The following is a 59,542-nucleotide window of genomic DNA, read 5'->3' as shown; positions in this document are numbered from 1 at the left end:
ATGCCTTTGGGTTTTCCTGCTGAATTAACTGAAGGGGGATGAGCTCAAAATGACCCATGTTAAATTGGTGGCTCCCAGAACATTATTGGGGACATTATGTTAACGGTCTCGTAAGGATCCTACTGCTGATTTTGTCAATGACCTGAAGAAAGTTTGCAGCTGAAAGCTGATGAAGCACACAAGCAACTCGGAGCGCTGAGCAGAAAGTAAGAGATGAGGATCCGATACAGTGGTCTGATTAGTTTGGCACTGTACTTCTGGTGAGGCCACGTATCTATTACCAGAGAAAGTAAACTGCTCGGGAATAGACAGTCTGTTACACCAACAGAGAAGCAAGGGAGGAAGGAGTGAGGCCTGTCTTAGGGTGCAGTAGTTTTTGCCTGGGTTCATGACTATGTTGAACACAGAGCAGGGCTGGAGGCAAGCAGGTGGAGGTGGTCTTCGATACCTCACTGCGGCTGTGGAGAAGGAGGAGAGGGTGCGTTAGCTCAGCTCTCGCTGGTGCAAATGCTTCTGCGCTGCTGCACCCGAGTTTGGTGCCTGTGTGTGGTGCGATGGCTGGTGGAAAGCTGGGCAGAGTTCAGAGACGATGTATGAAGGTGAGATTAAAGGTGAAAAAAGGTGCCATGCGGTGATGAGAACTCCATCTGCTTCATCCAGCAAGAAGTTGCGAGAAGATTTGGTCAGTCCGCATGTACTTGTGGAGGACAGAAGTTGGCCTCTGGGAATTCAATATGGCTGGTGGTGGTATACGAGTGTGTGCGTGGAAACCAAAGCGTGTATTTTTAAGTGATAGAGATTGAAGCATGAGAACAAACTTCCCAAAGTCAGTGATGATGTTGTATTTGCTGGCAACTTTTACATCAAGTCTCGGTACTTTTCTTAATAAAAGCAATGGCAAGTATTGCAGCTTGGCTAACAGCCTGGGAAGGTCTGTGGTCTGCTCTGCTTGGGAGTTTGTAAGGTGGCCATAATGTCTTTCAGGGTGTTCGCTGGAAGATGAATATCTAAGTAAACTGAGATGAAGACTGGGAAATAAATTTAAAAGTTTTACTTATAGTTATTAATTTCTAGGAACATCTGGTTTCCCCTTTCCTTTGCTGCGTTCGCAGGAATCTATTTACACTGGCAGTGACAGTTATTTGATTTTTCTAAGAGAGCCTGAACAGGGAAACTTCCTGAGATGTATCGTTGCTGTTAGCTTTGTGGCAATGTCCTTCCAGCCCTTCTGTATTGCCGACAGTGTCACTTAGCTGTCAGATTCGTCTGTAGCAAGCTAAAAGAAAAAAAAAAAAATCAAGGGAAGCTTTAGGGCTAGATCTTACCATGATACAGAGGCTTTGGAGAATGCCACTGTGCCAGCTTTTATTGTTATCCCAATCTGCCAAAATATGCGCTGGCTTGCTTTTGTTTTTTGTTCACGTGGGGCTTTTCAAAGTCGCCCTTGTCCTGGCTCTGGTGGGAGCGAAGGGGATGATGTGTGCAGCAATTCCCCCTCCTGGTGGCCTGTGTCTCGCTGAGCTTTGCTCACCTGAAGGCAGGCACCAGACCTGGATGGCTCTTTGTCCGCCCTGTTTGTGAGGACTGCTCTGGGAGCTGGGCCTTCTCCTCCAAGAGGCTTTTGCTTTAATCTGTGCTGTTTGAGATAGAGCTATTTCCTCTCCTATTTTGTATCCTCAGCTTGTCCTCAGAGGCTGCTGTCATCTAAGGGAGAGAGTTGTTCTCAATTGGTAAGTGAAAAAAATAAAGCGGCTAGAGAGAAAATGAGGTTGTTTCTCAGGTGTGTGTGCGGTTGCATTGAAAGTGTGTGCGGTTGCGTTGGAAATGACTGAGCATTGTTTTACAAGAAAATCAAGCAGTATAATCTAACCCAGATTATTTTTATCAGGCAGAGAGGTGAATAGGAGAAAAAAAATCAGTGCTGCATACTTGCACATCATGCTCAACTTCCCAGGACAGGAATGTTCCCCCAGGAATTAATAACTAGCAAGCAATTACGAAAGTTCATACCTTTCTTTTCCATCCTTGCTTGCCCACCCTCCAAGGTAGCTGCAGCCAGCAACAGTTTTCTGCTTGTTGGCGTTTCTGGATTTTGATGCGGGCTCTTATCGTCAGACTCTCCTCTATCGCTGCTTGCAGGAAAACGTCAACATTTGCAGAACTAGATCAGAGCCCTTTTTAGATAACGACGAGTGGAGAAGATTGCTATTTAAAAAATTACTTTGCTTTTAGCAAATTAGTGTAACCAATTAATCCCTGTTTGTAATCCCTGGCTCGCTCTCCAGGAGGATGCCTGCGCTGTTATGGAGCAGGGAGGAATTTTGTCCGAGCACTTTGAGTGCGCTCCTCGCCGATATAATTGCTTCCCTTCTGTTCCTCCCTAGCAGTCCTGCGGAGACTGTGCAGTTACGTGTGCTCTCAACAGCCCGAAAGGATAGGATTTCCCTTAGGAGGGATCAGATGATTAGCTTATAAATAGTAAATGCCTGTTCAGGCCTACTTTTGAGTGTGTGTTGTTTGGTTGCTGTCTTGCTCTCTGTCTTTGCAACAAGTACAACCGCATCTGCACCTCCTGGCCCAGAACCAAATCCAAGGAAATGGGGCATACTTTCCATCGGAGATAATGAATTTCTGCGAGGAAGGAAGCTGCCCTGGTGCGAGGTGCTTCAGCTTTGCAGCCGGAGCTTTAGACATGGTGATTGATTTGAAAGGCTCCAGCAGCAGTAATGTACTGTGCTGCTGCGTACACCGGGGTGGTGCGTGGTTCCTTGTCTGCGCAGGAAAATCAGCTCTTTTAACTGGGAATGTGAGCTGAAATGAAACTGAAACACATTCAGTGGTTGAATCCTGTTTGAAATGAGCCCATTTTCCTGCCAGAGAGCATGTGCTGGTACCGGGGAGCCCTTCTCTCTAAGCCTGACCTCTTGAAGTTGTTTTTGGGCCGCACGCACACATCCCCCTTGCCTGCCGTCTGTTTCCCTCCAGCTTCGCTTCATTTCTCTCTGGTTTGGTAAGTCTTATGGTTGCTGAGAGGGTTCAATGCACGTGGAGGTTTATGGTCTGTCAAGACTCCTTCCCACACAGCCCTCCGACAGCTCTCCCGCTGTGTTTATGCACAGCCTTCCTCGCGCTGAGGTTTTGGCGTGGAGCCTCCATTCACTCTGATGTACCTGGGTTTGCCTCTGAGCTGGAGGAACCCCTTCCCCTTCTCCAGGGCGCTGTGCTTTGCTGGGGATGGGAATCGAATCATGGGAATAGTTTTGCATGGGATTTGTTCTGCAGTACCTTTTGCAGACCTGAGTGATCTGGGTACGGTAGATTTGAAAGCAGTGTGTTGCCTTTTCTAGGGGAGATAACATTAATAGGACATAGCAACAACAAAACTAAACAGATGGCTCCTGCTCTTAGCAGTGGTAATGACTTTGCTGCTACTTATTATTTTGACTTTGCTCCTTCTCAGTTGAGAGATGCCCTCAAATTTCTTCTTCAAGAGGGAGAAGCCTGCCCAGGGCCTATCCCAAGAGAGGAGAGTTACGTGTCTGTATATTCTGTTTCAACACGTATCAAGTGACAGGCCTCAGAGGCTTCCTTTTTTGTTGTGTGTATTTGTAGGTGCCTTATTCCTTTTCGTCTCTGATTTAGAGCAATACCAATCTTCCTTCCCTTGTGGATCATATCACTTAACTTCTAGGTGGAGTGTTTGCTCAACAGCGTGTTTGATACAGCTGATGCATGCACTATAAACCCCGTGAAGGTCAGCTGTCCTGGGCATGCACAATAGAGTTTTGCTTTTGCCAGTATTTATTTTCCTGGGGGAAAGAAATATCGCACTGTCTCTTGCAAGGGTGTGGATCTGATCGCACCGCGGAGGACGGGCACGGCATTCACGGGAGGGATGGCGATGAGGACTGAGATTTACCTAAGCCTTGGGAATGGGGTTTGTTAGGAATAAGGTGGATGGGACTGTTCTGATAGCAAAGTACGGGCTATATATTGGGCACCTCTGTCTGAGACCTAGCAAGAAGCCGAATCTGGTGACTTTTGCTGAGGCTGCTCACCGCCGTCAGCTCCACCCCTCTTTGGAGGAGTCTGTCCTGGCAGCAGAGACATAGGTAGACACAGCTCACGACTTATCTGCTCGGGGGCAAAGTCTTGTATCTGAACTTAAGCCCACATTCACGGCAGGGTATTCTCTAGAGCTCAGCTTTCTTCCATTTCGTGGCTCAGGCAGCACTGACTGGAAAGCGGAGTCGTCGTTCCTTTTCCAACCTGACCAGTTCTTCATTGCAAAATGAAATTGTGGAATTGTTCTGTCTGGCAGAACGTGCTTGGACATGGTACTGCTTGTGAGTGACAGCTTTATGGTAAGGACCCTCAAAGCATTTCTACTTTACAGTCAGTTCAATTGCTTAGACTCTGCCAGTCTTTCTCTGATGGTCTCTGTTGAAACTGAGAACTGCTCCGAGCGAGGGGTGCAGTTTGCATTGTTCCTTCTGGAAGCTTCAGAGGGTTTTGTTGTTTTGTTTTATTCTAGAAACTTGTTGAAGTAGCCAGCTTTCTCTGAGTGGATGAGTGCCTTGTGGCAATCCAGCATAAATCTATTCAGTTGCCGCTGTTATTTCAACTGTACTGCCTGGATTCACAATGAATTTTTTTTTTAAATCTCTCAAAGTAATCGTCGGAAGCGCACTTTATCGCTGGAGCATGACTGGCACATAGCACTCGGTACCACCAGCGCACAGCGTGACAGCCAGGTGGAACTCTGTGTCACTATCTTAATGTGAACGAGAGAAGCCGTTGTCCTGTTTAGTATCTCATTTACGAAGCACCTACACCCAGTTTTGACAGCATCTCACTGAGGGTACTCGGGGAGAGCACGGCTGGCTGCCAGCACAGAGCTCAGGTCGGTGCCTGTGCTTCCTGCAGCACGGCTTGCCTGCCAGTACCACCTGGCAGCATCGTCACCCCATGGGCTCCTCCTGACCCGGGGTGTTCAGGTTTAGGAGGGCAGAAGGAGCCCTGGAGTCATGGCTTCTCAGCCCAGTCAGCGTTGTTTGGGCTTGTACTTGCTTCTGCTTTCTGGCCCGACTGCACAGCCCCCTTCCTGCCTCCCACCAGGTCAGGGCTGCAGCTGCCCCAGTGCCAAAGGCACTTCTGCCTTCCTTCCCTAATGGTAGACTGAATTTCCCAAAGGCTAAAATGTTCTGTTCTTGCTGAAAACTTTGGAGCAAGCTGACAGCGTCTGGGTGCAAACCAAAAAGCCTGTGTTGCCCTGAAGGTCAGACTTGGGTAAGTGGAAGTGAGTCTCTTCAGGCACGAGGCTCGGGGAAGCTGAAGTCAGATGTGAAACGGAGCAGCCTGTGTGTGGTGGGGCAGAAAGCTGTGTTTGGATGGGGGAGGTACAGCTGTAAAGTGTTTGGGGGGTTTGGTGGGAAGATAAACAGCAAAGTGGGATTTGGTGAGCTCTTCTGGAAGCATCAGAGATTTTTTTTTTAAGGTGCTTTATGTACCACTGAGGATGCTGTGTCTGCTGTACATTACCAGCGACCTGGGGTGTTAAATTTTCTCTCTGGCTGTGCTGAAGTACAGTCCATGTTTTGGAGTCCTGTTGTCAACTTTCCTGCGCCCTTGGGTAGGTCTGGGCCCTTGTCAGCCCCTCATTCCCTCTCCAGTGCTCCTCCAATGTGACAAGTGGTGTGACTCCAGGGTTTGTCACAGCCTGATACTTTTATGTCCTCTGTATGTGGGAGTTATTTCCTTTGATGCTATAGTTCAGTGCTGCTTTTTTTTTTTTAAAGCTGAGGCCCTCGTGACTTGGGGAAGTGCTGCTGAGTTCTGGTGTGATGAATATCTGCCTGCCTCTGTGACTGCGGTGCTCCTGGGCAGCCATTTCCCTACAGTCCCAATGGGTTAGACAGCATAATGGCTGGGATCCCTGCAGGGCGATTAACTCTTGTCTCCTCTTTCTGGGGTATCAGCTTTTCTTTCTGTGTATTTGAATTCTTTGTGCTTCTAGACAATGTGCCTGGTTCTTTTCAGTCCTCTGCAAACATATCTATCACCTGCCTGGCATGGAGGGGAGATCTTCTGCTTCTAGAAAGTGCCAGCGCTTAATATTTCTCTTGTCAGGGGAGCTACTGGCTTGCATTTTTCATATCCACGCCCTTTACAAGCAGCTGACAAGAGGCGACTACTCTAGGAAAGGAAAGCGCCCAGTGCCCCCAGTTTCTGCACACCTTCTCTGGTAACCTGGTGATATCTGAAGGCCGTGGGTATGCGTGCAAACCCAGCAAATAGCTGTGGATATGGAGAGAGGGAGTCTGGGCAAAGAGAAATGTCATCTTGCTTGCAGCAAGGAAACTTCTCCGTCTGGACCGGGTTTCCACAAGGTGCCAGGCTCTCTGCGTGCTGCCTCTTTCCCTTTTGCAGGAAGAGGGAATAACACCATGTCCAGAGAGAGGGACAGAGCTGAGGGCAGCCATGGCTGTTTGCAAAGAAGTTGTAGCCTCGCTGAGCTCATCATCTGTTAACGAAGTGATTGTGAATTTTGGTACTGATGTCAGCTCTGACACTCCTAGGCTCGGGTTGGTACCAGAGCTCGTGCGGTACAGTGCCTTTATAAAGTAATTTTATTGCTAGATTTAGGGAGTTTTATCATCCCTGGGATAACCCACTGCTGTGTATCCTTTCTGTTCCTGCTCCAGCTCCCACACTGCCGCCCTACTCAGGGCCTTGTTGCCTCTGATTCAGGCAGGTGAAAAGTATATTGGGCTCTGAACGTCTGTTGTTGATGTATGCTGGCCTTTCATGTTTGCATTTAGCTGCCTATGGGAAGAGAAAGTACCTTGATTTCAAAGGAGAAGTGCTTGTTTAAGCTGTGAAGTCCCTATTTTCTGGGGGGGGGTTTTGAACCTGTAGTGCATCATCCTAGTGGCAGTTGTAACTAAAGGGCACATAACAACAAGAATACACAATCTTTTCGTTAGAAGTCCTGCGGTAAGGGAAGGGCTGTGGTGGGAGACTTCCAAGTATTGGAGGTATGTTCAGAAATCCCCGAGGGGACATAAGAGCAAGTCCCAGACTTTCCCTGTAGCTTTGCCAGATTGTACCATCTTATAGGGCAGTGTCAAGTGCTCCTCTGCCTGGAGTGGAAACGGTACCTTAAGCAAAGTTGTTGCTGGAGCAGCTTTGCTCTGATCTTTCTGCTGATGTTGGCCTGACAGCTGTGACAGCTTCATTTTTGTTCCTCAGCCTGGCAGTTGTGATCCTTCAAGTGGGCGTTTGCAGGGCCTGGTAAGAATACAGAGTGGGAGCTTTGGGAAGGCAGTGTCTTTCAGAGAGGTGACCTGGGCAAAATTAATCTTTGCCTTGAACAGTAAGCGATGATGTTGACTCTGTGCTCCTGTATAATGTTGTAATACTGTGAGTTCTCGGGGTGCCAACCCTAGAAGAGCAGATGCTTTCTTTTTGTAGCACAGCAGGTTGGTAGCATGAAGAACCGTCTTGGAGAGGAGCTTTTCTGCTTGCTGAAGGTGAGGGATGAGACTTGGTGAAGGAAGTGATAATTAATGGAGTTGCCTCAGGCTGAGATTTGATGGACTTAGAGATGATCAGGGCCTGCAGGGGAGCCCCGGCAGTACTTTAAGGCGAATAAATGATCAGAAGAAATGAATGAGCCGGCATGCTTTTGTCTGAAGAATTGGTAATGTCCTTTCTTGTGCCTGTCGCTGACTCACACCACTGACCGTTCCCGTTAGGAGAGCCGATAGCTTCTAGCATCCAAGGTACTGTGCTCATTATAGGGCGGCCTGGAGACATATTGCAGGCAGCTGCTGGAGGGAATGCCACGTTACCGGCAGGCAGCCAGCACGAACTGGATGCAGAATCACAGGGGGAGTGGATGCCAGGGCTGGTATGTGCCAGCAAGCGACTCATACCCCTCCCTCCTGTCCTTTGCACTTCTTTGGACTGGCACGAGATCATTTCTTACCTACTCTGTTCTTTGCTCTTTCCCCTTTCTGTAATTTTAAAAGTTAATATATTCAGTCTGCTAGCTCTGCTCTCTGGGGATTGTCACCCCTCCCGGCATGCCAGTGGGCAGACGGGTACCTTTCTACTGCCTGTTCTCAGCGTTTCCATCGGAAAGAGGGTAGCCAGGCACCTTTGGATGCTGGATAAGATGATCCTAGACACAGCCTGTTTTGTTCAGCAAGGAGCATAAACAGATTATTTTTAATATAAAACTGTTGAATGCAGAGGTTCTGTGAGATCTTCTAACTGCCTCATTAGGAAACAGTGTGCAGAGCTTTCATTGCCATTGCTAAATGAGGCAGAAGAGGAAGCAAAAGTGTTTTCGTCCTGTAAAGTAGACTAACAGTTTTGTTAGTCCCTCCCTCTCTTTCTCTCTTCTACTGCATCTTTGCTGCTTCAATAGGTGTTTCTATGAGAGGAATTTCCAGAAGTATGAGAGAAACTGTTCTGCCTGTGGGCTTGCCTTCTTTTATTGAAATACAAGAGGAAGTTACTTCGACTTCTCAGAAAAGGTTCAATAGGTCCTGTAGCAGAGGAAGTGACATTTTCAGCATGTTTTACTAATGACGAATCAGTCAAAATCGAAGCCTGAACGAGCAGCCAGTTCATCTGTTGGAGTTCCCTGGGGAGCAGGGAGCCCAGCGGGCAGGATCCCACCGCGCTTGTGCTGCAGATAGCTGTGCTGTCACTCCTGCTTCCTCCCACCCCCCCAAAAATCGCAGAGCAAAGGGTTGTTACTGGAGCAACAGAAGATGGGAAGCGGGACACCTCGTCGAGTGCTGCAACTCTGACTTCTTTCAAAGACGCAGCTTTCCGCTCTGCCTGTTCTCCGTTACTGCCGGCACCCAGAGCTGTTGTGCTGCAGCCCTGGGTGCTGGCTTGCATTGCAGAGCATGTGCTGAAATGAATACGCAGTGCTGGGGAAAATCTGGCTTCAGCTGAAATTGCTGATAGATCTGCTGCTGATTTCAGCGGCCATGGGATTTCATCTGTGCATGTCAGTGATGCACTGATGGGAGGAAGGTGACTATCTCATATCTGAGCAAAGACGATAAAAATCCCCTTGAGATTTGTCTTTGTGGTTAGATATAGTAAGTCTGATGCATTTCATTTTTGTCCTAAACCCTTTAGAGGCAGGAGTTTGATCCTTAATGAGTTTTAATACAGTCAGGTATTAAAGGTAAGAAACCCCAGGCTCTGTTCCTAGCACTAAAAAAATTCATGTGAATTGCAGCAGATGAGTATAAATCCTCAGGCTCCTTTCAGTACTGAGCTCGTCACATGGCCGTCTTCATACCCTGTCCTGGTGGAAGCTGGCAGCGGGGAAGGGACAGTGCGTGTGAATTTGTGCAGCTCTTACTGCTAGATAAGCAGGGGACTTGCTATATATATCGAATTGCCTTCTCTTTCCTTTTATTGATTGGCTGGGGATTTCCCTTTCTAAGAGTGCCTTTTGAGAGGACGTCATGGACAGCACTGTTTTTAGAAACAGTTAAGCTCATGGTAGAGCAGAGATGGTAGCAAGTAAGCTCACCTGAACTTGCTGTCCTGCCCATGTCGTTTGAGGTGAGTTTATTAATGGAAGCAGGTCAGTGTGCAAGGCAGTCCCTTCACATGATTTTCCACTGCTAAAGTGCAAAACATTTTTGAAGGCTCCAGATACCTAGAAATTAAAGACCAAACGCTCCAGTTTAACCTTCTTAAATGAGAGATTTCGGGGGCTTGAGGTGGGAAGGGGGAATTGTTAAAGGCTAGGTTAGGTATTGCTTGGTATTGGGAGGGAGCAGTGTGATACCACCCCCAGAAAAAGCCTCGTGAGGTGCAGGTTTCAGAGTTCATTGCTGTACGTGCCTGGTTGGGAAGAGCAGCAGTGACAACACGAAGTCCTGAGAGGGCTCCCCTCTGCAGTGGCATGAGGAAGGAGGACATCCAGGCTGTCGTCATAACGTACTGTCCGGAAAAGCTGCCTGCAAACCTAGCGCTTCCGCAGGAGCTGGCAAGTTTGACCGTTGGATGACCGTGCTCAGCAAAAAGCGAAAGATTTCAAGCTGAACGCGTAATCGAAAGTGAGCTTTTAACTTACTAATAACAATTCTCAAGGATTTTTCTCTCATCTTGTGGTCATCTGTCTTCCTGTAGCTTGATGGTAGAAACCCTGAGCAGATGTTCGTTGCTCTGTCTTAGAGTGTTCTTCCTGTGGAAGGTGGAGTTGTGTACTTAATTTGATAATGGTGCAATTATTGCAAGTTTTAGAGAGGAACAGGGTTTCCACCAGCAGTAGGGAGGAGCGTTCAGCAGAGGCATGTGTTCCCAGCCACGTTTCAAGTGGTTGGACGTCGCTGTCAGCTGCAGACCCTGGCACAGGATCTTCCTCTTCTCGTTGGTGCAGCTGGTCGTGGGGAGGCTGCTGGGGAAACTGGGCTTGGTTTGAGGGAGTCAAGAGAAGAAATCTTGATGCTTTGTTGTCCTCTCAGACCTGCTCTGGTTTCAGTCGTAGCTTTTTCATGTACATGTTTATGTGGGTAGCTTAAAAAATGGTTCATTTTATTCCCATGGAAGGAAACCACCCTTGGAGAAAACAGGCTCTCCTAGAAATTTTGTATGCGAATGATAGCGCATGGCCTCTGGTTTGGGGTCTGCCTCTGGTCAGCAGCACTTGCAGAACAAGCTCGGGGGTTTCAGCACTGAGGAGGCACAGCCGGAGCTGGAAGCGTGGCCATCTCAGGGCTGTCAAACCCAGTAGCGTTGCAGGACCATTGTAGGGCATAACTGGGCATAACCTGGAATAACAGCAATATTTTTTTCTTTCAGACACTGTTTCTGTTGACTGTCCCAGGGGGGATTCAGATACTTGCAAGCAGGTACCAGTTTAGTCTAGTACCAGTTTGGATGCCAAAGGTATCCTGCCTGGCCTCCAGCTGCCTTTACTGAGGGGTATGGTTCCCTTGTCAGTCCTGTCCTCTGGCTGCAGGCAGATGCCTTAGAAACCTTAGAACTTCTAAAATAATACCGGATGAGTACGTTTACGCACCTGTATAAAAGAATAATAGAAGTTATATTTGTAATAGCAACTGGGCTGAAGTTGTATTGCTGCTGTTTAGTTGAAATTATTTTAAAGTACCTAGATGGTGAGTACGAGCATATTGCAGCTGGATGCTCCGAAGAGCTGTGAGCTTGGCTGGGGAAAGTTGGTGCAGGGTGGAGAGGGGGAGCAGCACACTTCAGGATTTTCTCTGTTGATTTCTGAGCCTTCTGGTGCATTTGGGGCACATATTTCAGGCTTTTTTTCTGCAGTCACAAAGACTGCCTTTCAAAGAAAACCACAGCTGTCAAAGACTCTACAAGTTGATGGGAATTAAAAGGTGAATGCTCTCGATGCATAAGAAGAAATGAGTGTTTGCACAGAGACCAGTTTAGACAGCGCTTCTCCAGCCTGGAGACTTGGGATGTGACCTCAGTAGTGCAGGCACCGTTTCCTTGAAGCCATTGGTGCTTCCTTCCTGAGATTGAGTTAAAATCTGCGTACGGTGCAGCGTGGAGAGAGGTAACGGGGCTGCCAGCAGAGTGAGAGGGAGCCCAGTGCCCACGCGTCTCTCTGGGGCTACAGGCAGAGGACCGGGAGCAGGCAGGAGCCTGGATTGCAGCTGGGATGGGTCCATCTGCACTGCTTTGGGTAGGGACCAGGCAATTGTTTGTACTTGAATAAAGGCTTAATTGTGACTCTAAATATCCTAACTGCTGTTTTAAAGAAAAGCAAACAAAACTGGAGAACAACGGACTGGAGTTACAGGGGGCTTTGGAAATGCTTGCCAAAGCTGTGCTTCCTGTCTCCCTTAGGCCGGTGGTTATGAAGTTCAGCTTGGAGCCTTGGCTTCGAATCCCTTCTCTACCAGCTTGGGATGAAAGGCCTGGAGGGTGGGGATGGCATGGGGACGGTGGGGGCTCTTTAGGTCCATGGTTCCTCCATGTGCCATTGAAATGAATGAGGGGTCTGTCTCGCTCTCTGCTGGTGTCTCAGCTTCTCGCTGGCTGTGATGGGAAATGAATCAGCGCAGCGATGGCAGCGCGTGTGGCATCGCACAGAGCCTTTGCCAGTCCCTGTTCACTGCCAGTTCGTTAGGAAGATGAAGGAGGAGGCAGGGGCTGACCTGGCAGGGGAGCATCCCTGGTGTGCTGCTGCTGCCACCTTGTGCCACCGGCTGCCCCCAGCCCCTTGGCTGCTTCGCCTGCAGAGCGGGGGTATTTCGCTGCCACAGCCTTGGTAAGAGAAAGGAGATGATCCTGAGGAATGCATGCTAATGGTCCTTGCTCTGCAGTATGTGGGGCTTTCTTCGCAGTTGCTGGTTTCCCCTTGAAACTCTGATTCCACTGTTGTTAATGTAGAGTGGAGTCAGCTGGCAGGCAGGCATGCTGCTGGAATTAATTATGCTTATAATCATTGCAGGGATGGATAGCAGTGCTCGTTAGGGGTCTGGCAAAGCGCTGGGCTCTGTTCTCTTCCCTTGTAATCCTGCACACCTTGATGACATCTGGGTGGCACTGCTGGACCCTCCTTGCTGTAGGTGTCCTCTGAGCTGGAGTCTGTCAGTCTGTCTGCCCGTGCATGTGGTGTGAACTGTTTACTGGCTCCTCTGTGTGTCCAGCTCTCCTGACTCCTGGCTGAGTGAGACGTGGCAGGGCGACCTTGGCAGAAGAAAGGATGGGATGGACAGAATGGTGCTGGAGAAGTGGTCCTGCAGCTTGGATGTGCCGTAAGGATCCCCCCCTCCCCTTTTTCTTTACTCTTCCACAAAACAAGTTGTCATTAGACTGCTTTGGTATTGTCCCCAGGCTAAGCTATTCCCTGGCCCTGAAGCGCAGAGATGCGTGGCAGGTCTTCACTGCATGCGTATCTCTGGCCCGGCCTATCGAGTTAGGCATTTTTCAAATTCTGGTGGTATTTTCCTCCCCTGAGCTCTAGTCTCATTTGCCCTTTTCCCCCTCCAGCTCTCACCACACCCTCTTCTACATTCCCGCATGCTTCCTTCCATGGCTGCCACTTTTGCTGTTTCTTCCACCCTCGGCAGTCCTCACTTCTACACCATTCACCAGCACGAACCCCAAAACTGCCTGTGCCCCAGCGCAGTTCCCGCCCTGGGGTCGCTCACCCCAGCCCAGCTGGAGCAGAGGCCCCTGTTGCCACCAGCGTCTCTGCCCTCGGGGTCTGCATTGCTCTTCCCAAGCCCTGCAATGTCCAGCCCATCTCTCCTCGCATGTATTTACTTTTCCAAAACTTCTCATGTTCATTCTCACTTTTGGCAGCGGTGCATCCATTGCAGCACGCCAGGGCCAGGCCTGCCTGCAGCGTTGTGGGCTCAAGGCTCGTGTTGGATCTGCTCTGGTCTTCGCTAAACAAGAGCTTTGCTTTTGTCAGGCATTAAGCCCGTGGCTGCTCCGGGCACAATTCTGACTTCTCCAGTCTTCTTTCCCCTTCCTTTTTAGTGCAGAGGACCTTCTTTCTTTGCAGGGAAAAAGACAAAATAGCATGTCAACGTCCCCTCCCGCCTCTCTGCATTTCTCATGGCACTCTTCTCCTTTCCCTGCACCAGGCACAAGTTCTCCTCTGGTTTGTCCTCTTGCCTCTGAACCTGTGCTGTCTCTTCCTCCCTGTTACACCATTCTCCTTCCCCCTTGTTCTCAGTTTCTCACCTGCCTCTGAATCCTTCCCCATGCTGTGTAGTTTCTCCCTTGTTACAGGCAAAGCTCACCTCTGCTCCTGCTCGCCTCCTGTGGCTGACTTCCCTCCCCCCTTTCATGGTAGGTCCCCTGTAGGTAACCTGTTCAGACTGAAGTCCCTCACCTCCTCAACCTGCCTTACCTGCTGTACTGGAACTGCTGCTGCAAAAACCTTGAGCTTGGCAAAATCTCTAAATTATTCTCACCCCTTCATCATTCAGGAGGTTTGACTCCACGGCAGTTGTGTTCCTGAAATCCCTGGCCTGAACTTGCTCTGCCCATTCTCTCCCTCGCTCTGCCGCTCCTTCAGCACTTCCTTAGGGATTTGCTCTCCCAATGTGGCTCTGATTTCTGTCCTCCTGTTGCTCTGTGCTCTCTGTAATCTTATCCACCTGCACACGTTCAACTACCCTCCTTTGCAGCTGGCACATGCATAGACTGTTTCTCTCCTCCTCAATGCCTAGCTATCAGTCAAGCAGGTCTGGATAATCTGTCCCCATGTTACCCACGTGACTCCATGACCGATAACGGCGCTGGCTTGGAGGATGGCCTCTGATATCTTCACTGTACAGCTGTATAAACTTGATCCGAGAATGTGCATGAGGACTAGCAAAGCACTAGCCAAATCTGGGTATGTTTTTGAGGGCCAAAAGGTGCATTTCTCCTGTAGGATGGTGCTGTGTAGTCAGGAGCGTTTCTGGCTACAGCGGCTTTCCCTGGTCTCTCTGCAGTCTTGCAAAGAGCTGCTTTATGCGTCCTGGTCTGATCTCTCGGGTGCAATACCGTGTTTGAAACCTAGATGTTCCTGCTTCAAATGCAAGAGGAGTCTAATCAGTCTTCAAGGAGGTCTTGATTGTTTTTAAATATGAAGGAAAACACTTTCAGGGCATTTTAATAATGAACTGACTCTTAGATTGGATGGCCAGGAAGAGTTTGCAAGCCATTACCCTCTCCCAGCTGCTGCGGTGGCTGTGGGTAAGCCAGGGTGGTTCAGCTCTCGGGCAGTATGTGGTTCTGTGCCGTGGGCTGAGCGAGATGATGTCCGTGTCTTGCTCCTTGTTGGTCTGAGACCATCCCCTGGTACTCGGGACAGGTAATGCATGTGCAGCACTGCAGTGCCATGGCAGGTACCCCCTTCCCCTGGGAGAACATCTCTTACCCTCCCCACATCTCGCAGGTAGGTTGACTTTGAACGAGAGAGTCGGTCTGTAATCCCGAGTCACCAATCTCCTCGGGAAGAGCAGCTGGAGGTGGGGTGTGCCGAGGGCATGGCGGGCAGCTCTGCTTACTCAGAGGCCTGTGGGGATTCACATATTCAGACCTGGACAGAAAAAAAAGTATCTGATCCGTTTTAAGTACTCTAAGCAGTAAAAAGGACAGCTTTTTTCATAAGCTTGATGGAATTTATTCAATTCTGAAACTTCATCTTCCAGTAATTGGATTGAGTTATATCCTTGTCAGCAGAGTTGCCCAGAGCTGACTATACTTGCATAAATACTTAAACACATTGAACAAGCTGCATATGCGAGCTTGTTTTGTTTTGGATCACTAGATGGGTTTTGTCTTTCTGCTTCAAACTTGCTGTCTTAACTCTGGCCACCTGGAGGCAGTTGTAGCCATGGCCCCAGCAGTGCTGGGGACAGAAACACCATCAATTTGCCACCTCTGCTCTTTACTGCTTTTATATATTATTGCAGTAGACTTTTTGCCTGCTCCTTGTCCGGCAGCTCACATGGAGGTGACTGGGGGGTCCTCTAAGGTACATGACCTGCTGTTTTCCAATAGCCCTTCATCTTGTGGGTAATTCTGGATGTCTGAATTCATACCTTGCCTCTTGTTATACCCAAATGCAGTTAAATTGTGATCGCTTTTCGGATTGCTCTGCAACGCTTACTTTGGCAATTTGTCATTGTCATCTGGTATTACTGTGACATCCCTAAGCTCTGGTAGCCCAATCTTTTCTTTTTAATAGTTATTTATCAGTAAAAGTTTTTTGTTGTTGAAGACCAGCTGGTAGCGGCCTTCATTAGAAACAGCCCTCGGACCTGTAATTTGGCTTAAAATAACAAAGACCGTCCTATACAATCTGCTTTGCATGTAACTACATGGTCTGACAATTATATTTTTAGCCTCTAATTAGTTGAGAGGCTTGAGATGGCTGTTCTGTTTCATTTGGGATCAAAATAAGGCTAATAGGGTTCCTGGTTGTTTCTTCTAACATTCTCTATTTAATATTGGGATTTGTTTTTCCCCATTAAGTACATCAGGACTAACTCTACCATTTTAGCTGAAATTAAAACAAAATCTCCGCCTGGGGCAGGCGCTGAGCGCAGAGAGCTTCGCTCCAACTGCAAACAATTGGTGAAGTTTTATAAGCAATTAAAAATGAGTGTCATAGCGGGGAAACGTGGAGCTGCCAGAGGGGCCACCCACCTCACCTGGGGTGCACACCGAAAACTGCATCGCAGCAGCCCTAACGAGGCTGGAAGCCATAGTCGGCGCTGGCTGCGTTTCCCACCTTTCCAAAGCTCCACGTGCGCATCTGAAATAGCCCTGTGTGCCCCGACGGGCATCCTTCCTCCCTCCCAAAGGACCTCTGCTCCCTGCAGCGTGCCAACGGCAGGTGATCGCAGGGAGCGGCCGTGCTGTTCCTTATTATTCAGTGTTTCCTAAGCCTGGCTCACTGTTGTTAATCAAGCTGTGCTGAAGGCAGGGCTATTAAGCTTTTCACAAGTTTTTCTTTGAGGCTTCTGTAAATACACACTGGTGAAGCAGCGATAGGCTTTCATGGCACCTCCATGAGACGTGGAGAAGCAGAGAGAGAGTAAATGTTTCTTCTGGTTTTTGACAGCCTAATTGTTTGCTTGGAGAGTCGGGTTTTCCAGCGCACGTACAGTTTATATCGCACCTTGCAGCTGAGAGGCAACCCGGATGTTTGAGTCCAGAGCTGCAATTCAGAAAATGGAGAATAGTCACTGGTTGTCTGTGAAATGTCTGCTCGGGTGGTGGCTGAGCATCCTGGAGGAGCACAGGTCCAGCTCTGCAGGCAAGAGCTCGGTCCTTCTGTCCAGGCTCTTTTCTCGCAGCCCCTGCGTCTCTTCTGGCATCTGCAGCAAACAGGGGCAGAGGTTTCAAGACGGCCACTGCTTCGGTCCCCGACGCTCTGTTTCGCACTGGGAGAGGCAAAGATCCCTGGAGGAAATAACGCGGTTGCGTAACAAAGTGTACAATAACACATGTGAGTCACATGTGCAAGAGGGCTATGGGGAGAGCAAATTCAGATTTTTATGAGTGTTCTCAACTCTGACACTTCCTTATTATCTGAGAGTTTGTCTCCGAGATTAATAGTTCCAGGGTTAGGATACAGGCTATAAAAATGTTCAAGTGAAGTGAGTTATTTCCTCTACTCCCCCCAGCCTAGGTGTGTCAGGCAGCATCACCCTGCAGGCCTCGTCAGCAGGACCGGCACCGCTAGTGCTGTCCTGCGCCTCCCTCCAGCCGAGCAATGGGGAGGGCAGCGGGCTGCCGGCTTTGCCAGCCACCGGCCATGGGGTGCAAGCCCTGCGCTCTGCCCGTGATTGCACGGCAGCAGAACAGCATGAGGCTCTAGACCGTGGTTTCCTTCCGTGCATGAAAGGGCATCGTGCTCTTCTATCTTCTCTCCAGTTCCATCCTTTTTGTCTTGTCTTTCTCTGTCTCTGGTCCCCTCTTCATTCAGTTTGGCAGCGTCAGCCTCCACCTGGGCTGGGCACCACAGCCTTGGCTGGGCATAGCAGGTGGCCAGCTCCAGCCCATCCCCTGTGACTGAGATTTTAGGGGAGCTTCTGACCTGGATTTTTGGGGGAATCCAACCTCCTGCATGGGAAACAGCTCCTTGAGCAGCTGCAAAACCGCATGCGTGACTTCCGCAGGAGAGGTGGTAGGTGCCAGTCCGGAGGGGTGCTGGGCAGGGGTGCTGGGTGCATTGGGCAGCTGCCATCTTCCCTCCCGAGGGCTGGAGACTGCTTGGCTGGAAGCCACAGCAGCAGAGCCGGCAGCCAGTTGAACACGGCAGCCTTTGAAAGGAGGAGGACCGCAGCCAGCCCTCAAACTGGGGGATGCATTTGGGATGCCAGCAGAAGAGCATGTGGAGCCACACAAGTACATGAACGAAGTTGCCTGCAGATGGGTGGACTGGGCCAGGTGTAATTTGGGTAGTGCTGGAGGCCCAAGGCTTTCCTTGGTGGTACAAGCAGCACTTGGGTTTTTGTGGTATCTCCTGGCTTCCTTCACCTCGTAAATCCTCAGGAGCCCCTTCAGATTCATCCCTGCTCGGGCCAGGACGAGGAAGCCCTCAGGGGCAGAGGAGCGGCAGCATTCCTGCGGGCTGAGCTAATGCGGCCGCAGGAGTCCCGGCTGCTGTGAACTGCCTTCCTCTTGGGCAACTGGCTTTCAAGAATAGCTTGGGGGATGGGAGCGAGGAGGAACATCCTCAAACATGATGTAGGCAAAGAGAGTTGCAGTTTCTAGCGATTACCGACTTCTCCTACAAGGAAGGAAGTGAGAAACTGAAGTAGCCATTAGCAATGATTTAGTAAATTCGTACAAAGCGTACTGCAGGAAAAGTACTCGTGTGTCATTCGGTGTTATCAATAATTCAGATATCTTCAGACTAGCGAACAAAGCATACTTAACATTTTATTTCCCTTGCTAATTGTGCTTTTCATCTAATTTGTAAGTCACCAGTTGGCAGCGACTCTGCCCGGTGGCATGGTAAGCTGCTACTAGATTTTTTTTTTTTCCTCTGTATTAGTCTGATGTGTGTGGTCATTTTGCTAAATAGTGGGGAAAAGGCTTTTATAGTTGAAAAGAGACAGGGTGGATCTGGGTTTGAAGAGAGATATTGCAGTATTTGGCTTTTTCTGTTTTGTTAGGAAAAAAGTTGATTCCCGTTGTGGGTTTTTTCATATTTTCCTGAAACTTGGTAATCTGCTTTTAAATGAAAGGCAATATAGTGCACAAGTTTTGAATCCTTTCTGAACTCCCATTCCTTTCTCCTGTCCTTCCTTGTCGAGTGCATGGCAGGACATGAGAAATTAACTGGAAGTACAAGGGTAATTATTCCTACCTGACAGCAGTGCTGGAGCAGGGCGGGAGCTCCCTCCCGCATCGCACAGCAGTGCTGAAGGACTTGCGTGCTGCTCGCTCACGATGAAGATTACATTTCAAAAATTAGTGCTGGCATTCAGCTTGGCCTTCTGACGCGTGGGTGTCAAACCTCACTTAGTTCTGGGCTGGGAAAGAAATCCCTGAGTGGAAGGAGAGCCTTGAGTAGGTATTCAGAAACTCTTCTGTAGCCAACCTGATTACTCAATGGCAGGAAGAGGAGTAATTTTCAGCCGGGGTATGTTGTGCGAGATGTTTAGGCAGTCTCCAGTTCCACATTTGTTGACATTTGTATTTCATCTAAGGAGGAAAAAGGTTAAAATAAATGGTGGCAAAACTTACCAAAGACCTTGAGCGTTCCTGGAGCTTTGGTGTGCTACAGGCTGCTGGTGACTGGCAGAAACCAGGTTTGGTTAATGAGCTCTAAGCCATCTTCAGGCTGCACTTAAATACTGAACATCCCCACTTAAAACATGGTTATTTTTAAAAACCGTTGGGACATGTGTGCAGATTTCCTTGCTGCTTGTGTGCACAGTGGAGGGGCTGCGCAGCCGGGTGAGTGGCACCGGGAACAGGAGTGCTCAGAGCAGCTACAGGGCTGTCAACCTGTTTCCACTGGCAATGTTTAATTGCGTGTAATTCAGTCCCCTGTGTGGGGCTGGAAGAGCAGAACAAAGAGCAGAATTTGGACAGATGAGAGATGTTGGTGATCAAATGATCACCATGTTGGTGATCAAATGATCCTGTATCAGAGAGATCTGAAAACCTCGAGGAAGAGTCTCTTCCTCCGTGGAAATCCCAGGATCACCTGTGGGACCACCCAGTGCTATTGGAAAGGATCTTCTCAGAGCAGGACCTTGCTCGAGTCTTGCTGCTTGGCTTTTCCCCTCCTGCGAAACACCTCCTGTGACCAGTCCCCATGCTAGCGGGGGGAAAGCTGGCAGAAGGGGCTGCTAGTTTTTGCATAGCACTTCGAGCTCTTGCATCCTGCTCTACCTCCTAGGCAGGACAAGATTAGATTTTAGAGGTGATTTGCTCCCAAGACCACAGCAACCTTCTCCAAGCACTCGAGTTTCATGTGAAGAAGGATCCTCCCCAGGTCCTTGAACCATAAAGACCAAGCCTTTCTTCCTTCAGCTCCCTTCCATGCTGCCCCGAGGTGTGGTTTTTGTACCTCTGGGGTACTGGCTGATGTGTGCCGATGGGTAACAAGTCCTGCGTGCTGTGTGTAGTGGCTGACCGAAAGGATTTGGTGTCTTCTCTGTGATGCTGAATCTGATTTCCAGCAGCTCCTGAAAAGGGCACTAAATAGATGTTAGCAGTGATAGGTACAGGGTGCTGGCCTCTTGGGCTCTTGATTTTGGGTTTTTTTTCCCCTCTTATGTTCATACTGAAGTATCATTACTGTTGATCTAAACTTCTGCTCTGGATTGTCTCTTCTTTGCTGCAGGTGAGACTAGTGGAAGAACAAGAAGAGACTGAGCTGTGATTGAACCAGGAGATTTTGGACGGTATCTGAGAATGGTGAGTATATATTCTAGTCTGCCTCTGTCCTCTGTGGGTGGTTTTGTTCTTTCTTTGTGTGTCCAAATCTTGTACTGCTGCTAAATGTATGAGAATAAATACAAGAATGGGAAAGAGTGCTACAGTATTGTGTATTATATATAATAATATAATATAGAGAGCTTTTATTACTGTGGCCAAGGTGCTGTTGGTAGGATAAGTTTACCCCTAAACTTGTTATTGGAATATCCTGGGAAAAAAGTAAATAAGACTGGAATCCTCTTCTACCTCCTTGGACTACTGACATAGTCATCAAGTTTTTGTGGCTTACTGGTTTATTTTTACTTTAAAACTTAATGCTGGGATTTCTCATTCTGTTCCTGTGTCACCTCTCAATGAAGTTTTAACACCATGTTAATAACGTGCTCTGGTGCCACCAAAGGAGCAGAAATTTCACTATAATTAGTCACAGAAAAATATGGTATAAAAGAATCTGGAAAGACTGAAACACAGCCAAAACAGCCAGGTTGCTGATAAACTCGGATAAAGTGCCTCTAATGCCTCCAGCAAGAAATAACCCAAAATACGTGCGATCTGATGAGAGGAAGAAAGCTGGAGACCAGGAATGTTGAAAGATAAGCTGAAAGTGTCGTTAGGGCGGTAGTTTGAATAGGGGTTTGAAGGCGACATGGTGATCTGCATATTGGGCTGTGCGTGGGCAGGGAGCCTGAGCGTTGCTGCAGTAACATGGTATTATCATCAGCTTCGTGCTCGCCGCTGCCAGAAGCGTATCATTATGTTGGAAGGAGTGCAGAGAAGAACGGCAGAAACAGTCAAAGGGCTGGAAATTCAAATTGAGGACATGAAAATTTAGGTTAAACATGTTTTAAAAAAATAAAAAAATAAAAAAAAATCTGGCAGACTGCTCGAGGAAATAGTGACGTCTCCTATGGGATTGTCCCCAGTGTGATCTGCTAACAACTGGAATAGGAAAGGAAATGTGCTCTCTGCATTAATTCAACTGTCAGCTCTAGTAGTTATGCACGCAGCATTTTTGGTGTAGTCCCTATCCTTGCGCTCCCTGGTTTTGCCTCAAGATCTCCTGTGCTTTCTGTTGGAAGAGCTGCTTGCCACGCTTCAGGTTGAGGAGCTTGCTCTGGGGTGGAGAGATGAAAGTACGGCCTTGTTGTAACCTGATAGAGTATCTTATACTTCAAGTTGGAATTACCCTGGTGTCAGGTTGGAGGTGTAAAAACCCAACAACTTCTCTGTATGGGATTGAGATGAGAGCGATGCAGATGTATCCAGGTATGAATGAAAAAAACAAAAGTGAATAAATACATGGAAAATGCATCAAAAATCCCTCCAGGTAACATGGAAAAGGCCAGGCTGGGTCCATTGAAGGCCTGGCTAGTCAGATACCCTATTGACGAGGGGTCACCAGTGAATGCTGTAGGGAGAGCATCTCTCTGCTGTATGCCCTCACCTGTCAGGATCTGCAGCTCAGGGACTTGGTAATCCAGAAACTATTAATGTTTTATGAGCCCTTGGTAGACTATCTTCCGTGAATTCATCTAGCTGCTTTTCAAAACCAAATAAAGATTTGCAATTGCGACACGTTGCAGCAAAGAACTGCGCTGCCGAGTTGTGCGGAGTAGCCCCTCTTGCTTTGTTTTTAAACCTGCCCCATGTCGTTTCGGTTGATGGTCCCCAGTTCTTGTATTGGGAGTAACGGTGAAGTGTGGTGCTGCCTGCAAGCATCTCCATGCCCTTCGGGATTTTGTAGATCTCTGTCATATTCCCATTAGACATCTGAAGAGCTCTAGGCTTTTAAATTCTCCTCTGTAGAGAAGCCATCTTTAATCTTTGTCACCCCTCTCTGGATCTGTATTCTTTTTGGGGTGCGTAGACTGGAACTTTGGACTTAATAAAACATGGAAGCTTTTGCTTTTCACTGTGCTCCTTTCCTGTGTCTTGACAGATACTTATCCTGACCTGGCCCTGGCCCGCCCTTAGTTTGATTTCTTCTAGACAAGAGAGTCTTCTGCTTCTTACCTGAAGATGACTTTACAGTTTCAAAGGACATTCTGAAAAGGATTTATGGGTTTTTCATATTTTATTAAAATGTTCCTTTGATTTTTTAAATTATTTTTTCCTTTGGGGAAAAAAAACCCAAAACAACCAACAGAAAAACCCCACCCCCCTCACCCACTGTTTTGGGAAGAGGGTATAGGCTTTTTGTCTCCCATGGCAAGGGAGAGAAAGCAACTTGTAATTGCGAGCTGTAGAAATAAGCACTTGCCTCCACCTACCTACCTGAGCTGCTGTCAGCAGTTGGAGGTAGAGAGCTGATGTAAACTCTTGACAACCTCCCTTGAGTCCTTTTGTGACCTCTCTGGAGGGTTGTGGCTTCTGAGTTAAACGCAGGTCTGCAGGGAGGGATGGAGGTCGGTTGCTGGTTAATGGATGCTCCGTGGGGTTGTCTGCTAACCCGCGGGCGCTTCGGGGCTGGACTTCTTCAGCCAGCTGCTGGGAGGGTTGGCTGGAAACCCTGTTCCCTGCAGGCATGCTGAGTGCTTAGTTAATTACCCGTGGTCACTGCAGTCAGAGGGCACAGCACCCATGCCCTCTGATTAGCAAGGGCATGCCCAAAAGCTTCTACCTTACTCAGCGGCACCCCAAACCAGCTACTCTCCCCTTTCTGCTGCTACGAATGTTTGGTCTAGTGTCAGTTAAGAGCTTTGTTTGCTTTGGTTGTAAGACTCTTCTCATTTCTTCCCCGAAGACTAGCTGCTGATGAAAATGACCTTGAAGACAGCACTAGTGGTGGTTTAATCCTTAACTCTGGCTAATGGAAGTCCTAACGAGCACCTGGTACCTTAATACATTACTTAAAACTAACCTGGAGGGTAAGTTAGTACAAGCTGCTGTGCTGCTCTGCCGGCAGCTCAGGGCTCAGCTCTTACCGTGCACCGTACAACTCCCACAGCAGCATTCCCTCTTCTTACTGCTGGGTGTACTGGGACTGTAGATGTCTGCATTTCCATGATGGCTCATACCCTTTGGAGGGGACCATGACTGTCAGTCTGGGTGGGGCTTTGCAGTTTAGCTGTCCCTCGTCCCCTCTTGCTGGCGTACGGAGTTGATAGCCCTTGACTTCTGTCCTTTCGTCCCTCTTCTCAAAGGCTTCTTGCTTCATATTTCTGTTACATGCTCACCTCTGGGCAGCTTTCTGACCAAATATTATATGCGGTATTACAGATCTATAAGCTGTTCTGTCATCCTGTAAAGATGAAAAGATGGCACTCACCATCCCAGTCCTGATTTATGGGGTATAAAATAGTAACTTCTCTTCACACAAGTTTAGGGGTTTATTTCTGGGAGGCCACCTCAGTGGCTCAGCAGCCTTTCAGTTCACCTGAGGACCTCCTTAGGCTTTGAGGAAACGAACTATTTTTGTAGAGGGACCTGAAACAAAGGGACCTGAATCAAAGATGCCCTTCATGCTGCAAAAGTAGAGTAGGCAGAACAAGTGCCTGCCTAGGCACTGGAGAGAAATAGAAATAAGTGTCTGAGTGCAGTTCATCTCACCCTGATGTAGGTATCTGCTAAGCAGCAAGAGGATAAATTTTAACTTTTAGGATGAGGTAAACGATACAAGTCTCTCCCTTCCCCTCCTTACCTGTAAAAAGATCTAGATAACTAGTTCCTACCTTGATCTTCCATGAAAATATTCAGACCTGGACAGATATAAACTAGAGTACTCTGATAACACCTCTGCTGCTGGGAGCATCTCAGCCCGCAGCAGCCGGCGAAGGCTCGGTGACTGCCGGAGCCCCAGGCTGTCGGGCAGAGCTGCGCCGGCTCCTGCCAATTTGCTTCTGATGTCCTGGGAGTACCTTCCCAGGACAGTCACCACCTCTTGCCAATTTTTCTGTTGTTTTTCTCCAGCTGGAGACAGATTAGGGCAGTCTGTGCAGTGGATGTGCTACCAGGGACAGGGCTGTGGATTCAGATCTCTGCCATCCCTGGCCATAGCCCCTTGCTTTCCCTCCTCTCCGTCTGCAGCGTGGTGCACCATGCTGTGGTGATGAAAAGCCCACCCTTAGTATGCAGAAGGGATGGAAGTGGTGCCCTCTGCCTAATGAAAGAGTACTTACAGTAATTTTATTTGTGGTGCCGAAAAGAAATGGAGGATAAAGATATGTCAGGGTTGGGAAGGGTATACCTGTACTCAGAAGCCTGAGTCCAGTGCGGTGGCACCTCCCTGCAGTGGACGGGACCAGTTTTCCTCTTCTCACCCTTTGGCTGCTTGCTTCCACCTTTCTGCAAGTGATAGACTCTGCCAGCACCTGTATTTCACAAGGGGTTTGGGCTCCTCCAGTACATCTGTGTGTCATTCAAGCTCTTTGAGGCACCTGCAGATCTTTGCTTGGGTGGATTGTGGTGTTTGAAGGGGAGAGGTTGAGCTGCAGACCCATGAAGAGGAATCAGAGGTGACCCGGCGGGGTGGGTGTTAGCTGATCTTTGAACCACCCTTTCGCTATCGTGCAGAAAGCTGGGCTAGCTGTTGCCAAAAAGATGCAGTTCAGGGGGTTGACTTGCTCCAGGCTACAAGAGAGATTTCAGCATCTCGGTGGCTGTCCCGTGCTCCCAGTACGGATTCCCTGGGCATGTGGGACCAGATGGCAGCTCACCCCCGTGCTGCAGGCTGGGTTCCTGGTGCATGCAGGCATGTCTCTGTAGGGAATATCTTCTCCCTTGGAGGCTGCAGGATGGCCCCTTGAGCACCAGTCCTATCTTTGCCAAGCACTGTGCTATCTCAGAGTCTCCAAATCCCTTTTGGGACTTTAAAGGGAGGTTGCAAGCTGTTTACTTGCAGTGTGCAAGCAGAGACGTACAGAGGGGTGGGAGGAGCAGCACAGGAGAGAGCCACTCGCAGCATGAACAGCGTGCAGTGCTAGTGGAAGGAAAAAGGGTTAACTGGCCTTAAGAATGTGCTGCCCATGTTATATTCAGCTCCCCTCTTCCTCAGAGTACATGAAACCTTTAGGATTGTTGTGGTTGGGAGAAAATGAGGGAGGTTTCTCGCTCCCCCTGCGTGAGTGCACATATGCACGACACTCGGAGGAGCACGGTTATGTGAAAATAATGTTGTCTTCCTTGTTCAGTCTGGTGGTGGTTAGTGACAACGGAGCAAATACCAGCTGTTCAGCCGGGAAGGCATCTGAGGTGGCATTTAGGAAATCCCTCTAGCTAAGCCAGCTAAACGAGGCTGCGAGCGCTCTGCGTTCCTGTGCCTGGGCACCCAGGCTGCCTGGCACCGGGCGATCTCGCTGCCACCGCTCCTGTCCTTGTCTGGTTGATTGGATGGAAATGAGAGCAGGTATTTTGTGAACTGCTGGAGGAAGAGGTGACAGCGGTGGAGTTTGAATCCGGTTCCTCCTGAAACTCTGTGAACCTCTGAGACGCTGCTGAACTTCAGGGCAAGGTCTACTTCTGCTCTGCATCAGGATCAGCTCTTGGGCAGAAGTTTCTAAGCCATGTGTGAGTCTTTTTCTAATGCTAAAAGTAAAAAAATATTTCAGTGAAAGCAGGAGAAGATCTATTTGTGGATGTTCGAGTCAGCTTAGGTTGGAAATTCAAAGTAATGATCTGATAAGCAACCTTTTAACTGCGCAGCTGCAGCTTAGGGTTACAAAGGTCCTTATGCAACTCGAGCTGGAAACGGTCCCTGTGCCAGGCCCTGAACTGAGTGCTGGTCCTAAAAATCTCGCCATGGGTCAGAGCAAACCTCTTACCTGCCTTGTCCATGTTTTTGTATGTTATAAACACTGGTCGCGTGTTGTATGCACTTAATGCATTAAATAGCAGTGTATACTCTGACTGTATCTAAGACTTCTGTGCTTCGGCTGTTATCGACAGACATGCTTTGTTGCTTTTCTCCTGATAAATGTCAGGAAAAAAAAATACTGGTTTTACAGTTTTTATAGCTATACTTTCTTTCCAGTATAAAAGGTTCTTTCCATCTTTTGCTGCTCTGGTTTCTCAGCAGACCTCTGGCATTCACCCCAGAGGAGAACCTGCGGGGAGCGGGGCACCGCTCCTGCCACTCAGATTTGGCCACGACAAATCCGTAACCTTGTCCATAACCCTCTGTTCTCGTTGTGTTGACTTTGTAATGCAAATGTGTTTCGGTTTGTGGGTGCCAGCTGGAGTCGGGTGCCCTCGAGGCTGGGCAACGCCTGACATTCGCCCACCATGCACCACGTGGGATGGAGGTGAGGTGGTAATGGGATTTCATGGCTTATCTCCAGGGATGGTCGCATTTTCTTCTAGGGCTTTTATCCTGAATAGTGAAGCCCGTGTGACCGTGGCCTGTGGGGTAGTCTGTGTGTTTGGTTCCTCAGCAAGGGAGTTCACTGAACGGCTTTTTGCCTGGGCGCTGCTGCCCTGCAGTGACAACGGGCGGCAGGTCTGGGTGTTGCAAAGCCGTCCCTTGGTCGAAGCAGCTCAGAATAATCTAACCCTTAACAATTTTGCGGAGAAATGCCCAAATCTTTTATCTGACTTGAGATAAAACCTTTTGAGATGCTGTTCGTATTGCTGGGTAGAATTGTCTGCGGTGTCTTTGGGGCAACCACATCTGAGAGGAGCTTAAAGGCTACAGGCTGTGCTCCGTTTTGATGGTCCAGGGGCAAAAAAGCGGGTGTGATTTGAGCAAAATAGTTGGGCCTGGGCCTTGGAGGATTAATGAAGGGCTGGGTTTTAATTTCACGTTTGAAGAAAGAGATTCTCACTCTGGCTCAGTGGTGGGAGGTGGAGGGCAGAGTAGCAGCTGATGATACAAATGGAGATGGCATTGCCCAGGAGGCTGCCGTCCTGTGGCTTCTGGGACGGGCTGTGACCTGGGGAGCTTGCTGCTTGCTCTTGGACTTGATGAACAATAGGTAGTAAAAGTCACCTCCTGGGGGGCTGGGGTGGGGAGCCGGGCGTTCAACCGACAGCGTTTCCTGCACCTGAGGCATTTCCCCGATGTCTGCAAGCATTGCTAAACCGGAGTTGGTGAAACTTCCCGCGGGAGCTAACTGTCCAAGTGGTCAGCAAGGGGAGCAGGGCCACGCTCCAGCACACGGGTGCTGGTGGGAGCTAGAGACATCCAGCTACTCCCTGCACGCACGGGAGCTCCTGGGAAGGAGGGCTTAAAGGCTCGGGAGTGTTCAGCAGTGAGGAGGCAGCAGGGCAGCCCCTTTGTCCTCCCGTCCCTGACCAGGCAGAGAGGACCGCGGGCAGCCGCCAGGCCGGCGGAAGGATCGCAGGCAAAAGTTTGCAGCAGGAGGCTCCCGGCTGAGCCATCCGAAAGTGTCAGCCGGGGCGGAGGGCTCGGTGCCGAGGCGCAAAGCCTCCTCGCCGCTATTGTTCCCGGCGCTCCTGCACGCGCCATCAGTGCGGCACGAGGCAGGTGCCGGTGGGGAGGAGCGCCGCGGCCCGGACTGCATCTCCCGGCAAGACGCTCCGCTTGGCACCTCGGCGAGGAGGGGGATGCGTCGCTGGCACCCGCCCGTCGGCAGGGTGCTGGCTCCCCATATGGGGATGGGAAGGGGAGAGGAGGGGTGATCCCTCCGTCGGTCTCTCCATTTTCTATCTCGCCTGTCAGGGAGACACTTAGATGGCAGAGCCGTGCTCGGCGGCCTTCGGAGGTAGGTGGAGTCTGGCCGTCCTCCGCCCTCCCTCCCTCCATTGTCAGCGGCAGCGAGCGGCGGCGGCGGCGGGCACCTGCTCCGGCCGCCGGCGGCAGGGATGCTCCTGCCCTTCGCGGCGGAGCGGGGAGGCTGCGGCAATCCCGGCGCGACGGTTTCGGAGCCGCTGCCGGCAGCAGCAGAGTGCCGGAGGAAGGAGATGCTGCTTGTGTGTGCCCGGCCCAGCTGCCGCCTCGGGAAATGAACATGAGTCTGCCAGGCCGCGTCTCCTGCTCCATGCTCAACTGCTTTGTAAGTGCTGGTTTTTTTTCCCTCCCTCCTCTCCTCCATGCAAGTGGGGCTGTAAGCCAGCTTCTCTCTCCAGCTCCCGTGCTGAGCCAGCTGCCCCGGATCAGGCCTGTCCTTGAGGCCGGGCTGCATGCCGATCCTCCTGCCCTGGAACTGCCTGGCCTGGCATGCCGCCCCCCTGCAAAGGGGGATCCCTTTCTGCTCCCTCCCACGTGCCGCCGGAGGACGCTGTGGCCGCCGTTGCTGCTGTGCTGCTGCCCTGCCCGGGCCCAAGGGCACAGCAGCGCCCGGCACCGCAGGTTGAGTCGGCCGGAAGGCCCCGGTGAGTGTGCCGTGCCACGCAGGCTCCGGCCGGTCCTTGCCTGGAGCTGGAAAATTACCGTGTGAGAGCACCCGACCCCAGGGGAGCTCTGTGCTCCCACCATGGCTGCAGCATGCAAGGCAGGGGTGCACAAGATCCCCTCCTGTGCTGATGCTGCCAGGATGGTGGTGTAGTGGGAGGGGGTCCTGAGCTCTGCATCTTTTGTACCTTCGGGGAAGGGAGTTTTCTTGCTCAGAGGAGATCTGATGCCCCTTCCTGCAGAATGCCCCCCCCAAGAAGGACTCGTGGCCAAATGGGCTGTGAGGGCTTCAGGAGATGGCTGGCTTGTGAAGAGCGGGCTCCTGAGCTCCCCCCCGCCCTGCTGATACCCCAGGACAGGGCTGTGGCAGGAGGAGATGCTCAGCCTCCCGCCTGTCCCATGCTGCAGGCGAGGAGGGACTCAAGGACACCCAGGCCAGTGGAGAGCTCGGGCTGCCCTGTTCCAGTTCCTGCTGCTCACTGGGATTTCTTTGTGAGCCGCAAAGTGGTGATGGGAGAGGATCTCTGCTCCCTGGCTGCCGCACCGGCATGCAGGCATGCACCTTTCCTTTGTGCTCTCCTGGGCTAGCGCCTCAGCATCAGAGCGAGCCGCCGGCAGGAGAGGCCCCGGAGCCCCCCATGGTCTCCAGTAACCGGCGGCTGCTGGAGCAGGTGCTGTGCCCTGTGTCCCTCGCAGCCTCACGCAGGGACCTGGTGAGTGGGCGCGGAGGGGCAGTGCCTTTGCCTCCAGCTGGGGTTGATGCCGAGTTTTATGCTAGCTACGAGCAGCGTGTGCGCAGGTAACTCCGGACCCGGGGAGGAGGCGGGCTGTGTGGGGACTGGCTGCCCCAGTCTGAGGTCCAGGGAGTGCTTCAGGCCGGGCTGTACCTGTGGGTGCCGAGGCTTGAGCGGCTGTCAGCAACAGAAGGGGATTCAACATCATTTTAAATATAACCGAGCCAAAGGGGCCGGGTTCTCATTTCTTCAGATTGAAGTTCGGAGTTCTGGCTTGGGTGACTTACCCAGAAAGATATTTCATTTTAAAATATTATTTAATGCTTACAGAACAGAGTATTTCCTAATAAATGCTAGAGCCTAGAGGAGCTGTAGTTAGAGAGCAAGAGGCATTCTAAAGAAAACGTTCCCACACCAAATACATGTGGAATTAACACCGTCCTGGGCTCCCAGCAGCGAGCATCCTCAGCTGAGTGTCTGGATGCTGCTCGTTCGTACAGCAAGGCGGTGGTTTGACAGAGTGTGGGGTGAGGGTTGGGACCGAGATTTCATGAGTGACTAAAGATTCACAGGTCCCAAACTGAGACACTCTCTCCACTTTTCCAAGGATGGCGAGTCCAGGCTCCGTGTGTCCTCTCAGACCACCTCTCTGAGGCCTCCGTGGGCTTTCCAGGGTGGCCGTCTGAGCAGGTTAGACGCGTTCAGCTGCGCTGAGGGTGAATGCCCAGCTTGGGTGCTGTCACCAGTCAGTAAGCATGTTGTGAATTGGGTGCACTTAGATGCAGTTGTTATAGGGTTACGTTTCACACTTGCGTATTCTCCTCAAAAAGCTTCAGGCTCTTCCCAGGTTTCTTTGGGCTAAGAGTGAAAATGAAAACTCCCAAAAGAAAGCAGTCCTTATGAACATAAGAGGAGGAAGAGTAGGTTGAAGCTGGACTGCAGATGGAAACCCTCTGTTACGGTGTTTCTGCTGTGGTGCTATGGTGAAGGTAATGGGGTAACATTTGATGTGACAAATTACTATCACGTCAGTCCAAGATCCTGTGTGTGGTTGAGGTGTATCTGCTTGGCTTTCCAAATATCACACGTTGGAAGAGACGGGACTTGGAGACCTGCTTCAGTCTTTTGCTGTGCTGTGGGTGTTCTGCCGCAGCCAGAGGAACTGCTGGGGTCCTGCAATGCAGAGAGTATGGTCCGGAGGTAGAACAGGTGTTTCCATGCACAGGTCCAGGGGATCCCCAAGGTATTGGGGTGCCAAGAGTATCCAGCAGCTTTGATTTTTGGCTTTTCCTAACACGTGCTGGCTGGGGCCTGTCTCAATGTGTGTTTTGTTTGCAATGCAGGGTGAGGAAGGCCCTCCCAGTTTGGAGTATATCCAGGCCAAGGACTTGTTCCCCCCAAAAGAGCTTGTAAAGGAGGAAGAGTCATTGCAGGTAAGGAAGTAAGAAAACCGAAACGGCTTTGGGATGCGGCAGGCTCGACTCCGGTAGTGTGAAACCTGAGAGCAGTTCTCCAGCCCAGGACGTGTTCTGGCCGGTGCTGTAGGTCACATTCGGACCGGCGAGTCCTTCCGCGTGCGTGGAGGCTGCTGACGGCAGTTCTGTACGCCCTGGCCCTGCCTTCCCAGCCCTGCCAAGACACTGCGATTTGTACAGCGTCGCATCTGCCGCTTGGAAATACAGCTGGAGCATGATGCAATACAGAGCCATCCCGGGTATTCCCTGTCCTCCGCCTGTGCTGACAGTGAGAAATTGTGACGCTGCCTGCGTAGCGCTCTGCAGCAGGTAGATGCTCTCTGGGACAGGTCGAATATCAGGGCTAGGCTGTGTTCTGTGTAGCCATAGCATGCAATTGCAGTGGCTGATCTGGCCCTAATACACGTTGCTCCTGGCATTTTCCTGCTGCAGAGCTGTTGGAAAGAGAAACCTCCGTATGGTGCCAGCCTCCTGCTGCAAAAGGCCCTTAAAAGAGACCCAGGTACTGTTGCTGCTGTGCAGCAAGGGCGGTATTCTGAACGGTGGGAGCCGAAGCCTCCGGGTGTTTGTTGCTTCCTTTAACATAGTCCACTGCCGCCTTGTCCCAATGCTCATCATCCTCCTATGGCTGGAGCCAGGCTCACGTTGTACGTTCTCACTGCTGCTGCAGTATTTGAGTTTGCTCTGTGATTGGCACCATCTTGGTAAACGGTGCTGATAAAAGCAAGGACTGAAATGTGGCAACGGGAGGATTGACTTGAAGGAGCAAACGCAGGCTGAGGAGTTGCACGGGGTCAAGGCTGCAGGTCTGCGGCCTGCGGGAGGTGAAGCTGCTGAGACGACTCTGAGCCGAGACTACCTGGAGAAGAGCAGAATCTCTTTAGTCTTCTGCATGGAGGACCGTAAAGTTCACCCCTCCCAAAGGGTAATTTGCCTTCAGTAAATTGTTATTCTCTTAATGTAAAGTGAAGTCTAAAAGGACGGCATCGGCTTGATAACAAGCTGTATTCAGGCACCTGTCAGTTTATTCCAGGATTTCCCTCTGTCAGTTCTTGCAGCTTTACCATCCCGTTTCTAATCTGTCTCCCTTCTGTTGCTGTGTGAAAGAGCCACGTAAGCAGAAGAAACACATGCCGACTAAAAACAGCTCTGGCAAGCATGCATAAATAAACTGCAGAAATAAAGAGAGTATATTGTCTTAATGTCAAATAATTAACATTTTTAAAGAGTATTCAGACAGGTGCCAGTCTAAGGTTGTTATTTTTGTACAAGCAACTTCAGAAGGGAGCAGTTGTTAATACAACAGTCACTTGCACATGAAGTCTGAAATCCAGGAAATTCAATTTTTAGGCAGCATATACCCAAGCCATAGAAACAACTTAGAAATAAAGAGAAGGTGGTCTGACTTGTACTAATTACAGTGTAATGAATTGTTTCGTCAGATGCCCTGTCTGGCAAGTAAAGGGCTCTGGCTGAAATGATAAATCTTTGTGACATTTTTTGCATACTTGGTTACCAACATCACCTGGTGTAGGTGGCATTCAGGGAACAAAGATGAGTCTACTTAGCTAAGGAAAAAGCGGCCTGGTGAATTTTAGGCTATTCTGCCCCCACCCTTTTTTTTTTTTTTTTTTTTTTTTAAATACAAGAAAAGAAAAGTCAAACTTGGCCATCTGCCAGGATCCCCTGTTTTAAAAATAGCTACAACATGTTCGGGCTGATAGGGAAAAACAGAAAGACACTTGATTATCTGGATTTTTTGGGGGAAAAAAAATTTCTAATACGGGTAACTTTAATGAAGTTTCCTCAGTCATACAAATAACTATACATAGAGATTCCCTCAGAGCCTTGTTAGCAGAAATTGGGCAAAACTTTGATTCATGTACTTACCCGGATTGGTACCAGCAAGTCTCGTAGAGCTGCTAAGAGCCCCCTTCATTTAAATGACGCAGCAGGGCCACGTATGTGACACTCTGCCTTGGGGCAGAGGACTCCGATCGTATCGGGCTCTGCCTGGAGCTGTGCAGAGCACTCCCCAACTCGTGTCTGAGCTATCCCTGAGGTTGTGTCCTTTATCATGCCACTTGCGCCAGGGTTGCGTTTACCCTCTCCGAAAAGCAGGGACCGTAAATCCCTCTGCCCCTGTGTGACACCCTCGCTGCCAGGTGCCCGCAGTTGGTGTACATAGCGTTTGTGGTCACGCCTCTCCTCCGCAAGTCATTGCCCATCAGGAGGTGCTCAGTGGCTCCTGAGGCATCCTTGGAAGAAGATCCATCTCGTGGGGCTGGGCAGTGAGTGGGTACCAGTGCTGTTTCGTGCTGTTGTCTGCTCTCAGTGCACCAAGAGCACGTTGCTGTGAATGATTTCCCGCAGGAGATGCACTGCGGAGGCAGTAGGAAGAGTGGCTCTTGGCATTTATGGTGCGCAAAGTACTCTGCGTGTGTCTTGAATTAGTGATGTCTCCCTTCCAGGTCCCATTCACTGTGTTGCAGGGCGAGGGAGTGGAGTATCTTGGCCATGCAAATGATGCTGTGATTGCCATCTCCAACTACCGGCTTCATATCAAATTCAAGGATTCTGTGATCAATGTAAGTCTGGATCTGCCTGTTCCTGCTGCCTGAACCATAATCTCTCGCAGTATTTCGGGAGGGGGGGCACATAGGCCATTTCAGTGGTCTGTGGCGTGGGAACTGTGCCCCTTGAAGGATGCCAAGCCTGATGTTGTCTCTCGTTACTGCTGGTCACGCAGTTGCTGTTTTGCTGCTGCATTTTGGTGTGTGAATGGGGTTTTCCTTTGGATAATAATTAGGTCTTTCCTTTGCTGTTCTCTTTAAATTCAAGCATTAAAATTGGTGGTTTTAAGACTGTTGAGGTCTCTTGCAGGCCAGTTTTAATGAGACTTGTCCTGCCTGGAGACGAGCAACCGAGAGTCAGACAGAGAAAGCCTCAGGCTCCCACTCACTGTCTTGACTTGCCATCTTTTATTGCAGCTTTTGTTTGGCTCAGTTACCTGTGCTTGTCTGGATGCGATTTAGCCAGTAACTGGCCCCAGGTGGGAGACTACCCAGGGACAGAGTAGAAATCAGAATAGTAATTGTTGAAGAAGGCTCTACGCTGAGTCATGAAGCTTCGTAATCCTCCGAGTGGGTTTGTAGTTTGAACTAGCAGCTCATGATTGTTGATAGAGCCATGACTGCGTGTGATGGGCCTGCAGGCGAGGCTGCTATGTCTGCTATGTGATGTGGTATGTCTTGTCATGCCCTACATCTGTCCCCCGCAGGTGCCTTTGAGGATGATGGAAAGCGTGGAGTGTCGGGATATGTTCCAGCTTCACATTGTCTGCAAGGACTCCAAAGTGATCAGGTATCCGTTTTATTGCTGTATTGTAGATGCCACTGCAGGCCAGTTGCCATGATCAGCTCTGGTGTCTCCCTCTGTGCTGCTGTTGGAATTGCGCTGTTCATGGCCAAGGTTACTAAGACTTGGCACTTCGTTCCTTTTCCTGGTTAAGTGGAGCAGAGCTCCCTGTCTGTGCATCTTGGCTGGATGAACATACCCACTGAGGAGGATTTGCATTTGGGTTTGCAGGTGCCATTTTTCCACCTTTAAGCAGTGCCAGGAGTGGCTAAAGAGGCTAACTCGAGCCATTGCCCGCCCTGCTAAGCCTGAGGACCTCTTTGCGTTTGCCTACCATGCGTGGTGCTTAGGAGTCTGTGTTGATGAGGAGGATCAACATGCGCATCTCTGCCGTCCAGGTAAGCTCCTGGCCTGTGCCCTTCCTGCTCTTCTGTCCAGAAGCACTGCAATGCAATTTGAACTGTTGTTTGTAAACTGATGTCTGACTATGTCTTAAGCTCTGCTGTAGCCACAGCCCAAGTTCATCTTGCTGAGGGGCATCCTGTACCTGGCCTAGAGATCCAGCTGATGGCCAGATGTGGCTGGGTAACAAGCACAGTAAAAGGAATAATAATAATAAGCACAATAAGGAGCATTCTGAGCCAGCAACACATAAGCAGCTTTTCCCTTTCTCCTTGTGAACGAAGAAAACATCCCATACTTTACTACTCTCATCATGATGATAGAGAGCTCAAGCAGTCTTGTCCCTGGATAGTAAACATCATCAGCTTTGAGGCAGCATAATGAATATGAGTCCATCTGCATCCCTTCTCCAACACCTAGAAATGCTGTGACATTCCCGTGATCAGGTCTGTGGAGGTGTCTGGCTCATCCTTACACAGGCACAAATAAAATCTTTGAATCCATAAAGAGAAAACCAGAGCTGTGATGGTGCCCTCGTGTGGATTGGGAGTTTCCCTTCTCTGGGAGCACAAAGTTCACTTGCAGTTGCTTTGTCTTTAAACAGCTTCATCATGAATAACAGGGGATTAAAACGAGTGACAAGCCTGGCTTTAGACTTAAAAATTACTGCTGATACTAGGGGAGAGAAGCAGCAGCCTGAATGAAATGTCCGAACAGAGGCTGGGATGGAGGGATGGGGTTGAACAGTATAGCTGAAAGAGATATCAAAAAGAAGCTGATAGAGAAAAGGTACACTGTGTGTGCTTACCGTGTGCCAAACACCAGCAATCGGGAGATATTTGCTGTCTTTCCTTTAGAGAAAGTAGTATTCTCTAGTATAAACAAACTTACCTGTGGAAATTGTTGCTGCAGGATATGAATGAGGCGAAGAGCTTTGCAGTATTTATTTATTAACGATATTTGACACTCAAGCAACAAAGGCATCCAGGATTTGTAAGGCGAGGCTAAAACATAAGAGGGCAAACCCTGAGTCAGCCTCTGAGAGCGCAGTCTGGAAGAAGGAACTGCCTGGGGTGGGTGCTCAGTGCTCCTCTGCCGTGGGGTTCCTGACATCCACTTTGGAGGCCGTCTCTGTCAGAAGGGCAAAAGTGGATTAAATTAACCCCCCACGCTCCCAGGTTGACGTGAGAAGGCTGTTTCCATGCCGCGCTGTGCCCTGAGACTGAGAGGTGATCTGACTTGACAAAATAAGCAGAGGAACCCCCATGAGGGACAAGTCTTTTTGGCTTCGGAAGCAAGATCCCTGCCATCCAGCTGTCCTGTAGTTTCTCTCCAGCCTATGAAAGCTGCTATGGAGCTGCCACTAACATGTTTAGATTTCATCAGTTCTGCTTAGCTGTCAGTAAATACCCTGTGCTCTGTCCTTCTAGGAGACCATGTGAGATACCGATTTGAGATGGAGCTGGTGAGGATGGGCTTTGACTTGCAGAACGTCTGGCGCGTCTCTGACATCAACAACAATTACAAGTGAGTGTGTCACCACCAGGCTCTCCTCACTCTCCTCTTTCCTTACCTTCTTCCCTTCGCAATCCCCGTGCAGAGCAGTGGGTGAGTCAGACTCCAGCTAATCCTCAGGCCGATCAGCATATGAGCCAGATACACTTTCTTTCCGCCTTTCGCATCGTGGAATTGAAGAAGGAATACAGCCCAAACATCAGAGCTAGCAGCAACTGTGAATGCTGACTCAGGTAGTTTGTAATGTGGTAGCCGTAATTCATCCTTGAAGACATTCGGGAGTCTTGGAGGAACCATCCATCATAGGGTTGCCTTTCTGGTCAGTTGTTCTCTCTAAAACGCTTGTGCTGTTTGAAATGAAAAACACATATTTTTTCGTAAAGTCAGGCAGCTGTTCAGCTCTGTTGAGAAGCTGGGGGCAAGCCAGTGGAGGGCTGTCAGGATGCTCAGAAGTCTGGGGAATGAGCGAGGCTTGTTCAGTCTGGTGCAGAAGAGGCTAAAGGGCGATCTCCTTGCAGCCTACAGCTGCTGGAAGGGCATTTACAAAGGTGATGGAGTGAAACTCTTCGGACAGTGGCAGATGACTGAACAAGAGGCAACGGCCACAAGGTGCAGCTTGGGAGGTTCAGGCTGGACATGGGAGGAAAAAAAAAAATCGTTCCCCAGGCGTGTGGCACTGTGCTGGGGCAGATCCCCAGAGAGGTGGGGGTTCTCCATCATTACAGCACTTCAAGTCTCAGAAGATCCAGTGTTGGAGGTGGTCTCCTGTGAGCGGGAGGTTGGAGTGGAGATCTCTAGAAGGTCTTTCCCACCGGCAGGTCAGTGATTCCAGCCTGTCGTCTTCTCCTGGAGAAGAGCATAGGAGCTCTTGGAGAAGCGCTGCTGCATTCTTTGCAGCAGGTGGCATTAAGCCAACAGGATTTTATTAAGCTTCGACAGATGTATTCATTTCTGCATTCCCTGTAATCCTTTTCTTGAAACAACTGGTATCCCTCAGTCTTTTCTCTGTCTCAGCCAGTAAAGGCATCCCCATCACCTGTATATCGGACAGTTCCAGGTCACCGGTTTCTTGTGGAGACCATGAGAAGCCTCGGGCACGCTAGCCTGGGGAAATCCCGGTGGAGTTTTGCAGTTTGCTGCCTGTTCTTTTCTCTCTTTCTCAAGAATCCAGGCAGCAAGCACTAGCTTTGGGGGTTGATTTACATTTTCTACTTAGCCATACTGACCGCATCGTTGCTTTTGGACTGTTAACATGACTTTGGCATTTACGCAGTTTCTCCAAGGATGTCAAATAGAAATTGTTTTCCTGAACTGCTCAGTTTTGGAGTGCACAACCTGTAGGTCCCTGCCCTAGGTAGAGTCTCTGCGTGTCTTTGAGAGCCGTCAGGCTTTCCCCGCTGCTGGATTTTGGGTTGTGGTTCCCTCTGACTATTTCAGAACGTTCAACCTAGATTGACCATCTGTGGTTCGCTTCCTGGCCAATAATACGCAGCAATTAGCCAGCTTCTCTAAAGACAGATGTTTTATTTGCAACCAAACCAGGGAAGAAAGAACTCGAAACAAACCTCAGCAAGCTGGGTGCAGGCCTGGTTTTTCCTCCATCTGCTGAGTTCCTACCTGGGGATCCCGGCAGGTTGCAGCTTCCTGCAGACATCCCAAGATCTCAAAGGTGGTGTAATTTGCTTGTGCAACTCAGGAACCAGTTCTCTCTTGCTGCTTCGGGGAGTGTGTCTTTAAATCCTGCCTTGGCTTTTGATCATTACCACCTGCCTCTATTCACAGGAATCGAGTTACTTTTTAACTGTTTATAGTCCTTTTATCTTTTATTTCCCAGCATTGGCAAAACAGTGTTGTTAGAGACAGGATACTCCAAGGTAATGGCTTTGTTCGTTGTCTTTCAAGTCTGTTCCGAGATGTCCTTATCTGGAAACTATTATCTTCTTCCTGGCGACAGCCATTGTAAAATTAGAGCAATACAAGCATATAATAACCACTCCTTCGGTCTTGATAAAAGTATACTATTTCAGCATACAATGATAATAAAATTATTATATGATCTCTCCGTGGCTCTCACATCTTCAGTGATCTGTATACCCAGAGAAAGGGGCGCATTCTGGCATTCCCCATCTGGTGCAGCCGTGCTCTCCGAGATAGGAGTTGTTTCATATCGGCCTTAATGCTGGTGGGTTTGGTATAGGCTTAGTTCCTTCAAAAAGGAAAAACATTCACCCTTCCTTCGGTGTTGATGCTCGTTTTCAGCTTTGATCTTTTTACAATTATGCTTTTATTTATTTTTGACTTTATGAGGGAAGAGCTGTCTGGAGTTCTGTGTTACTGGTTTAGACAGCTGATGTTTCCTACTTGTTTCTGTGACTGCTCTTAATTCATATTTTGTCTTTATTTTGTCACAATTCTCTACAAATTTTAACACTATCCTTCGCTTTTATTGGGAAAGTGATAATTAGTGTTCTTGCTTGTATTTGCCATGTGAACATGTAGACAATAAGTCTACAAGGACCGTTAGCGATAAAGCGCATGTGTTTGCGTTCTGCGAAGGAAGATCTCTCTCGCTGGACTGGCTGTTACCTTTGTGGCTTACCACCACGCTTTGTCAGTCCTTGTCCGTAGGTGTGGCTTGTGTCAATTTATGCGTTTGTGTTGTGACAGCCACCTTTTTCTGGGATCAAACCTCACAGTTCCAAAAACGTTTCCTTCGGCGTTCTGGGTCAGCGTGGTCCCAGGGGTGTTTCAGGCCACCCTTCCATGACTTGCGTCGCTTCTCTCTTTCACGTGACAGGTGAGCGTATTGCGCAATGCAGGGACAAGGATGGTTGTCCTTAGGACTCCCTTTGTTGTGGAAAAAATGACCATTGAAGTTCTGTACTATTTCTTATCTTTTCAAGAGTTACTGTTTCATAAGAGGAGCTTCCTTCAAGTTGATGGTGAGCGACCTGTAAAAAAACCGCAACAAACAAACAATTCAAAAAAACCCTTTCTGAAAATCCAGATCCAGTCAGCCACATGAGCTCTATCTGCTCGTTCAGTGATGTTTCCAGCAAACTCTACATGTGTGATGCGCAACCTCCCTCCACAAAAGCCGTGTTGACTCTTCCCAAGTGCGCCGTATTTACCCTTGCACTGACTGTGACAGTCAGTTGCTTTGTACAGAAGTCAGACTCCAGTGGTTTTCCACGTTCGCCCCGGAGACCTTTTTACAAAATTGATAGTGTGTTTGCCACCTTTCATTCCTCTGGCACCCAAGCCAATGTAAGCAATAGCTTACACATCTCGGTTATTCATTCACCTGGCGCGCATTTGGTTGCTGTAGAAATGTTGAGCATTATCTAGTCGTGGTGATTAGTTACTCCTCGTTCCTAGCAGATTGTTCTAAAACTTCCCCTGCAGAAGTTTCCACGTTCATCTCTTCTTGTGCCTTGTCCCTTGTAAAACAGGGTTAGGTCTGGCAGCTTCTTTGTGGGCTCTTCTGCTGAACACCAACGCAAATAGTTTTGATTTTCTGCTGTGATCTTGCTGATCTATTAGACCTTCAGTTTTGGTAGCAGGCTGATACCTCCAAGACGTTTGAAAAAGTTCTTCAGAGTTTTAATCTTTTAACAGGTTGTTTCTCAAAAACTGCACGATGTGTCTCATTTTTACTGTTTTTTTTTAAATTCAGGTGCACATTTGGCTTCTCTCATGTCCTTTGGAAACATTTCCCCTCTTTGAAGGATGTCCTTTTATTTTTAAAGTCCTTCTTTTGTTCACTGTTTAACTCTGCCAGCTCTTTCTGATCTTTTTGATGCATTTTATATTACCACTGAATAGCATGTTTAAATAACCATCATGTCATCTGCAAGCTTCCCCCCGCCCCCCTCGCCTTTTCTGAAACTCATTGTTACTGTCGTGGGAGGCTTAGCCCCTCTAAAAATATTGTTGAATTCTACTGTAACAAAGTGATTTTTCAGTTATTCTATTTTGGAGCAGCCTAGGACCAAAGGAAGAGTTGCGTACTTCTGTATTATTTGGCTGGTAGCACCAAGAAGCAGCTGATCGTGTCGAAAAACGTCACCTTTGTCTCCTGCATTATCGTGATGCTTATGCATTTTATGTGGAAGCAACAGTCTCCCATGGCAATTTCTGCCCTCGCAGCCTTTCTGCATCTCTTCCAGCCTCTCATGGATGTCGTTAGTGTCGCTCCAGCGGTTGGCAGTGTAGCCTCAATGCTATCCTGTTTCTCTTTAGGCTTGGGATTTGAGTCCATGTACATTCTGCATTGCTTGTGGATGCTGGTAACTCTTAGCCTCACGCTTTTACCTTCACGTTTTCCTGGAACGTACTACACTTTGTTCACTGGCTCGATCTTTTTTGGTCTTCCTACAAAGCTTGTACTCTGAAATTTAGGGTACCTTTAATAATCTTCCTTGTATCAAGTTTATGAGACGCTGTTGAGCCAACATACTTACTTATCCTGGCTTTTCAGTTCGTCTACTTTATTTTTTGGAATTCTAGCCTAGAAGCACAGGTCTGTTTTTCTTGATCTCACTGCCATTTTTTATGCGCCCTGCTTAAATTTGGCTTAACTTCTTGAGGCTGTCCTGTTTCCTACCTGAATTTTATTGAATTTTCCTAACACTACAGAGTTTTAGTGACTTAACTCTTAGAAGATATGCTCCTGAACCTCTGCTGTACTGACTGTCCCCAATTTTTAGTTTAAGACATCTCCCATAATGTTTCATCTGAAGTGCCAGGGAACTGATTCCATTTTCATTTTGATGAAGCCCATTCTTGTATAAACTCAGCTATTCCAAAAGTTCCTCCAGATCTTAACAGGTGCTAACCCTCTTCCACATACCTTTATTCTCAGTCACACTTCAGTGCTTCTCTAATGTCCTGACCAACTTTACACGTGGAATCTGAGGCATTTCAGAGATGTCCAAACCTAGACATCCTACCACAGACATCCTGGTCTTCAGCTTCTTACCTCACAGCTTTAATTTTGCTTCCTGGATTCCTCTTCCTCACCCTGTTGTTTTTATCCTGTAGACCAACCTCGCTTTCTGCCTGGGGCTTTCTGAGAAGCTGTCTAGACACTGTGTGAAGTGCCATCTTCTAATGTGGCAGGCAGTTCCTCGCTAGCATCACAAACTATATAATACTCAGCGCTGTATCCTGCCTGTTGCCATCAGCTGGGATAGCCTGGACTCCGGGGAACGCCAGGCCACCCTCTGGAGCTTACCGGCTGGATAGTTTCACCCCCCTGAGTTTGCTTCCCATCTGCCCTGAAACATTCCTTCTGAATGATGTGGGTTATAGCCTAGAGCTAGAGTTGCTCTTTGATGTTCCTTGCCATGTACGGCTTTGTCTGCCTGGGCTGCTGGTGCTCAGCTGGTCCAGCATCCAAGCAGTGCTTTGTCTCTGAAGCCTGCAACCTGCCCTGCACGCGGCCGTATGCTGCGAGCGGCAGGGGCAGGATAGTAGCTGCAGTAACCACGAAGCCCCTGCGCTCCTGGATTTTTACGTGTGCTTCATTCTGCTTGTATTGCTCTCTCCCCTTCTCCCCAGCACTCTGTCTGGCTGTCCCCCTCTTTCCCTCGGCTCCCCTCTTGCCCCGCTGATAATGTACTTGCAGTTGGGTTTTTAACATTTTTCTTGGGACTTAAGAATTTGCAATCTTGTTGCCCCTGCTCATCTCCCCCACCCTCCCCAACTGAATTTCCATTTCAGCCGAACTGCTTTACACTTCAGGTTCGTTCAGACGTGGGGCTCCTCTGGTACTGCGGCTCTGCTCGTTGAAGAGTGGGGTCCCCCCTACTATTAGCTGTGCCCGCTGAGAGTTTCTTCCCCAGGGGACCGGATTGGTAAAGGCTTGCCCATCACATTCCTCTCACTGCTGGCATGTGTTCAGATGTGTGTTAGGAATCTGATTTCTGGCACCCCACCAAACAAGATATTCTTTTAGATCTCCCTCATGTCATTTTATTATAGCATACACCAAATCACCATTGCCATCCTTCTGGGCAGAGTTATGTCTTCCTTGCAGAGAAATGTCTAAAGCTTATCGGTGGTGACCTGTTTTCTGCAAGGCAGAAAGTGGCAGATCATCATTTACCAGAAGCTGTGTGTGTTTCTGGGTTTGCAAGTGCTGCAAGAAAACCAAAACCCCACTTAGATTAATGACTGTTCCCCTAAACCCTCATGAATTCTTAAATGCAGAGGATGTTCCAAAGGCATCCTTGGGAAGTACCGAGATACTTGGTATGGGCCCGGAGGTGAGGCCTGAGGTGAAAGGAGGTTGTCTTCTCTCAGCTCATTCCTGACAGCATTTTTTGGGTCACTTTTCCCACATTGAGACTCTACTGAGACAGATATGAAGAAGAGCCAAAGTCCCGTATGCTGAGTTTGGGGGAATGTGAGCTGCTCCTGCCCTCTCTCTGCACAGCTTCTCTGGTGCAGATTTTTGGTTGCCGAGTCCTCATCTTGCCTTTGTGCTTTCTTTTTTTCCAGGCTTTGTTCCAGTTATCCCCAGAAGCTGCTGGTCCCTGTCTGGATCACCGATAAGGAGCTAGAGAACGTGGCTTCGTTTAGGTCGTGGAAAAGGATCCCTGTGGTGGTGTACAGGTAAACGCGAAACCAAAGCAGTGTTCTCCCCCGAACCCACAACAGCTGCCCTTTTCCTCGTAGTCTTGGCGGGCGGTTGTGAAGCCAGGTTAGCAGAGCATGCGGACGGGACTGTGGAGCAAGGGGTGACAGCGATAGCTGCGTTCTGGTCCTCACACTGTGTATTCCTTTTGCCTCCTACCTGAAAACATGCTGCTCTCGGGACTCCTTCTCCCATCAGCCTCTTTAGGCACGCAGCCTGCGACAGTAGCAGACTCCAGAAGGGAGAAACAGCGTTCCAGGAACTGCTGCTGCTTTCCTGCTTTCGGAGGAAAAGCACGTCTGAAGACGTGGGTGACTTTCCTCCTATGGGAGATGCAGCAAGAACGCCATGTCAAATTAAGGTTCTCTTCCTTTGAGTTTCAAAACTCTTTCACAGATTGGTACTTGCCTAGCTGCTACTTTGAAAAGAAATCTCGGCCAAAATGAGCCTGCTGTGTGGCCCTGCTCTCAACTAGGTGTTCAGGCCTGGATGTACCTTTTAATGCCCAAGTGCAAATCACTTCTGTTTTGACCGAGTTCCGAGAGTTTGACAACATTTAGGTAACAGAATGAAATGTTTGCATGTGGCTGAACTTTGTTGATTCAATAGCTGGTAAATATTCCCTGGTCAGCCTTCCAAAAATAATCTATAGAGGGGGATGCAGGAGGCTAGGCAGCAAATAAAGCAGGGCTTTTCAGGGTAGGGGGGTGGTTTCTCATTAAACATGTCTCCTGGGAGACTGACTTGTTTGAAACAAAGGGGAGGCTGGTTGAATAGGTGCACCCAGGCAGCGTGCATGTTGTAAAATGTACGTTATGGTTTCTAGCCTTAGACTCTGTGTTAGCAATTACTAAATCCAAATATAAAAAGCTTTGAAAATACCAGAGCTGCACAACAAAGGACAGCCCTGGGAAGTACAAAAGCCAGGAAACAAAACCAGTGAATTTACACGTACCTTAACTCTACATCTTCATGTTACATGGTTTGCTGTTAGATGCTGGCAAAACACAGTGTATTACTTCTAGAAGAACTAAGTTCTACAGCAGAGTAGTAATGAGTGCTGCTTATCACATGGAGCCTTTCCCTCTTTGTAGCCAAGTCAGCTAAGAAGTTAATTGTATTTGTGATTACTTTTGCTAAAAATGGCCTGGCGCTGGAGGCTGTCCCGGTGTGCCTCCCTGCCCGAGGGCAAAGCCATGTCTTTTTGCTACTCTGTTAACAATTATTTCATTCCTTCCTTTATAATATCACTGTAATGGTACCCAGTAATTTACAAGCTGAGCTGCAACCCTTTGCAGCCGGGGATCAGATTAGAAGATGCTGACAAGCGATGTTACAAGATGCGACAAGTGCTTGCCCATCTGTATCTCTCATTTTCATGCACTCATGCCTTTGCCCTCAAGATTGAAGTCTTTTGGCCAGGAGGGTCCAGGAGGGCCATGGCTGCTTCTGGAGTGCCTTGTGCTGTACGGAAGGGGAAGAAATGAAAAGCCTCACGCTCAGCTGCTCCTCCTCACTCATAGTTCAGGAGAGAGTGGACAAGTGGGCTCGGGTGCGTGCATCCCAGGGACTCTGTAACCGCAGGACTGTTTGGTAGACTTCAGAGCTTTTGGAGAACGAGGCTGAATTCATTGAGTCACAGTCAGACCTGTAAAACATGACACCAAAGGTACCACATTATCAGTTTGCTTTAAAAAAGTATAATTTAGCTGTTAAGCAAAGCAGAAATTCAGGTCTCCATCTCTTGAGTCCTCAGTGGAGATGCGCAGGAGAGATGCAGGAGCCTCCAGGCACAATTCACTTTTAAAACAACGCAAAGGATGCAATTAATTATTTAGCTGACTACAGAGGCAGACGGGCATTGTATGCCAGCCGCTCCTCGTTATTACTCTCTGTCTACACAGCCACCTTCAGAAGACCTTGGGACTAGGTTGGCAAGAGAGCTCCTCACAGATGCTCAGCATCACCTTTGCCCGTGTTCGTGGTGCAGTGGCTGTCAGGGAAGCAGCGGGCAAACAGTGGACATTGCTCCAGCCCCATGGCTGAGCGCTGGGTCTCAGGCTTTCAGATCACGCCAGAGTGAGCCAGGCGCTTAACCCAGAGACTCAGGAAATGAAAGCACTTGCGTACATGCATCTCAGTTGGGAAGCTTTAGGCGACAGCTCTGTAAACCCTCTCTCAGCTTGCTTTTGTTTTAAGCTAAGCTGCTTGACCTTGCATTGTGGATGAGCACTCTTATGGCCAGAAAATAAGAGAGGGGACTTGAGAGATATTAGTTGATGCTTTCTGGATGATTGTTATGGGTTAAATGGCATATGTAGTAACATCAGATGTGCTCTGGCCTTGTGCTCTGAATGAATCTGGGAGTAAAAGCTCAACTGATAAACTACAAAGGCACCTCATACTGCAGCTTTGGATTCTGAAAGGGTCTCAAGTCATTAAGACTACACTGAGGATCCCTAAACAATAATTTTGTCCACATAAGTTAAAACACTATGGCACCTTCTGCCATTCTAGTTTCAAGAAAGGAACTTTTTTTCTTTGAGGAAAACCTCCACAAAAATCCCCGGTAAGAAAAGTCCCAAAATGCTTCATATGCTCGTGCTGGAAAGACTAGCAAGGGAATGCCGAGTCAAGCTATGGCTGCTCCCCTGACCTGGGAAGCTCGTGACAAGCTCAGTTGTGGTTTTGGTTCGTCCGCTGGCACCTGCTGCACTTTCTGCTGGCTGATGACTTCCTGCTCATCGATGCTGGCCATATTTCCTTGTGTTTATTGGCACGTCATTATGTCTCTTGAAACTGGCTACCTCAAGGCCATCCCTTGCCCAGCATTTGTTGCAGTGCTGAGAAGACTGTGCTACCAAGAAGTTTTCTGAGTTTAATACGACTCTTTGGCACTGTTTGTAGTATTGCATTAAGCAGGCTACCGCTAACTTCAAGCGGCCTACACAGCTAAGCTCTTTTTCTACCCTCTGCATCCCAAAACAGTGCCGTGGCATCCAAACAGCCTGTTGGGAGCAGTCCCTGGCACAGCACCTGCATTTCCCAAAAACATGCTCAGGCGCTGTCTGGGAAAGTGCTGGTTGGCACAGGCCAAAAACTGTGGGTGTGCTAACAAACAAGCTTGGATGATCACAGGCCGGCGCTTAAGTCCACACCTTGGCTATATTTCATTTACGAGTATAAACAAAGCCTTTGCTGCTGTCTGTATTAACCATCCTTGAGTGATCCTGAAGGCAGGAATAGATCTCCTGGGACCGACTGCTCTGTAAGTCACCTCGCAAAACAAAACAGCAGCAGAGGAGGGCACTGAAAGAAAAAGGACCTCACAGTATTTTGACTTAGCTGAACATGTGGAAGTCTTTGGTTTAAAGTCTTCATCAGTATTATCTATGAGATGTCATCAATGATAATACATTTTCTACGTTTATTGATAAGTTGCCTCAGGAGAATGAGGGGACCTTGTCTTTGAGAAGCAAAACCATTCCTGCAAACGGCAGTAGCTGCTGGTGAGATACTGTGCACCACTGTTAGAAGGGGTTCAAAGCCTCGACGCACTTTCTTGGTGTGCTGCCTTACAGAAAATAACATGAACAGGCACTGTCATCCTCCGTGGAACAGCAGAGCCCCTCATAGGGGGGCAGCATGAGAAAAAGAGATAGCTTCAAGAGTGCTTCTAATAGCCCTCACTGGCAGCTGAACAGCCTTTGGGTGATGGGTTGAGGCTTGTGCTAGTGCGCTGTAGGATCTAGAGCGTTACGTCCCCTACTTTGCCACCAATGCAACTTTTTCAGAGGTGTTGACCTACAAACAAAAAACCAGTACTTGGATGTGGTTTGTCAGGTGCTTTATCTACATCTTTGTTCTTGCTCCAGCTCATCTTCAGAGAGGTGCTGCATGGGGGGTGGTGGGATAGGGAGGGGCAAGCACTGTTGTTGTGAGGAACTGAGGTGCGGGGCTGTCCAGTTTATCCTGTCTCCGAGAAGGGCCAGGCACCAGGACTAGCGTCTCGGGGAAGTGTAACAAATGGGAGAGGTATGCAGGTGTTCTTTCCTGGTGCATCTTTGGAGCAGCTGGTGTCTTAGATTTCCTACAACAGATATTCAGGAGAATGTGTGATTGTGTTTCGTGGTCACTTGGTGCACCTAGCTCTATGGCTTTAATGTATGTTGGAACCAATTTATACTTCCACATTGCACTATGGTAGTGAGTCGCTGTCTGTTTTGTTTTGTTGTCCAAAAAATACTCCTTGTTTTTCTTAAACGTATGGCGTGACCATTCCAGTGCTTGTTTGTGTTTCTATCAGGGAAGAATAAGACTAATCTTCCAACTCACTTTTTTATATCTCTCATGACCTTTTATGCCTCTCATCCATTCTTGTCCTTCTCTCACGGTGGGGAGTTGTTTTCTACTTAAGTTGTCCATGTAGCGAAGCTCTTCTATGCCTCTGATTGTCCTTGCCACCCTTCTCTGGAGGTTTGAGTACTACATTATCCTTTTGAAGATGGATTAGTGAGAAATTTGTGTCATTTTGAAGATGTGTAAGGTGTGATGCCATAATAGTTTCTGTCTTGTTCTTTTCCAAGTAACTGCTAGCGCATTCTTAACCTTTTTGCTTCTCTTGAGAATTGAGCTGAGGCTTTTTGGGAGCTCCACAGTGACTTCAAAGTCTTTGAGATGTGGCCACTGATTTGTACCGAACTGCTCCATGTCATAGCTGGGGTTATGTTTTGATCATATGTAAATGCTTTTCATTTATTAATACTAAATTTCATACTGTATTTTTATCAGCCAGTATCACGAGATCGTTTGCAACTTTTTCCAGACAGCCATAGACTTGCCTGGATAATTCTGTATCACCAGCAACTTTGTCACCTAACGGTCTATTCCCTTTCCAGGCCATTTGTGAATGACTTGACTAGTGTGTTCATGTGAAAAATTAATGCTTATTCCTACTTCAGGCCTTCTGCCAGGCGTCAATAAGCAACAGCCAGGGTAGGGTTCACATTTTAGGGGTTGTTAATAAACACCAGCTCGGGCCTCCACCCAGAAACTAACCAGTCTGATGCTGAGTGAGCTAATCTTTCTAACTTACAAGCGATAAATGAAATGGTTTAACAACCAGTACGTATTTTAAGGGAGGAAAAAAAAAAAGAGAATGGGAGAACAGAACAGCATTAAAATAAATGCTGTTTATTTTACTATTGCCGCCGGTGCACCGTTGTGGTAGCGATTGGCACCTGTTGTTCTTCGACCCTCAGCAACCCCACAACCGAAGGGTCCTCAGAGAGACCGGGCAAGGTGCACAACTGTTCAACTTCCTCTGTTACTTTCCCAAAGTACCACCATAATTATTTAAAGTTCTCCTCTCTGGTTTAATATAAAATATTTACCTATCTATAGCCAATAATATACATTTTATATATTATATATTTATAGTTAATAATACATATTTATATTATTGTAAATAAAAATAGAAAAAGTTTAGTAGAGTGATGGCTAGAACAACTGGCGGCTTCCCCCTCGCTGCAGAAACTCCCCATTCATTTCAGTGGTAGTCGAGTCCCAGGGCGCAGCCGTGGGTCCTGGACGTGACGTCCCACGAGCTGCAGCAGACCCCAGAGCTGCCACCACCCACTGGCACTGGCTGTTCCCGACAGCCGCTCCAGCAAGCGCTGCAGCGACGTGCTCCTCTGCAATCTCATTTTGCCCGCTGTTCCATCTCCATTAGCCGCTCCTGCGCTCCTCACAGCCATCTTCTGTTCCTCACCGCTGTGATGCGAGTGACAGCCTCCGTGTCACTGCTGCTGTTATGGATAATGGTTATTTGAAATGCCCTGCCCTGTTTCACCGCTTGAATGCAAGAGTAAATGCAGTAGATAAAGCAGCGAGGAGGGCTGCACAGGTGCTGACTGTAGCTGAAGTTTGCTGGGGTTGTTCCTGACCTCTCCAGGGGGCTTCATGAGGCTCTCGCTTCCTTTGCAGACACGTGCGCAATGGGGCGGTGATTGCACGCTGCAGCCAGCCTGAAATCAGCTGGTGGGGCTGGCGAAATGCTGACGACGAGTATCTTGTGACATCTATTGCCAAAGCCTGTGCCTTGAACCCTGGAGTAAAGGTACCTGGTGGCATGCCGCACAACGGGAGCAGCGACGGCAGCGAGGCCTGCGATGCTGACTTCGGTGAGACAGCTTACTCCCTTCCACTCTCCTAAACGTGTGAATTATCTAGTGCTTCCTACACCTCCATGTTGCTGTTGCTGCTAACAGGGCTGATACAATGCAAGGTTTAAACCCGATATCCAGATGGATAATCTGGGCCCTGTCATGCCTTGACTGCGGTGTGTGGGATGAGTCTCTGGGCTCATTCACGGCCAGTGTTGGGTGGCACTGGAGGCCTGTCATAGGAGGGACGGAGGTGCCAGGAACTCAGTCCGTGCTGTCTCTGCAGACTCGTCCCTGACCGCGTGTTCAGGTGTGGAGAACGCAGGAACTCCTCAGAAGCTGCTGATTCTTGATGCCAGGTCCTACACTGCGGCTGTGGCCAACAGAGCGAAGGGAGGCGGCTGCGAATGTGAAGGTACAGAGGCCTAAGCGCATCCCGGCACATCTTCCTCTTGGACCTGCTTTGTCGAGTGGGTCCTAGAGCGCAGTTGGGGGTCGGGTCAGCATTTTGGTACTCGGTCTCTGGGAGCACGTTCCCCTTCTCACTCGTGCAAAGTCCATTATTCCAGATATATTGCTTCTGGCCTGCAAGGCTTTTGTAGAGAAACTGGAGACCAGCAATGGTGCTGTGAGGGGACGGCTAAAGTAAGTGTATGGAGGCAGTTGCTGTAGTGGCAGCAGCTCTCTCTGAATGTTTCTGTCTCTGTTGTGTTCAGAGTATTACCCCAACTGTGAAGTCGTGTTCATGGGCATGGCCAACATCCACTCCATCCGGAACAGTTTCCAGTATCTGCGTGCTGTCTGCAGTCAGGTGCCAGACCCGAGCAAGTAAGTGACTGTTCTCCAGCTGCGTTTGATGCCATATCTGTGAACGTCCTGGGGGTTTTGCCCTCCCTTTTTCCTTTTTCCTATCCCAGGTTTCTACCTCAGAAAATGGAGGGATAGGAAAGTGCTCATGGTGCTTGAATGCTGCTTATTTTGATCCCTGGTAATCCAGAAGGGATTGCAGCACTGCCTCAGTGTCACTTGGTTGTGTATGTGTCCTCTGAGGGTTTCTAAAATGTAGCTCTATCTGGGAAAAATTGAATTCAGGGGTTGGATTCTTTGCACTTATTCCCAGGCTGGCTGGCTCCTCTTGAACATGTTTTAGAAAGGACTGATTTTCATTGAGGACTCCAAAAAGACCTAGCTTAAAATACATCTTTTTTTTTTTTTTTTTTCCACTGGAGAGCTAAGGAACCATTTTCTTGCTTTTTGCACGCTTTCTAGCTGGCTTTCAGCCCTGGAGAGTACCAAGTGGCTGCAGCACCTTTCTGTCATGCTGAAGGCAGCGGTGCTGGTCTCCAGTGCGGTTGACAGAGAAGGGCGTCCAGTGCTGGTTCACTGCTCAGACGGCTGGGACAGGACTCCGCAGATTGTAGCGCTGGCAAAGATTCTTCTGGACCCTTACTACAGGACCATGGAGGTATGAGTTGTGCTATGCTGCTAGTTCATGTCTGTTAAAAGGCAGCTTTTGTCTCGGAGTCTCCGGAGAAAGGAGCAGGATCGCACTTGGCAATAAGCTTAGTGGCTTTACTATTAACTTAGTGGCGTTACTATTGTGGGTGTTGGGTTTTTCCACGTTTTCTTCCTGCCTGTTTTTGGTGAACTGTACCTCGCTCCTCTGCCCAGCTTGGTGAAGTACCGTGGTAAATAACCTCTTGTGTTCAAGGTTCAGCTGCTTCTCTACTCTTAATTATGCATATTCTCCAAGCTGTTTATTGTATAGAAATAACAGCTGTTAGTTTGTGTTTGGAAACCTCTGACATTCAGGTAGCTCTGCTCCCCAACCAAGCACCGGTGCAGCCTCCTTTCCAGCCCTTCGGAAGTCCTGAGTTTGCCTGGCACTGCTGGCGGATGGGGCTTGCCTTGTCCTGCTACGTGCCTACAGCAAAGCGTCTGCAGGTAGTTTTTTCTTTTATTTGCAGGGCTTCCAGGTGCTTGTTGAATCGGATTGGCTGGATTTTGGTCACAAGTTTGGTGATCGCTGTGGTCACCAGGAGAAGGTGGAAGATCAGAACGAGCAGTGCCCAGTTTTTCTCCAGTGGCTGGATGCTGTTCATCAGCTTCTGAAGCAATTTCCTTGCCTCTTTGAATTTAACGAAGCTTTTTTGGTAAGAAATATGCATGCAAACATCTCTTTATCCCTTGCCAGATGTGAGCAGAGGCAGAGGGAAGGCCATGATATTTTACAGTGTTGTAGTTGAAAGAAAACAAAAATTGAGTTCTTTAAAAATGGGAAAGTGTCTGAGTAGTACTTGGGCTCTCTGCTGGCATTCCTGACATACCTTCACTGTGTGGGTCCAGCCCTGCCCTTCAGTTGTGGTATTTTGACCTGGTTCTGTATGTGTGATGCTTCTGCCGGCTTCTGTTAGCTGCTTGCAATTTCCTCCTCCTCCTAGTGGGTTCTGCAGGCTTGGAGCACCTAGCAGATTGCACAGTGACAAAGGGTTTATATTCTCTGGTTTCTTGGAATCACTTCTTCTCCAGGTCCCTTTCTAGCCCAGTGAATTCAGATACCATCAGCAGCACTGTTTTGATTAAAAGCCTGATTTGCATATCTCGGAGCAATATGAGTCTAAAACATTTAAAAAAAATAAATTAGGGAAACAATAGCTATTAATCTCTGCCTTATCAAATAATACGGGTTAGGGTTATAGAGGGATGGGTATAGTATCAGTTGACTGTGGCTTTCACTTTAAGTGATTGCTGTTGCCATCCCCTCTCTGTCCTGCCCTGGGTGGCAGAGAGGACAGCAGTAGGGTCACCGGCTGGGTAGGAGGTGCGTGAGCCATCCCAGAGGAGTGGAAGATGTTTCCCCTGTAGACAGGAGACACCGTTTCCCAATGGCCCTGACAATTGTTCCCCTTCTGACGCTGCAGGTGAAGCTGGTGCAGCACACGTATTCCTGCCTCTATGGGACCTTCCTTGGGAACAGCCCCTGCGAGCGAGAGATGCACAACATCTACAAGCGTACCTGCTCCGTGTGGTCCCTCCTGCGGGCTGGCAATAAGAACTTCCACAATCTTCTCTATATGCCAGGGTCTGAGCAGGTCAGCAGAGCTCCTGGCCCAGCTTTCCAGGCTTTTTGCCTGCCAGGCACCAGGGAGTGTGTGGGGAGAGGTTGGAGGGGTTTCCTTTTGCATTCATCTCTGATCATAAGTGGTTGTTGCAGGTGCTGCATCCAGTGTGCCACGTACGAGCTCTGCACGTCTGGACAGCAGTGTATCTCCCAGCTTCCTCGCCGCATCCTCTGGGACAGGATGATATGGACATTTACCTGCCCTCTGGATCTCAGAGCCAGGAGTTCAGTGGCAGATGTTTGGACAGGTAAGAGCCGGGAGCTCCAGGCCCAGGTTGCTGCCTACCCACAGGCCTTCTTTCCCTCCTTGCTCATTGTAGTTCCTCTGTTTTACCTGTTGTTCTCATCTTTCTTGTGGAGAGCAAGAGCTCTGTAGCATTGTCCCAGCCACTTGGAGAAGAACGTGTACAGCTCCCTGCTGCACCTAAAAAGGCAGACTGCAGAGGTCACGCTGTAGTGTTGTGCATTTCGGCTCATGCTGCCGCACTGCCTCTCCCCACCCACCCCATGATCTGTAATTAGGAACATTTCCCTTCCCTCATCTCAGTTTTGACTGAAATGAGGGAAGTTTCAGGAATTTTGTTGTGCAATTTGCTTTGCTTTTGGGTTCTAGATTACCAAAGACAAGATCTATGGATGACCTGCTCTCAGCCTGCGACTCTAGCAGCCCGCTGACCCGCACGTCTAGTGATCCCAACCTGAATAACCACTGTCAGGAAGTCCGGGTGGGCCTGGAAGCCCGGCATGCTGCCGCTGAGGGAGCCGAGCCGCACTTGGGCGAAGGCAGTGCGGTGGCTGCGGGAGAGACACGGCCGGTGGAGGAGCGAGGGGAAAACACTCCCCTGCAAGCCAACAGCGCTTGTAGCAGCCGTGCTGAGCACGAAGGGCATAGCAAGCAACTGAGCAGCTGGGCTTCTGTGCCAGCAAGCAGCGTCTCTCTGGAGGCAGAAAAGGGAAACGGAACATACACGGAGGAACTGGATGGCATATGTCCAGCTCCAAATCCTTCCGGACAGGAAAATGTTGACAGGGTTTCCACCGGTTCTGGAAAGCAGTTAGAAACCTGTCCCCAGGAACCTTTGAAGGCTACTGGCCTGGTGTCCAACGGAGGAGGCTGTCCCAAGAGAAACACCACCTGCCAAGACTTTCCCAGCCAGGAGTCCCTGGCACCAAGCGCCCCTTGCCAGGACATCCCAGGCCCTGCCCCAGCCACCCCCTGCCCAGAGGAAGACAACGGCAAAGGTGATGCTGGAAGGAGTGTGCCCTGCGAGGAGCCTGGCCGGCTGGGGAGAGTCCCGCTAGAGCAATGGCGCAAGCCCATTTCCCAGAGCCAAAGCAGCGAGTTCTCCTTCCTGGGGTCCAACTGGGACAGTTTTCAAGGAATGGTGACATCGCTCCCCAATGGGGAGCCTGCACCCAGACACCTCCTCTCCTATGGCTGCTGTAGCAAGAGGTTGAGCAGCAAACCTCTGCGGGCACCAGGCCTGTGCCTCAGTGGGCAGTGGTCTGCCAGAGAAGCTGCAAAACCCTCAGTCTGCTCTGGCCACGTCGGCACGCATTTTGCAGGCCCCACAGGGAAGCCCAGCCGTTCGTGGCTACCCTGCCACCTGAAACAAGCATCTGGTCCCAAGCACGTGCCGCCAAAATGTCCTTCTCCTGTGCCTCCTCTCTACCTGGACGATGATGGGCTCCCCTTCCCCACGGATGTGATTCAGCACAGGCTGCGGCAGATCGAGGCCAGCTACAAGCAGGAGGTGGAGCAGCTGCGCAGGCAGGTGCGAGAGCTGCAGCTGCGCCTGGACATCCGCCACTTCTGCGCCCCTCCGGCCGAGCCTCCGATGGACTACGAGGACGACTTTGTAAGTAACTGCCTCTAACACCCCAACTCCGGCAGTGCGGCTCCAGCAGCGGTGGTCCCTGCACCCCGCTCACACCGCCCTCTCCAACCCACGGTTCTCGCGCTCTTACTTTTGGAGTGGGTGGTTAAGATTGTTCCTGTGTTTCCTCAGCCCTGTTCCCCTCCTGTCCATGTGCCGTGTCCTCATGCCACCCAGAGGTATCTCTGCTTCTTGAGGGCCAAGCAATGGCTCCTACCATGGTCATGAAAGCTTTACCTCCTTGTATGGGGAGCTGTGGAGCCACCCACGTGCCCCTCACAAGCACGGAGTGTGGCCGGAGCAGGGAATGCCCTTGACTGTGTGACTGAGGCAGCTGAGGGGATTTGTGACTTTGTCTCTTTTTGCAGACATGTTTGAAGGAATCGGATGGCAGCGACACTGAGGATTTCTGTTCTGATCATAGTGAAGACTGTTTGTCAGAAGCGAGCTGGGAGCCTGTTGATAAGAAGGAGACTGAGGTACGTGTCCTGTTATGGCAGCTGTAATGCAGCAGGAGAGAATGTTTCTTTGCAGCTAGCTTTGGTGGTTACAGCAGCAGAGAGTGGTCTGGAAGCAAGGCAGAGAGCAGCCACCCTTGTCCTTTAACACATCCTCTGCATCCTCTGCTGCTGCTGCATCCGATAGAAGGGGACCTGTGGGGTGGGCTCGCTCTGAGCTAGCCTGTTGCGGTCCAAAGCCACATCTCAACCTGCGCTGGGGTCCCGAGCCCTGGTCGTTGTGGTGTTACAGACTGAAAGCTGATGAGGACTGGTGTCTGCCCTAGGTCACGCGGTGGGTTCCAGACCACATGGCCTCGCATTGTTTTAACTGCGATTGTGAATTCTGGCTGGCCAAACGGAGGCATCACTGCAGGTAAACAATATTATCGCTGTAGTTCCACTCTTCTTCTTAGCCTGTTTCTCACAAACCTCGCAAAATGCCTGTCTGCGATGTTTGTTCCCTCCAGCTCCCAGGAGAAAGTTTTAGGTCTTTCCTTTATTTGCCAGGCCTCATAAATTCCGTGCAGACTTCCATTCTACATTGTTCTTGTTTCTGTTTTTCCAGCCTTTGATCCTTCTCCTGGGTAGTAATGCCCATTAGTCCCTTTCTCGTGCTAGCCAGTTAGCTTGCACTGGAGACCATAGTTTAAGAAACATGTTGACAAGTCGTAAGTAATGCTGGTACTTCGCTCCTGAACTGGATCCTTTGCGCTTGCTGAAGTTTTGCTGTGGCGTTCCCAGCTCTCTTTTCACTGGTTTTCTTGCTCCTTGACAGGAACTGTGGGAAGTGTTTTGTGCTGGCTGCTGCCATCTGAAGTTGCCCATCCCTGATCAGCAGTTGTACGACCCTGTCCTCGTTTGTAACTCCTGTTATGACCACATCCAGGTGTCTCGTGCCAGGGAGCTCATGAGCCAACATCTGAAGAAACCCATCGCCACAGCTTCCAGCTGAATGCCAGACAAGGGACCTGTCTAAGCCCAGCCTTTTCTCTCATGGGTTTGAAGGGTGACTCTGCCTCCACTGTGATTGTGAAGGCCGTTGGTGCAACACTTGAACACCAAGCTTGAATGCACTGTCTTCAGCAGTCTTACTATCAGTCTGGAGCAGAGGAGCTCAGATTAGAGAGTATGGTGTGTGTCCCCGCTCTGGTACCGGTGGGCCCGTACATTGTAGTCTGATGACCTAGGGCTAAAGAGGGGATTGCGACCTCTTTCTCTTGTGGGCTGGAAAGCAATGTTTTCACAGATCTTGCCTGTGCAAAGTACCCCCAAAGCAATAGAAAGGCATGTTTAGAACCACCTCCCCCTACAAAGGCAGGCTTCTGTACGAGAAGGAAGAGGGCAGACTCCAGGTGGTACTGTGTGCTTTGGAAGGGCCTCAGCCTGGAGCAGTTCTGTAGATTCTCTTTCCATGAGTGTGATTTGCGATCAGCTTGGTGAACAAGACACATTAGCCATCACTAATTGATTTTCTCTTGAGCGTTGAAGAGAAATTCATTCTGGCTGAAAACGGGCCGAGCAGATTTTGCCTGTTTTCATGCTCGGCTAGGATTGGTGAATGCATTTGACTTCGCCCCTGCCCCCCAACACTGCGGGGAGATGGGAGATTGGCTTTTTCACTTCTGCTCTGCCCGTCTGCTTTGTCTGCGGTCGTGTCACAGCCTGGTGCTAACACAGGAATGGCACCCTGATCCTCTCCTGGCATGGAAACGGAACTCGTGTTCCTGTGTTGCTCCTCCTCCCCTTTTCTGCCCTCAGCTCTCCACTTCCTACTGCTCTTTATCCTGAAAACTTGATACCTTGAGGGTATAGGCCATAATGTGTTGTTTTACCTCCTGGAATGTGCTGTCTGGTGTATGTGAGGGTTTCAGTCCAAATGCTGCTATATATTTCTGTGCACTTAATGTAACCCGAAGAAGGGAGAATGAAGCATCGATACCAAAACGGGGGTGGGGAAGGACACTGGCTGACATAGACACTACGGTCTGTGCTTTTCACTTTAGGATGTACAGCCAAGCTACAGTGATGAACATGACGTGTGGCATCTGTTCAGTGGTGGAAACAATCTCTCTGACTTGCCCCAGCGTTACCTAAAATGCCTCTTGAATTTGACTTCTTTTTTTGTCTCCTGTACGGTGGTCAAAGTTCAGAGTTGCCAACTCGTAATCGCCTCTCTACTTCTTCTTTAAACTAGAGAGCAGGAATCCCAACTCATTCTAAGGAAAAGGAACTGGGTTTAGAAAGAAAGAAAGGTCTAGAAAGAAAGTGGGCTTCAGGTGGGCTTTTAATCCCTAGATCCCTCGAGGAGTATCCATCCTGCCTCCTTTCTAAGAAATCTGCGGATATTAATGAGGAAGAAGAGTTTGAAAGTGGGGCATTTCTTTGCAGAAATGCAGGTTTTCTTTCCAGCTAAATGAAAATGCCCGATATATTCTGCACCTCATGAGCTGAGACTTCGTATGTGGGGGGAGGACCTGTGAGGACGTTTGGTCTTCTAACAAGGCAAAGTACTTTACACTGTTGTGATCTCCCAGTTGTTTTGCTAATGGTTTGTCATCTCCGGCAGAGGGAATGGAATAATGACCCTTTCCTGCACTTTGATATGTCAGCCTCTGGTTTTGTAAATCCCAATAGTGCAAGCAAAGCTAGCATCATCTGAAGACCCTGTACTTACTTGGACTCTGCTTTTTTTCCATACTGGGAACGACCAATATGGCTTTGGGAAGAGAAGGCACCTTGCTTCACATTCTCCCCTGCCTTGTACCTTGCAGTCGTTGCCAGACATGGAAGAGTGACCATTGGGCTGGCAGAAGAAACTGGATTTGCTCCTGTTTTGCACATGTTGGAATGACTGCAAGCAATAAGGAAGCCAGAGACTAGGTACTCCTGGCCCTTCCGTTCAGGCCATTAGTCCAAACTGCTTTTAGCTCTTGTGAGTTTCAGCGTCACAATGTGCTGGCCAAAAACTCTAAAATCAGTTCGATAGCATTGTGACAAACAAAATGTGCTGTACAACTCAATACAGTCGAAATAAAATCTCTATATTAGTGCTGCTGTGTTTGGACCCATTCTTTCGTTTGTGGTGAATTCTTCTTCTTGCACAGCGTTTCCCAGGCTGCTGTTACTTGCTACCTTTTCCCTTGGTTAAGGTGTGTTAGGAATGTAATATCCCTTCTCACAAGTAAGAATCAAGGGTAGGACACAAAGCACCCTACGTGACGCTCTTCTACTCTGAGGCCCTCTGCTCTTTTCCGAACAAACCTGCAGCTGCCCAGGATACCAGCCCCTTCCAGCTTCTCCCATAATGACTCGGTGAGGAATTTTTCTTTTTCCAAGGAAGAGCTGTTTAGGCAGGATTCACTAGCTCTTCACCAACATGTTTATACCACTTTTTGCCTGGTAGGCTGATGGATGTGTTCCTCTACGCAGGATTGCGGATGGGGGCTGTTGTGCTCAGTCAGCCTGATGTGCCAAGGGTGATGCAGGTAAGTTACAGTTTGTGGTGGAGCTGGAGAGAATCCTCTAGAAAGCCGGTCCTCAATTGAAAGCATCCAGGGATCTTAATATTAAGCAGATTGCTGGTAAACTGCTCCCATAGTTCAGGTCAGTGTTCGTGTCAGACGGGTAGTACCTAAACGCTTTGGTGTATTAGAAACGTTAGGAGCAAGATAGCTTGTTGCATTTAAAAATTAACCATTGCTCCTGAAACAGTCACACAAAAGGAGGTCATCTTTGGAGGCGATGTTGCTGAATACTGATCATGAATGATCTTTTCACAAGAAAGGACAGTCTACTGATTAACTTCCAGGCTGTGGTCTTAACAGTTTCAGCGTCATCTTGACAGGCGGTGGAGGGCTGGCTGCTGGGACTGGTGGGCTTCTCATCACCAGCTGGGACAATGCTTCAGCAGAACTTCCCCCTGTGCATTCAAAGCTGAATACGGGCATTTTGGTGAGACACTCATGACTGGTAATGTCAGGCTGGCCACACCAGCAAAGGGCACTTAATGCTCATGACTATTGAGCACAGAACAGAGCATTATCACTTAAAGAATATAAAGCCGTAATTTGCCAACACATTCAGCCTGAGGTAATCTGTATGTGCGCTGAAATGTGTCTAAACCTAGCACAAACAGTGAGATCAAAGCCTTCCCCTATCAGTGCACTAACTGCCAAGAACTCAGCAAATTAACAACCGGAACTGCTTATGATGTACCATAATATCTCATCAGCCACTGAACAAAATAAACATAGATTTAGGTGTAGTGAGAAGTCAGGTCAAGCTTGCGATGGTTGGTATTATTCAGCTGCTAAGCCGTTAATAGATAATGCTAAAACTGCAGGGGATGTGAGGAGACATGTTAAGCCTTGGTTATGAAAGAAGAAAAGAGGAACGTGATGAGTGGCCGCCTTGTGAACCCTGCGAGTGCTGAGCAGGAAACAGTTTAAAGTGAGAGGCACGGACAAGAAGGACGCAGGCTTTCTGAGGGTGCGTTTGGTGTCTTTCCGTCCATTCAGTTTTCAGTGTAAGAGCTAAATAGTACATTTCTCTCCCAAAATGTTAGGCTTCTGTGAAAGTGAACTTTGGGCACTGCCATTTGTTTATGGTACCTTGGGTATCTCTGTATCTCCTAAGTTAAAACTACTATATATGCCAAATTGTTCTAGATAATAGATGCTGGATGCAGTCTCCAGTATGTTTAAAATCATAATAATTTAAAAAAAAAAAAAGTTGCCCAAAGCAGCACACAACTTCAGCCTCACAAAGTTTAGGCGAATCATGCAACTTTACTCTCCCACACAAGTGTAGCTTTTACTGACATGTTTGTATGCAATTCTTTCTTACTGAACGCCCAGTCAGTTCTGAGGCCCTGCCTTGAAAAGCCAGATGCTGCGTGACCCAGCCGGACTGGCCCGCGCTAAGTGGAGTGCTCAGGCAAGCTGACAGCGGCCTAAGGGTAAGCCTTGGTGGGGGGTGTATTTGGAAGGTTTGTATGTCCTGGGACGAAATACTCATCGTTGCAACTGCCACTGC

At 49.1% G+C, this 59,542-nt stretch overlaps 1 protein-coding gene across 1 annotated transcript; it reads left to right on the top strand.

Moving 5' to 3' along the window:
* The first annotated feature begins 4,352 nt into the window (after window positions 1-4,352).
* Window positions 4,353-57,553, top strand: MTMR4 (myotubularin related protein 4). The gene is given in 20 exon segments (XM_050908930.1): window positions 4,353-4,364; window positions 20,342-20,415; window positions 30,801-30,890; window positions 33,404-33,520; window positions 34,213-34,295; window positions 34,521-34,687; window positions 36,122-36,218; window positions 42,711-42,824; window positions 48,832-49,028; window positions 49,297-49,425; window positions 49,727-49,838; window positions 50,280-50,475; window positions 50,978-51,163; window positions 51,932-52,102; window positions 52,225-52,379; window positions 52,745-53,990; window positions 54,377-54,487; window positions 54,793-54,881; window positions 55,284-55,291; window positions 55,294-57,553. Coding segments are annotated over 19 exon segments (3,438 nt in total). The 5' UTR covers window positions 4,353-4,364; window positions 20,342-20,412; the 3' UTR covers window positions 55,461-57,553.
* The last annotated feature ends 1,989 nt before the right edge of the window (window positions 57,554-59,542 follow it).

The sequence above is a fragment of the Gymnogyps californianus genome, chromosome 20, assembly GCF_018139145.2.
Source record: "Gymnogyps californianus isolate 813 chromosome 20, ASM1813914v2, whole genome shotgun sequence".
NCBI classification, from domain to species: domain Eukaryota; kingdom Metazoa; phylum Chordata; class Aves; order Accipitriformes; family Cathartidae; genus Gymnogyps; species Gymnogyps californianus.
The sequence above is the reverse complement of the archived record's forward strand: the minus strand, read 5'-3'. Positions and strand labels throughout refer to the sequence as shown.